Source organism: Durio zibethinus, chromosome 6 (assembly GCF_047325235.1).
Source record: "Durio zibethinus cultivar Kanyao isolate XHJ-2024 chromosome 6, ASM4732523v1, whole genome shotgun sequence".
NCBI classification, from domain to species: domain Eukaryota; kingdom Viridiplantae; phylum Streptophyta; class Magnoliopsida; order Malvales; family Malvaceae; genus Durio; species Durio zibethinus.
Genome location: NC_143167.1, coordinates 9,043,268 through 9,111,478, shown reverse-complemented (window position 1 = coordinate 9,111,478; position 68,211 = coordinate 9,043,268). Strand labels below are relative to the sequence as shown.

General features: G+C 30.9%; 5 protein-coding genes across 5 annotated transcripts; 3 read left to right on the top strand and 2 right to left on the bottom strand.

The window, feature by feature from the left end:
* The first annotated feature begins 11,184 nt into the window (after positions 1–11,184).
* On the top strand, positions 11,185–16,218 carry LOC111284864 (sulfite reductase [ferredoxin], chloroplastic-like). The gene is made up of 8 exons (XM_022873924.2): positions 11,185–11,521; positions 11,830–12,615; positions 12,714–13,010; positions 13,225–13,422; positions 14,623–14,757; positions 15,073–15,189; positions 15,276–15,434; positions 15,593–16,218. Exons 1-8 carry the CDS (start codon positions 11,351–11,353, stop codon positions 15,797–15,799), a joined length of 2,070 nt encoding a protein of 689 aa, XP_022729659.2. The 5' UTR covers positions 11,185–11,350; the 3' UTR covers positions 15,800–16,218.
* Positions 16,219–16,687: 469 nt separating this feature from the next.
* Positions 16,688–17,175, bottom strand: LOC111284314 (photosystem II 5 kDa protein, chloroplastic-like). Its single transcript, XM_022873023.2, has one exon. The coding sequence runs from the start codon at positions 17,112–17,114 to the stop codon at positions 16,803–16,805; it is 312 nt and encodes a 103-aa protein (XP_022728758.2). The 5' UTR covers positions 17,115–17,175; the 3' UTR covers positions 16,688–16,802.
* A 589-nt stretch (positions 17,176–17,764) lies between these two features.
* On the bottom strand, positions 17,765–20,180 carry LOC111286116 (uncharacterized). Its single transcript, XM_022875916.2, has 2 exons — positions 19,353–20,180; positions 17,765–18,133 (listed from the first exon to the last, which is right to left on the bottom strand). Exons 1-2 carry the CDS (start codon positions 20,007–20,009, stop codon positions 17,975–17,977), a joined length of 816 nt encoding a protein of 271 aa, XP_022731651.1. The 5' UTR covers positions 20,010–20,180; the 3' UTR covers positions 17,765–17,974.
* Positions 20,181–53,386: 33,206 nt separating this feature from the next.
* On the top strand, positions 53,387–57,824 carry LOC111284313 (uncharacterized). The gene is made up of 5 exons (XM_089763339.1): positions 53,387–53,927; positions 54,734–55,025; positions 55,257–55,436; positions 56,425–56,643; positions 57,266–57,824. The coding sequence occupies exons 1-5, from the start codon at positions 53,461–53,463 to the stop codon at positions 57,674–57,676; spliced, it is 1,569 nt and encodes a 522-aa protein (XP_089619465.1). The 5' UTR covers positions 53,387–53,460; the 3' UTR covers positions 57,677–57,824.
* A 1,685-nt stretch (positions 57,825–59,509) lies between these two features.
* On the top strand, positions 59,510–60,283 carry LOC111286573 (agamous-like MADS-box protein AGL62). The gene has a single exon (XM_022876607.2). The coding sequence runs from the start codon at positions 59,627–59,629 to the stop codon at positions 60,281–60,283; it is 657 nt and encodes a 218-aa protein (XP_022732342.2). The 5' UTR covers positions 59,510–59,626.
* The last annotated feature ends 7,928 nt before the right edge of the window (positions 60,284–68,211 follow it).

Below are 68,211 nucleotides of genomic sequence, written 5' to 3'. Positions count from 1 at the left end.
TTTATTTTATTTTTATCAAATCGGATTTAATAATCCGTTCCAAGCTTTGTCAGACCAGATTTTAGTTTAGAATTCGTTTTGCCACCGGCAAACTCTAAACATCGAGGTGGAGCAATGGCCCATGGAAAAAGGGACCATGCCCATTTTTCATAAAAGCAGTGGTCCTCAAAGGAGCCTTTGGAGTAGGCTCTACCTGGAAGTTGGAATATTTAGGCTGATCATGTGGTGTACCATCATATCCTATTTTCATTATCCAAATCCCCCTTCCTCTTCAAATATACTAGTATTTACTATTGCATGCGTGAATATTTTTAAAATTTTTTTAAGTTCATAATCTATTCTTATACTTTTTATTCTATTATTTATTTGGTTAAGAAAAAAATTATACTCATAAGCTCTCTTGAATTCGTAATATCTAAATGTGAATTTTAATGATATTTCAATTGATTTAAGAATGAATCAATAATTTTTTTTAATTTTTAAATAATAATTACTTATGAATAAAAATATTTATATAGTATAAAACTTTATAATATTAATTTATAAATTATTCAATACTATTAGAATTAAGAATGCTATAACAACTTAGCACAAACTTATACGGCACTTCTATAAAAAAACAAAATGATAAGTAATTAAATGATGTTAGAAATAAAATCATTCTATCGTGCAAGTAATTCAATATAACTATAACTCTTTTTTTTTCCACAATATAATTATAACTCTTTAACATCTAAATTATAAAAGATAATCTTATTATTAATTAATAATTTTAATTAAAAATAATTAAAAATATAAATTTAGAAATATATATTAATATTAAAGATTTTTTTATCAATTAAAACTTGTATACATATTAAAATTTATATATATTAATTTTCGTGTCACGTGAAATTAGACCTTCCTTACATTTTTATTTTAAAATTTTGATTATAAGATTGACAATTTTATTGGTTATTGGATATATAGAAGTGTTAATAAATATAAATAATATTTTAATTATTGTAATTAAAATTTTATTTCATTATATGTGAAATTAATTTTAATCTTTTTAATTTAATATCGCTATAATTTTAAAATATAATGAACAAAAAATTCTAAACCAAGTAAATCATTTTATCTCATGAAAAAGGTAAATCATTTTAATGAAAGTGCTTTATTATAATTAAAATCCTTTTCCATGCATTGAATAAATCTTATTACCATTAACTTATAATTTCTAGTAGTTGTTTCCACTCGAACACTGATGGTTTTATCGGAAGCATATCATTTATAATTCTTTTTACTATAATTTTATAATTATTCAATCGTAATAAAGAATTATACAAAATGCCATCACTTATAAGTGTGAGTTCTATACAAATTTTTTATGGATCCCACATAATTTTAAATTGTTATTGGTTAATTATACTACAATAATTGTAGGTGAAATATTCTCGATTTTATTTATATTTAAATATATAGCTGTACATTTTATAAATAAATAAAACCAATAAAATGTATATTAATCAAAATTTGTGTTAATATGGCAGTTTGTTTCATGTGTAAATTATATCAAATAAATATAAATTTTATTATTTTTATTGTTAATGCAAAACTACAATTACAAAGATAAAGAAAACTTTAACTCTTTTTTATTTATCAAATAAATTCATTTACTTCCTAAGACTAATGAAAAATTAAAACTTTGAAAATGAAGCAATTCAATGTAAATTTTAACATTTTTATTTATTATCAAATAAATTTATTTAACAAAGTCATTTAATAAAATTAAAATTCTTACTTAAAATTATATGGTTAAAATGTATCATAGGTATCTGTACTTTTCGATTTTTAAAAATTTAGTCCCTATAATATTATTTAAAAGAATTTAGTCCTTGTACTATTATTTTTAAGAAATTTAGTTCTTATAATATTATTTTTTAAGGAATTTAGTTCATGCACATTGTTAACGATTGAACTAAAATCTTTAAGAAATATTATTATAAGGACTAAATTTCTTTAAATAATACTAGAGAGACTAAATTAAAAAAAAAAAAAATACAGGGACCTATGGCAAATTTTGACCAAATTAGATAAATTTTATTAATAATAAAAAGTATTTACAATGGTAATTTAGAAATATAGCAACCAACAATGATCATTTTCATCAATTCAAAAGATTTTCCATTTTTGTGTTTTTATATATTTTTTTTATAGCTAAATGAGACTAATTATAGTCATAAGTCAATAAATGGAAAATACAATGTGGTTAATTGTATTACAAATATAAGTTTGTCACCTCTCATTAAACAAATTGATTAAAGATTTAATATTCAAATTTTTTTTTTTTAGATCTTTATATATTAAAAAAGGTTTGGTTAACATATCTATACCTATATATAAAAATTGACCCTTTTTAATCTTTGTTTGGACAGTTTAGTAATGTAAAAGAAAAAAAATTAAAGGTTAATTTATGAAAAAAAATTTCTTTAGAAACTTCTCCAAAAAAATATGAATCGAGAAGTTTCTTTACTTTTCTTATTCTATGAATAATTTCTTTCTTTTTCTCAAGTAAAGAAGAAAAAAATATAAAGAAATGATTTTTTTTTTTTTTGAAAAAACTTTGTGTTGTCCTTATTCTCACTTCTTCTTTTTTTTTTTTTTTACTATTTTTTATGTTTTTTAGGTGAGTTTCTTTTTTTCTTCTTAGCTCAGCTATTCTTCTCAAATTTTTTTATGGCTTTTTTTTTGTTCAAGTGAGTTTCTTCTCTTCTTTTCATATTTGATTTCTTGGTTTTTTCACTCTTTTTTATAGTTGATTCATTTTTTGTCAATGTGTTTCTATTGGTGTTTTGATGTTGTTATTTTTGTGCATGCATGTTGTTCGATTAATTGTTTATATTTCTCTATCATTATGTAGGTTATTCTTTTTATGTGGTTATGGGATTTCTGGATATGAATTTTGTGTTTGGATTTTTTTATTTTTATGCATGATGTTTTTTGTTTTTTTGTTAAGCTAGGGTTTTTTTTGTTTGAGTTGGTAATTGTGGATTCTGTATTGATGGAAGCTATTGGTTTTATGTTTAATTATTTTTTTTCATGCATGCTATTTTATGGGTTTTGAATTGATATTGTTATGGTTATCAACGTTGTAATAGCTTATATTTGATTGTTTTTGTAGACTCATCTGATTCAACATTGCAATATTGCACCAATGAGTTCTAGATTGAAATACATAAAAAAAATTAAAGAAAATTTGATTAATCGGGTGTCAAATATTAATTGACACCTTTAATTTGGTTGTTCTAAGTGTAATGTGTAGGCAGAAGAGATTGGTGTTGTTCTAATTGTAATGTGCCATGGGGAAAAGGAAAAGCAATGGAGTTGTGGAAAAGCTATCTCCACCATTACTGCCAGAGTCGTCAATATTCAAAGAGTTAGTTCTATTGTTCACAACATTAGAGATAATTGCCTTTCCCAGTCTCCCATAAAGGTTGTTTTTTGTTGTAAGGTTATTTCTTTGTCATGCTTTATATAATTCTATGAGTTAAATGATAATCAAACAATTTTGTTTCTTATTGAAATGAAATTTAATTCCTTTGTTTTGTATAGTTTTTTTATTGAATGTAACATTTTTTTTAAGCTTGATAAGGTCTTTAATTGCTAACATCTAAGTAAAATGAAATACTTAGGACAAGAACTAAGGTTTTATTTGAAAATTGGAAAAGATATTATTACAAAAAAAAAATTTTAATTGGTTTCATTTTTTGTTTTAGTAGTTTAAGGTATTCAGCAAATGTGAAATGACTTTGATTAAGTTTCTTATCTTGTAATTAGTTTTGCTCTGGTCGATTGGTTCTGCTCTAGTCTCATCTTGTGATGTATATCAAACAAAAATATTTTCATCCAAAAAAGACCCAAAGCTCTTTAGACTTTTGATTGTATATTTTTAGAATTTCTATAAGATATTGTTCTTGAAACATTGTTCCCTATGCTTTTGAATTCTAAAAGGCACTTTTATTTTTCTTTTTCTCATGCAGTCTAATGATGTAATGATGTAATGATGTAAAGCCAATAAGAGGTATGCAATGCCTTTTTTAGCAGACTAGTTCCAAATTAAGTTTCAAATTTTTGTTAACCTTTTCATTAGTTTTTCTTTCTCTTTTTGTGTCAATCATGTAGACAAAACACCGTGGTATTTTTACTCATTATGTTTGCTTCAGAAGGCTCTTTGGATCTTTGGTGCGATACTTGGATTAGTTGCACTTACATTTATCTTGGTTCTTATCTATGCAGTAATATAATCTAATACTAGGCTGATCATTTTGATTTTAAAATGGTTTTCTTAAAATCTTAAAGATACGAAAGTGTCACTTACATATTTGTTTGATATATAGCATTTCAAGACAAATAAGCCTTTTTTATGAGAATCCAAGACATAGTTACAAAATTGAGGTGATATTTTATCATTTACTACAATTTTGAATTGTAATACTGTTATTAAATCCTAGTTCCTAATTTTGAAGTATTATTGATCTGTGGCTAATTTAAAATTTTTTTATTTTAATTTCTTTTTATAGAATTATAATAATGTTCTCACTTAGTAGAGAACTTGTGTACTTTAGTTCCTTGTGGAAGAGAAATTTAAAAACACTTTTCACAAGTATGTTTTAATCTTTGCACTCTTTATTCTTTCTTTCTTTTTTTTTTTTTAAATTTATATTATGAATGTGTTGATGCTTTTCTTTTTGTTTTATTTGTTTATTTGTTGATTAATGAATTTAAATTTAATACATTGGAGCAAGAGTTAGGGTTTTTCTTTCAATTTGAGATATTTTGAGGATATGGTGACAAATGGGGAATACGATAGTAGAGAAGTATCTTTCAAGGTTTTACAAAGGTTGATGATAACAAATATTCCATGAAGATTTTCTTCGAGATTTGAAAATAGAAGTACCTAGAAGCTCTTAACAAGTAAGCCATTTAAAAAAAAATAGTTTGTAAAGTTTGGTGTATCTTTTAATCCCGTTGTTTATTTAGTTGGTTTATCTTACTTGCAAGTTTGGGTTGATCAAATTTTATCATTTTGTGCACAAGTGGTTAAAGCAAATACTTATGTCTCCAATAAAGGGTTGCTTAATTGTATTTCAAGTTATTTTTAGGTTAAGCCTTGGATTTCATCAGGTTAATCAATCTTTTATTTATTATTATCTGTAGCTTAGATTGAAAAAGTTACATTTGGAATTGAATTCTTTTGATAATGTGATGTAGTGTTCTTGGTTTTGCTAAATGATTATGTAGATTTTTAGATAAAATTTTTGGTCCATGTTGGATCTGTATAGAATAATTGGACTTATTTAATAAATATATTTAGTCCTATTCTCCTTTAAAGATCACTTGAGACTAAATTTTTAATCCTTCCCATACAATTGAGTAATTGTGGAAATGACACTAAAATTCATTGAAAGTAAATGTTGCAAGTACCTTTACATTAAGTAATTAAGTCCCTTTATGAATTTTTTTTTTTAATTTGTAGGTAGAAAACGTAAGCAAGAAAAAAAAAAGATTGGAAAAGTTGTCAAGTTGATCTTAAATGCATTGTCATATAGCTTTAATCTTTTTACTAGGTGATGCATAAAAAATGTTTAGACTCAATTTTTTTTGTTCATTTTTCTTTCTATTCAAATGCATATTTGTCTTTATTTGGTATGATATTTAATTTTTTCGAATTTGGTTATAGTGATTTTTAAGTATTAGAAAAGTATTTTTCAGTTTTTTTTTTAAATGTAATCATACAGCTTTTATATAAAGTACCAAGTGGTATTTATTGTCTTAGAGTATAATGCTTGCAAGGGATGTGGATATTGTAAGAAATTTAAAGAAATTGGAATTTGCATATGAATGAAAATTTTTAAGCATGTGAATGGTAGAGCCAACGAGCCTTTGATTTAGCGGCATCATGGTATTGGCATTTGGAGGGTTGCTAGCATTCCCTTCCCTAATCAAGTAAGCTCTTATAGTTTACTATAGATAGTGGAGTCAAGTGTGGTTAGAGATAGAATAAGAACTTCTAAATATATATATATATATATATATGAATAGTAAAAAAAGATTTGGTATATGACTCAACAATAGTTAGTTTAAATGCATGCTAATACTCTATTATCTCATTATTTCTCAAAGAATGAATTAAAATATTTTTTTTCTTTTAACGACTAAGTCTTATCATTGTAAGCTTATAATGTCTTGAAAAAAATTAAACATACATCTCTCATGTATTAGAAGTTTGGTAACATAAAAAATTATAAATCAATTTTTTGTTTTGTAAAAGACACAACTTTATTATCTTGATAATACATGGACATGTTCCTTTAATAATTTTTTTATTTGATTATGATTCATGAAGTTGTCCTTATAAAAATATAATATGTATAATTTACAAATTATGATCAATTCAATAAATTTTATGTATTATATCTTACTTTTTTATATATATAAATTCTTAAATTGACTTTATTTAGATTATTTATTTTTTAGTATACTATTTTTTTAATTAAATAAAAATTTTATATATTTCAAAAATTTAATTATGTTAAATAAAAAAATCCATAACAAAACATGAGCATTACACTAGTATCTATAAACACTAACTATGAATAGTTAGAAGATTATGTTTTTAAAAAAATTGTATATAATGTATTGTTCTTAAAAGTGATCACGCACTAGTGAAATATTGTATGAAATTCTTATGAATAATATCTAAATATAGATAATTGAATTTTCATTCATTCAAGTATTTGTTACTTAATATTTAATTTATTCCAATAAATTTAAATACATATTTTTTTATAAACTATATATGTTAATAAAAAGATTAATGCAATATGAACTATTTTATATAGTATCCGAGGGTCGGCCGAGATAAGAGACTTAGAAGCTTAATTTAGGGTTGACCTGATGTATTTAAAATTAATAAAAATATTTTTATTTATTAATTTTAAAATAATAAATCTTTAATATATTTTTAAAAAATAGGTCCATCAGCTTGATGGACTGGGCTGTGCTTTCCCTTAGGCAAAGATTTCCCAAGGCCTACTAAAGTTGGTTCAACTTATTAATGGACAACTCTAATTTTCGTAACGTTTATATTTTTATTATAATAAAATAGAAACTTATAATCTCACTTTTCACAATAGAAAATTATTTATTTATATTTTTTGTAAAATTAAATTGATTTATTTGATGTTATTCTTAAAAATTTATATTAGAAGTGTACGTAAAGCAAGTGGGGCTAAGTCTATGCATGATATTAATATTATATATGTTTGTTAATGATCAATCCAATCGAGCCTTAAATTAAGATGATTTAATTGATGTTATTCTTAAAAGTTTATATTAAAAATGTATTTAAGTAAGGTGGGGCTAAGTTTATGTATAATATTAATTCTATACATGTTTTGTCTAGGATCAATCCAATCTAACAATTTGAGTCTTAAATTTTGTCTAAAGCTGTGTAAATTATTTTTAGTTCAAAAAATAAAAATGTTGGTATTTATTTATTCTTTAGTAATTTTATTTTTTTATTAAACTTTAAAATATGATACATTAACATAATTTATGATATTTATATTGCAAATTTTTATATTTTTTTATATGATATAAATTATATTATATATAAATATAAAATAATATAATTAAAAACAAATTGAATTGAATTCATCCAAAGTGAAGGCTCTGTCTATTTTTTAAACATGTCCTGTTTTTTTCTAAGATCATTTTCTAAACATAATATTTTTGTCTAAATCATTGTAAATATCAAGCGCACCTTCATATTTTGGTGAATAACCCCACTTTTGACAGCTCTAGTTTATATATATTTATATATTTGTTAATGTTTATTTTCAACTATTTAATTTAATAATCAAGTAAATCTTCAGAGGTTCGATTTCAATTTCCTTCCTCTTTTTTTATGTAAGGTTCTGTCCCATTAAAATAAAAAAAAAAAATTTTGCCAATGTTTTAATAGTTTATATTTATCATGTCCAAATTTTCAGATTATTTTTATATTTTTAAATGAAAGGGGGGCCGTTGATTATTGGTCAAAGGAAACTTTGACAAACTTTTTTTTTTTGCATTTATTTATTTGTCATGTTATATGACATAGGTGCTGACCTTTGATTAGAGGAACGGCCCACACGTAGACTATTTTCTGCGGTCAGTCAATTACTTTTACTGTTACTAGCAATTTTGACTTTCTTTCTGCTCTTCACGCTAATAAAAAATTGCATGTAGGGAACTCTACCTTCTTACTGTATGCCTCCACCTACTTAATCAGTCCTCCTTTATTTTTTTATTCCAGATGCCATAGCCTCCGCAGCGCCGGCCCCTGTTACAAACTTCACTGTGGGTTAAACGTAATTCCGACCAAGTTCAATGTACCACTAAAATCTAAATCTTGTTTCGTATCTTTGTCCACAACCCTTCACGCTCTTTCTTTTGCCATGTTCGTAACGCGCTGTATGTGGGTATAATCGGGTCAAGTAAGGGCAGCTTCGAGGCCCGACCCCCAAATTTTTAAATAATAAAATTAAATGATTCCTCAAACTAAAATTATTAATTTTATTTATTTTTTTATGTGATATTGTAATTTAGTTTTATTTATTGTAATTTAAGATGTATTAAAATTATATTATTTATTTATTTATTGTATCAATCAATTATTATTTATAAATTTTAAAAATAAAAAATTTATCATAAAGATTAAATCACAATCATGTAATTTAACAAAAATCAAATAATTTTTTACCTTCTTAAATAAGATTTAAAATCAAATATCAAACATGTGTCTTTTATTTAATTTCTTACAATTTCTCTTTTTCATATAATTATTTACTTTTAGTTCTACTTTTTTTTTCTACCATGCATATTTTTTTTCAGTACAAAAGTCCTATTGAATCCATTTTATAAAAAGTTAAAAAAAAAAAAAACTCAAACTTCTAATTTTAAAGTTGCAAAATTAATTATTTTTCTTGCTTGAATGAAAAATATATAATTTAACAATTTATTTATTTATATTTCTTGTAAAAGAAAATCACTTATAACTTTAAGTAAGATTTACAATTTTAAGTTATTTAATCAATGTATTATGTGTCTTTATATATTGGTTTATTAATCGATAAAATTTATAAATTTGAAATTTTATATATTTTGTTAGGATATTACTTGCATATATATATTAATAATATAATAAAAAACATTGTATGAAAACAAAAATTTAAGATTTAGTATAACATTAGTTGGTCCTCTAAAATTAACTATCAAGATCTACAATTAGTTAAGTTATTTGTGAGTCATTCGAGTTTGATCCGAAAAAATTCAAACTTAACTAGTTTGTTGTTGAGTTAAACTTGAATTGTTTGAATAACAAGTTAAATCGAATTTAAGTAATTTAATATTCGATTTAAGAGATTCACAAGCTTATTTGAATTTTATCAAGTTTTTTATTTTTAATATATTTATATAAGTCATTTTAAAAAATATATAATAAATAATAAAAATATAATATTTAACATTAACATTTATAATTTTATCAAATTTAACCAAATTAAATATAAAATGACTCAGTTAAATTATAAATCAAACTCAAATGTGAAAAATAAAACTGACTAAACTCGAATTGAATATTCAACTCGAGTGCACTAATATAATGCAACTCGATTGCCACCCACTTAAGCAAGTCTCAAACTTGTGAAAATTTATCACTATTTATAACAAGGCAAATCATAACGTTTTTCATTTTTTCTTCAAAATATTTTTTAGTTTTTTTTCTCTCTCCAACATTCTTTAATCTTCTTTCCAAAACTTAGCTCACATAAAAAATAAAACCCAATTTTTGATAAAGCTCACTGTAGCCTCCACCAATTGCCATTGATTTCACAACTTGTATGTTATTCGTTATTCATTGTGCTGTTGGTCGATGTTTTGCTTTATTTTTTTTCCTCTCTATTTTAAAAATTCAAAAATTTTCAAAAAACTCAAATTGAAACTTATAGAAAAAAAACCCTTACTAATAAGTTGTTGTAATTATTATGTGAATTTGTAGTTGCTTTGTGGGTTTATTAGGTATGGGTAATTTAGGATGAATTCGAGTTCTATTGGTTTTTTTGGTGGTTGTTGGGTTTATTTCTAGGTTTCTTTTAGGCTATTGGTGTGGTTGCCGAATGAAATTGATTGTTTGTTTGATATTTGATACAATTTTCAACAGTAAAATTTTTATTTCCAAAAGGACACAAAGCCTAAAATTTGCATACAAACAAATATGCAAAAAAATTGAAAGTTTCAACCAAAAACAATCAATATAAGCAAAAAATACCATTAGCAGAAACTTTCAAAAGCAAAATCAAAATTTTAGATCGTAGCTTGAGATTGTTTTTTTAGGTTTGTGAAAAAAAGTAATTTTAGATTTGGTTTTCTTAGGGTTTCCTTTCAGACTAAAGAGAAAGAGGCATTATTTGAGAAAGAAAGTGTGGTAGCATAGTAGGTTCTCTGACTTTGGTGTCGAGGTTTTTTTTTTTGCTTTACGGTGGTAGTCACTAGTGACAAATGATGTTAACAATAGTGGATGATGATAATGCAGTGGACTGTGATGACAAGCTTTGATGGAATTTGAGATTTTATTTTCTTCAATTCTAAAAAGTAGCATAGAACTTTACTAGAAAAGAAAGAGCTATTGCAAAAAAAATTTGAAACATTAGAGAGAGGAGAATCAAAGAAAATATTTTTATTGAAAATGACTTATAGAGAAAGAATTCATTTGATTTAAAAAAAATGATGAAGAAGGAAAAAGAAAAAAACACAAAAAAAATAATTTTAGGTAAAAATATAATAAAATAAATTATAAAATAATTAAAGTATTATATTTTAAATTTTAAAAAATAAATTTAATTCGCGTTTAATTATTTGATATATATATATGTATGTGTATATATATATATATATATATGTGTGTGTATGTGAGTGTTTGTGATCTTATAATTCACCTTTTATAATACAAAGTGCCGAACCGATCATCCCAACGTTGTCACGTAGAAGTTAGAACGTTGCGCGTGGGCCTGTTTTTAAAGTCCAATATCGATAAAAGAAAGTCCCGTGTCAGGCTTGTGATTTTTATTTTATATTATTTTCTGATGTTTATCACACTTCACAGTCACACAAAATTTCTCCGTCGAACTCTCTGCGTTTTCTTCGCAGCTGTCGATCAGCCTCTGTTTTTTTCTTCTTCATTTGACAAGAAGGTTGAAAAACCTAGCTGATTTTTTTTGAAGAGAAATACAATTGAAGGGCTAGGCTTTGGCTCTTCTTTGAAGCCATGACGACGTCATTTGGAACTGCGACGAGTACCGTGATACCAAACGATCCAAAGATTCGAGTTCAGAACTTTACGGGGTTGAAATCTTCGCATTCTATAGCCTTGAAGAGGAATCTTCGCATGTTTACCGTTACCTTCTCCAGTCCTTCTCTCATTAGAGCTGTCTCCACGGTTAGTTTTATTTATTTTTTCTTTTTTTTTTAAAGAAAAAAAATTTTAATTTCATTTTGAACGTTAATTGTTGTTTGGAAGCTAAGAAAGTCTGGGAAAATTTTGCAACCTTTACTACTTATATGCCTTTTGCTCTTTTTTTAATTTCTTTTAAATTATTTTTATATTCATATTTTCCTCGGTGAAATAAGATTCGTTGTAATGTATATATTTATTTTGGAACAATTTTAGCATTTTTTTAAAAATCTAAAGTTGCAAATTTTAGATTAAATTGTTTGTTTTGAATAACTTGTTGAATCCCATTTCAGCCCGTGAAGCCTGAAACCACTAAGACAGAGCCAAAGCGAAGTAAAGTTGAAATATTCAAAGAACAAAGCAATTTCATTAGATACCCTCTTAATGAGGAGATACTGACCGATACACCCAATATAAACGAGGCTGCAACACAATTAATTAAGTTCCATGGGAGTTATCAACAGTATAACAGAGATGAGCGAGGTACAAGGTCTTATTCCTTCATGCTTCGTACTAAAAACCCTGGTGGCAAAGTGTCAAACCAACTCTACTTGACAATGGATGATCTTGCCGATCAATTTGGTATTGGGACGCTTCGTTTGACCACAAGGCAAACGTTTCAGCTCCACGGCGTTTTGAAGAAGAACCTCAAGACCGTAATGAGCACTATTATTAAAAACATGGGTTCGACACTTGGTGCATGTGGGGATCTCAATAGGAATGTGCTTGCCCCTGCTGCTCCTCTCATGACAAAAGAGTACCTGTTTGCACAGGAAACTGCTGATAACATTGCTGCACTGTTAACTCCTCAGTCTGGTTTTTACTATGATGTATGGGTTGATGGGGAGAGATTCATGACATCGGAGCCTCCAGAAGTTGTGAAAGCCAGGAATGATAATTCTTATGGCACGAATTTCCCTGATTCGCCTGAGCCTATATATGGGACTCAGTTCTTGCCAAGGAAGTTTAAAATTGCAGTGACTGTGCCAACTGATAACTCAGTGGATATTCTCACAAATGATATCGGTGTTGTGGTAGTTTCTGATGAAAACGGGGAGCCTCAGGGATTTAACATATATGTAAGACTACTAATGACAGAAGAAATCATTATTTTTTCCATTTTTTCTTACACACTTTTATACCTTAGAGCATTCATTTCTTGTAATTGTCATTTCAGGTTGGTGGCGGCATGGGAAGAACCCATAGGCTGGAGACCACTTTCCCACGCTTGGGAGAATCACTAGGCTATGTGCCAAAAGAGGACATCTTGTACGCTATTAAAGCCATTGTTGCTACTCAACGAGATCATGGCAGAAGAGATGACCGTAAATATAGTAGAATGAAATATTTGATCAGCTCTTGGGGGATTGAAAAGTTTAGAAGTGTTGTTGAGCAATTTTATGGAAAGAAATTTGAGCCTTTCTATGAGTTGCCTGAGTGGGAATTTAAGAGTTACTTGGGATGGCATGAGCAGGTTGGTGTTTCTTTTTTGGGGACATCATCCATGATGTCTTTGATTTGTCTTATGGTTTTTAACTTCCACATTTCCTAATTACTTACTTTGTTTTAATCTTTTGATTTTATGCTTGGTTCAGATTGTTTTCAACTCAAGCATGATTCTTAGATTATAATACAGTGACTTTTGACCTTCTTGGTCACTTTTCTGACTGGTTAGAAACTTTTGACAGGGTGATGGTGCTTTATTTTGTGGGCTCCATGTAGATAATGGTCGCATTGGAGGAAAAATGAAAAAGACACTGAGGGAAGTAATAGAGAAGTATAATTTAAATGTGCGAATCACCCCAAACCAAAACATTGTTTTGTGTGACATTCGTAGTGCATGGAGGCGTCCCATTACCACAGTTCTTGCTCAGGCTGGTCTGCTGGTAAGTTGTTTATTACTTGCTACAGTTACCTATCTGATTTCTGAACCTGCACTCTACAGTGTCTGCAAAAGTTTTAGAGTTGAACATCTTAATCTAATGGTTAAGAATATTTGCCTTGTCTATTGTGTTAGGGTTGTTAGATGATATGACATTATAATCCAGATTTTAAAGAAAAAATAAAATAGGTTAATGAATAATTAGCTGGCGGCATTTGATGATAGTTCACTAGAAAGTTGCATAAATTTATGGCATGTTAGTTTCTAGACAAGACCGATAATGTGGAATCATGAGAACCAGTTATGCAATTGCGTAGAATACCACCAAAAAGATTGGACAGAAGATATGAAACCACAGTTTATTATATTTTTCAGTTCCTTCTTCATTTTCAAATAAGAAATATCAAGATGGGTTAAGTAGGGTGCTGGCTGAGTAGAAGTCATATTAGCATTAAGAGTGTAATGACAGCTTAAAGTTCTAAGTAATATGGTAATGCAAGCATTTTGTCAATGCCTGCTATCAGCTAGCAATAATGTGTTAAGTGTCTACCTAAAAAACAAAAAATTTCTTATACGATCAAGGGATTATTGCTCAATCATAGCTGAAGGACAAATTGGTGAATGCAAGAGAAGATCACTTTAACCCTTCAAAGTAAAGGGTAAAGAGATATTAATCATTATTACCTCTGCTTCCCAAATACTGAAACATAAATTTGTTGAAGGACTGAACTCCTTGGATTTATTGCAGGCCTGCTCTTACATTACAAAACCACAACGCAAGAGTAGGTTTATCACACAAAACCCTAATATTTGAATTGTATATTCAGATGTCAATTGCTCAAGTAATCCTATATTTTTTGTGAAGCCTGTGGCTGACCTAGTTCATCCATGGAGTGATGGCTTTGTAGTCTGTAAATAACTTTTTCTGGAATTTACTATCCATGTAGTTTGCACTTGGTGCATAATCTTTTAACTGCTTTTCCTTTTTTTCTTTTTAAGTTTTCCTTGGGTTGCAATAATGTTACATGGTTAGTTTGTAAGTGTTTCCTTGGCTTCTCAGTATTCATTCCTTGAATTTGTTTACCTAACTCTGTTTTATTTCGTTATAATTTATATTTTGTATTAAATGTATGGACCCCATGTGAACAGCGTGAATTCGTTATAATTTATACTTCGAATTTGTTTACCTTCTTGCTGCGAACAGCATCCTAGATATGTGGACTCCCTGAACTTAACTGCTATGGCTTGCCCAGCTTTCCCACTTTGCCCATTGGCAATAACTGAAGCTGAACGCGGCATACCCAATATCCTTAAGCGAGTCAGAGCTGTCTTTGAGAAGGTATATTTACCTAATACACACTCTTGTTAAATTTAAATGACCCCTTGTCCCTACAAGAAGACTGATCTAACACTGAAGTTAGCATGACAATTGGCTGAAATTATCACCTTCTTACCAAGGGGAAATTTAACTGCTGCATGACCCTTTTGAAGATGTACTTTGCATGGCTTTCATTTTATTTTCAAATTTCTACGGACAATCTGTGTGTGTGAATTTCTATAGTCTAGTCAAATTCTCCTCCCTATCTATTATTTGAATTCGCATGAAATCAGGTTTGGAGCTCTAATAAATAGATATGCACTTGCCTAATTTCAGGTCGGTCTCAAGTACAATGAGTCTGTGGTGATAAGGATAACTGGCTGCCCTAATGGTTGTGCTAGACCATACATGGCTGAGCTTGGACTGGTTGGTGATGGTCCCAACAGCTATCAGGTAGTTCAATCATTTGATGTGATGCCTTTCTATAGTGATCAATTAGTAGGGATAACTTGGTAATTTGTTCTTGTTGTTAAAATTAGATTTGGCTTGGAGGAACACCCAATCAAACCCGATTAGCAAGAAGTTTTATGAATAAAGTCAAAGTTCAGGATCTTGAAAAAGTTTTTGAACCTTTGTTCTACTACTGGAAAAGAAAAAGACAACCTAAAGAATCATTTGGCGACTTCACAACCCGCATGGTAAGTACTGAACAACTAGCATGTTTCCATTATTATTCTCTTTGGGCACTAGTGGGAAAATAATCTAGTACTTTTTTATCTGCATTCCTTTGAAAAAATGTTTTATGATCAATCGAACTAATGGTACAGCAACTGACGAGGATGTTGATTTCTCTCAGGGATTTGAAAAGCTTCAAGAGTTGGTGGACAAGTGGGAAGGTCCAGTGCAAACATCAGCAAAGTGTAACCTAAAGTTTTTTGCGGATAAAGGGACATATGAAGCCATGGATGAGCTTGCAAAGCTGGAAAACAAGAGTGCTCATCAGCTGGCAATAGAAGTCATTCGCAATTTTGTTGCTGCCAGGCAAAACGGTAGAAGTGAATGAGTCCTTTGAGATATTGCTGCTGCTGCATTATCCACCGACCAAATTACTGGTATCTCTTTCGGTAACACGTTTGGAAACATCCGGAATGGATGAACTATGGGTTTTTTGAAATCATTTTCTATTCAAGTTTTAATACAGGGTCTGGATTCTCCGTGAATTGTTCTGTCCTATTCCCTTGAGTTAGGGAACGAGGAGGAACAAATTTTGTTTTATTAATATAAATCCCTGTGTTGCAGGGACTTTAGATATTTCTTGTTAGACTTAATGAACTATAGCTTTAAGAGTGGAGAGCAAATCGGCTAGTAATTTCTCAAGTGTCAGAAATATCTTGATATTTCTAATTACAAAATGAAAGTTAAATTGATATTTATCGTCAATAAATTTGACTTGACATGGAAGTCATGAACTTCATTTTTTTATATCCGAGGGGTGATTTTGGTGTCTTCTGTCTGTTTCTGACAGAATGGTGCTGACTTTTGCTTGTCTAATCTTATTAGGATACACAAAAATTAGTTGTAATTATGAAGGTTATCCAAATTATGTTTAACAAAGATGCCATAACACATATATGAATGGCTGATTCAAATGCAAAATTTGATAGAACATCCATTGACTTGGGCAGTGATTGAACAACATCAAAGAAAACAAGCTTTATGACAAAACTCTCGCGTTTCCAAGTTCCTTATCATTCGTTTTTTGCTATTATTACTCCACCCTTTGAGCTAGAGTTTCTTCACAATTTTTTTAACGGCACTCGGTACCAACTCTACCGATGAATTTGGTTCATTTTAATTATTCCCACAAATTGATTTCAACCCAAAAGATAGTTGAACTTGAAGTTTAGTCAGTCTAGAGATATACGACTATTTGGTGAATATAGAGTAGAAGGAGAAGAAAGAAGAGTATGACATGGATTCTCCAATAACAAGATACAAGTTTCCATGCAACTTTTACATGAATTTCAAATTAAAATCGACATTAAATTTAGAGAAACATCAGATTCTCACTTGCGGCAGATGCTAGCTGTAGGCATTGTCACACAAACAGGAGCATACTTTTTCTTAGCTTCAGGGGTCCCAGTCTTTGGCTCTTCACCCATGGCAATGTTTGCAACGGAGAAAGCAACTGCTGCTGCAGCAACAAAAATCAACTCCCTCCTCCTATTGCTGCTCTCTTGCTTCAGTTCCCATCTGGCCTTCTGTCCTTCATCAGCTCTTGCTGCCTTGGCCACAATCAGCCCTCTGCGTGCTGTTGTTGAAGGAAGTCTAGTCAAAGTTGAGCTTGAGCTCCGCAGCCGAGAGGCTGTCATGCTCATAGAAGCCAAGTCTGTGTAGTCAGGGTCTTGGGGGGCTGCTATTATCTGCAATTTCTGTTTCTTTGGTCATATTCACAAGCTGGGATTGATTTATTATTAGTTAGTCATGGAAATAGCATGAAAGGGCCTGTTACTAACCCATCATTCATTTTCTTATACAAAGAAATGCTAGGACAAATGCGTCACTGCCACGTGTGGGTTTTATCTTGACCTAAGGTTGTGGTCATGAAAACTCTTCGCATAGTTTTGCCTGTGGATGTCAAAGCCTCCATTCAGCGCCGCATTTGTGAATCTCAGGTGTTTGGTAGCATGTGCCAGATCGATCAAAGGGAGTTGTCACATGGTGCTCTAGAGGTTTCATTTCATAGCAAATTCTGAGAAGAATGTTAAATAGCTACTTAAAAAAATCGATATACCGGAGGACATAAGCTATAAATTTCAAATGATAACACTGCAGAACTTGGATTAATAGTGCCAAAGACAATTGATGGTGATAGAGCAGCTAAAAACATTTTACCCAAAGTCAAACCTGCTTCTTTTTTGTCATTTTTGTTTCTGTCACTAAAATCAGCAATGTTATTCACCATTTGTTGAATAATTGACCTCATAAAAAATTCATTTCAAGTATGCACGAAGGCAACGATCAGCACTAAGAAAAATGAAAAACAATCACATATATCCATATAAGCTTATATAAAATCCAGATTGAGCAAACAAAACTTACCGAACAAGTACTAAATTTCCGAAGACAACCAAATAAGCCAAAAAGTAAACGTTAGCATTGTCTTAACTGACAAAAAGAACTTCATATTACTACCCTAGGCACTAAAGCGCATCTTTAATAATATAACTCATCACCATCACACATCCACCCTCTCTGCATCTTCAAGTACAAGAGTCTTCACCGGCTTTCCCAACAGATCAGTATACTCCTGGAAGGGAGACTTTGTGAAACGAGTCTCTCTCCAGAAATCAGGAGTCAAGAAACCATAAGTTTTCAGAAGACACTCGAAGGTAGCCTGCAATTTACATTTCCAAAAGGCAAAAAATAATCAGATATCACAAACAACTCAACAAATCAACTTTACAACAGAACATACACCAAATAACACCTATCTAGAACAAAAGCACATTAATTTTACAACAATCTAGCACAAATAATTTCAGGAACCGGGTAGGTTGCAATATATAATAGTTACAACTTACAATTGTATAGCCAAAAATCGTATAATAGTTACAACTTGCAATATAATAGTTACAATTTTATGATTATATTTTATGATTATTCAATTCAATTGTATAGCCAAACATACATTCAATATCAATTACAAAGGAGGTGCGTCAAGTCATCAAAGATAAAACAAAATTTCAACTACAAATATATTATACGAACAATATCCAGCTTCAAGAATTAACACAACATTAACAGCATATTTGCAACCAAACTACTCTAGTCTACTATCCTCAACAATTCAAAATCAAGAGCTAAGCAGAAAACAATGTACTACCTTCAACACAATTCCACTAGAGTTGCGGATAGGTAAATTCAATACAATTGGTTGTTCTTACAAATAGTGACATGTATCCATGTCCAAACCAACATACACATATTATCAAGCGTTTATACACAAAATAATACAACCAGAGGAAGCTATAGCCATACCAAAATAAAATATTCAAGTCCTATGATATCTACAAGATTCCCAACCATACATTAGTTACCAATTTCTATCCCACCAAAAGATGCCTTCAACAATTCCATTACAATCACGGAGGTAAATTCAAGACAACAACTCCATAATAAAACAATATAATAAAGGGTGAAATATGCTTCCATCAAATCAGTACGAAAAATATCTGGGAGAGAAAGAAAACCACAAAATACCTAACTACTCAAGATCAATGACCCATATCCCCAAATTAAAAGAAAGACAATGTAACAGTAACCAATATCTAAAAGTACAATCATCTACAAATTTATCCAATTAATCCAGTACCACACATCTTACAAAATATCAATAACACACATGCCAAGACTAATGAAAATGAATCAAACATACCATAACTCATCAAAGAACAAGTAAAGTATCCTAGTACTTAGACAAAGAGTCATCATATCAATGATCAGCGTAGAAGAATTAACAACCCATTTTCAAATAGATATAAACAAATCCAAAATCAATCTGAAATAAAAACAAAAGCCAACAAATAAAAAAATAATATTAAAAAAGTCAATACCTTGACAAAGTTACCAAGAGTCTTAGTAGAACCCCTAGAAGAAGTAAAAACATCCTCAATACCGGCAAACTGAAGCACCTTCTTGGGCACCCTAGCAGCCACAATCCCCGCACCTCTGGGAGCCGGCACCATCCTAACGGTAACGGACCCACATTTCCCAGTAACTTTGCACGGCACTGTATGAGGTTTTCCAATCTTATTTCCCCAATACCCTCTCCTCACCGGTATCACCGACAATTTCGCCAATATTATCGCCCCTCTTATAGCCGTCGCAACTTCTTTGCTACACTTCACCCCCAATCCGACGTGTCCATTTCCATCGCCAACGACGACAAAGGCCTTGAAACGGGTGCGCTGGCCGGCACGTGTTTGTTTCTGGACAGGAGTGATCTTCATGACCTCGTCTTTCAAAGAAGGGCCAACGAGTTGGTCGACGATTTGGTACTCTTTGATGGGGAGAGAATGGAGATAGATTTGCTCCAAGGAAGTGATTTTTCCGGATTTCACCAGACGTCCGAGCTTTGTTACGGGCACCCATTTCTCTTCTTCATCTTTACGGCCACGTCGCCTGCCTCTTGGGCCACGGTCAGATCTGCCACCGCCTCCACCGAAGCCGCGCCTGAAAGCGCCACGCTCTCCTCTGCCTCTTTCTGCCATTTTGCTTTTGGTGTGTATGTGTTGAAAATAGAGAGGGTTTTATTACGGAGATGTCAAGATGACAGGAGAAAATGAAAGCGGCGAGGGAAACAGTTCTGTCCAACAAATAGATTGATTCCTATGCCCTGACTTTAGGGTTTTTAGTTGGGTGTGACTGAAGCGGCTTTCTTTTGAGGGTTGGGCTCTGGGTTAAAAATAACAAAAATGAAGAGAAAAAGAAAGGATTGTTGCCACGATCCAACCCAAAATGACCTTTTACGGCCCAATCATTCTTTTTTATAAATCTAGATTCAGAAACATTTATGGATCCCATACCAATTTCAAACTAAAAAGTTGAAAATTTTTTTTATAGATATTAGTAATGGGTAGGCAGGTTGTCATGAGCTAAGCTTTTTCTTAATAAAGTAGTACTTGGATGGACGTTTTCACACAAGTCAATCAAAGATAGTTCAATATTTGAATAGGCATCCAATAAGCTACAAGTTAATCTCAAATATGCACAACGATATATCGAAGCAAAATAAGAGCACACCAAAGTGAACCCTAGCATTTTCATATAAAAAAATATTTTATTAATATCGAGATTAGTACAACTAGTACAAAAAGAACATTGAGTCTTCCCACCATCATCAAGGTTAGAAGGGCAACCTTAGATAGGTAGTTTAGCACGTACCTTAACCAATAAAATAGCTCAACAATACGTCAATCGCTCACCTCTTCTAAAGAGCTTAAGGGATTTTATAGCTATACTAACAAAAACCATTACAATATTTAAAATTGGGACACTTTTTCCTAGCACACGAGATCTACCCTCTCTCTTAACACTTTTACTCGGTCATGGCTCTATACATAGGTTGTTCATGACATTCTATGTCCCATCATAGCCCTATACAAGATTGGCTAATGACATTCTCCTCCACCAATTCTGTCGATGCCTTCGTTGACTTGTTGGCCTAGAATTCTTCAATCTTTTGCTTGAATGCTTAAAGGTCATGATCTCTTTCCCAACTGGTTTTTTAAGCCCTCCGACTTCACTAAATATTCATAAACTATTCTTCGAGATATTCTAGATACCTTGTTAGCTAAATTCTCTTCAACTCGATGTTTTGATAGTGGCTTCATAAAAATGGCAGTCCTGGTTGTTGATTCACTATGACTTGCATCTATGGTGTTTACATAATAAGGCTTTAAGTTGCTCACATGAAACATTGGACACTTTCATTCATTTTGACGAGTCAATTTTGTAAAAGGCATTCGCTGCTTTGGAAAAGATATTCAATGGACCCTCATATTTATGCATCAACTTACAACTTACAATCTCATTTTCTTCAGAACCTGGTTCGTTTGGGCATTAGTCTAAAAGAACAAGATCACCAACTTTGAATCGCTGTACACTTCAACCCTTATTTACCCATTTCTTTATGCGCTTCGATGCCTTATCTAAATATGCTTGTGCAATTTTTGTATTTTGTCTCCATTTTTTGTTAAGGTTGAAATTCGTGGATTTTTCCCTCTATATGGCTCAAGAGAAGTATGCAATAGTCTTGATAGTTATCTAGTGACCACTTCAAATGGACTCTTGTTTATGGAAGAACACTTATTGGAATGAAAATAAAGTTGAGCTACATCCAATAATGAAGGCCAATTCTTCTGATTAGCTTGAATGAAGTGTCTTAAGTACTCATTCAACAACTCATTAAATCATTTTAACCATCAATTTATGGATGATAACTTGAAAAGATATTGAGTTAAGATCTTAAGATTTTGAAAAGTTCCTTTCAAAATGACCTAGTGAATCTCGGATCCCTGTTACAATAATGTTTTGAGGAAGGCCCCAATATTTGATTACATGTTTAAATATTAGCCAGGCTGTATCTTTTGTAGTGCAATACTTTTAGGTGGGAATAAACGTAGCATACTTCGAGAAAGGGTCAATTACTACTAGAATAGACCCAAGATCGCTAACTTTAAGAAGACATGATATAAAGTCAATGAAGATACTTTTTCAAGGTCTTGTGGGCACAAGTAGTAGTTCAAGCATGCTTGTCAGTTTCTTATTTTCAACTTTATCCTGTTGATAAATGAGGCAAGTTTTCATATGGTCCATCACATCTTACCTCATTGAGGTCAATAATAGCCTTGTTTTAATAATGCCAAAGTATGTTGCCAACTAGGGTGACCCGACCATGGTGTGTCATGGCATTCCTTCATTAGCATTTGTCTTAGACCTATTTTCAACATAAACAATTGAGGATTCTTTGTCAATAAAACCTCATTTTTTTATCAAAAGTACTTAGACTTCCCTTCTTCTACTAGTTTCAAAATGGCATTAGCTTATGGGTTTTTTTTTTTTCAGATTATCTTCAATTAGCTTGTGGACATTTGTTATGACTTTACTAATCACCATTGGGGTAATTCTCTTAAGGGTAGCCAACTCTGCTCATTTACTCAATGCATCTGCCACTTGATTAGTTCTTCTAGCTGTGTACTCGAAACATAATTCAAATTTGGCTAGAAATTCTTGCCATCTAGCTTGCTTAGTTGTGACCCTCGACTGGATGAAAAAATGACTAATTGTCTCATTGTCTGTCTTAATGACGAATTGTGAACCCAACAACTAATGCTGTCATGCTCTCAAACAATGGATTACTGCTAGGAGTTCTTTCTCTTAAGTCATATATCTCTTTTCAGCTTCGTTCAATTTTTGACATTCAAATGCTATCGGATGTCGTTCTTGCAAAAGTGCTCCCTCAATAGTGAAATCAGATGCATCTGTTTAAACTTCAAAAGGCTCTAATGTTAAGGAGAGCCAAGATAAGGTCATTCATTATGGCTTCCTTCAATTCTTTAAAAGCCTTTTGACATTCACTTGTCCAACACTATTTATGCTTATTTTTTAATAACTCCGTGAGGACCGTGATTCTACAAGAGTATCTTTCCATAAATCTCCTATAATAGTTAGCTAATCCCAAAAATAAGTAGAGTTCACTGACATTCTTTGGTGTTGCTCACTCCTTAATAGCCCTAACTTTTTTTATGTTCATTCAAATGTCGTCTAAGAAGTGAATTCGTGTATATACAAATGCATATTTCTCGCTTTTAACATATAACTAGTGGTCTTATAGTCTTTGAAACACAAGATGCAGGTGCTTTTTGTGCTCTTCCATGGTAGAACTATAAACCACTATGTTATCTAAATAAATGACCACAAACTTATTAAGATAGTCATGAAACACTTAATTCATCAAGGTACAAAATATGACAGGGGCATTAGTCAATTCTAAGGGCATAATAAGAAATTCAAATGCACCAAACAGCGTTACACAAGTGGTTTTTGACTCATCTCTTTTAGCAATTCTAACTTGATGATAGCCAAATCTCAAGTCCAATTTGGAGAAGTACTTGGCCTGGCTTAGTTGATCAAACAAATATGCAATAAGGGGCATAGGATATTTGTTTCTCATAGTGACTTTGTTCAGGGCCTTGTAGTCCACACATAATCATAAACTTTTATCATATTTTCTCTAAAATAGCACAAGTACCCCAAATGATGCTTTCGATGCTCTAATGAACCCGACTTGTAAAAGCTCATCTAATTATTATTTTAATTCATCCAACTCTAATGAAGCCATACGATATGGGGATTTAGCTTGTGGTTTAACTCTCGGAAGAAGCTCAATCTCACAATCCATCAGTCTTCGATGAGGTAAGACCTTGGGTAATTGCTTTAGCATCATATTCATAAACTTTTTAAATACTTTCTGCACCCCATCGGGAATCGATTTCAACTCAATCCTATCTTTGTAAATCAACATGGCCATATAGGAGAGCTCCCTTCTTTTTACCCCTTTCTTGAATTGTAATGTTGAAATCATTTTTTTCCCACTCTTAGGGAGGATTGTGGCTGGCATAACACATGGGCATTTCCCCAAGAACAATAGACAACTAGTAGCAGCGATTGGGATCACCTGAGCTAACATCATGAAATCTAATCCTAGGACAACATCAAAGTCATCTGTAGACACCCAATTTGGTCCAGGCCCGGATCAATTGGGCCTGGTCCAAATGGGTAAGTCTGTATTTTTTTTCTCTTCATTTTATTTTTATTTTTTTAATTTATTTTTATTTTGTATTTTACATTGTTATTTTATTTTATGTTTATTATTATTATTTTATATATGTATATATCTATATATTTTCTTTTTTTTTATTATTATTTTTTTTATCTTAGGGATTTATGTATTTATTAATATGTATATACTTTATATTATTATTATTATTTTCTGTTAATATTTATGTAATTATCTGTTATTTAATTTTAATTGATCTATTATTTATCTGATTTATTTGATTTATTTTCGTTTGATTTTTTATGTTATATATATTTTTGATTTATCTGGCTTGGATTGGGATTCAATCAATTAGAGTTCAGATTGGATTCAAAGATTGAATCCCCGTCCAAAGAGGAATTGGGATTGATCAGAAACTCCTGATCAATCCCTATAAAAAGGACCCTCTGGAACAAAACAGGATACAGAAAAACAGTAAGCAAAAGCTACTGATTGAGAGAAAATGGGCGTATAGAAGGCTAAGAAAAGGTTTAGAGGTGTTTTGGGAATTAGTAAAAATTTTTTGAAGATTTTTGGTGATTTTTTTTCTGGGAATTTCTGAAAAATTCCAGTTTTCGGTTAATTTTCCTGCGAAAATTGCATTTTTCGGCGACGATTCCGGTCAATTTTGAAGTTTTCGACGAGCTGCCCAGTTTTCGATGAAGAATCCCAGAAACAACTTTCCGACCAACTTTCGACAAAAAACCCAGATTCCGGTGAAAAATCTCAGAATCCAATGAATATTCAACCGGAGTTCTTCAGCCGTTTAGAGAGAAGCGGGAGAAAAAAGAAAGAAAAAAGAGAGAGGTGAGGAGCTTTCTGTCGAAAAACAGAGGGAAGAACCTTATATACCATCTCAAAATGACGTCGTTTTTATCTTAAGTGACCTAGAGGATCCTTGCGTTTTACCGAGATCTGATCCGACCCGAGCGTCGACCCGCTTTCTGACCCGTGCGTGTACCCCCCTGAGCCAATAATCGAGCTGAGCCGGGGCCCCAAGCCGCTTCTCCAAGCCGTTTCTCTACCTTGAACCGAGCCGAGCCGTACTCCGACCCGCTCCAAGTTTTTTTTTTAATTAATTTATTAATTTTTTTATTTATTAGATTAGGTTTATTTAATATTCTTTTTATCTTTATTTTATTTTTATTTTTGTTTTATTTTTCTTTATTTTTTTATTTTTATTTATTTTCACTTTTATTTTGTTTCATTATTCTATTTTCTTTAAATAAAAATAAAAAAAATATTTTTGAGGAAAAGTTGAAAGTATCAATTTTTCTTAAAAATAAATTTTCAAAAAAAAGATTTTTGAGGAAAAGTCGAAAGTATCAATTTTCCTTGAAAATAAAAGTTTCCAAAAAATATTTTTGGGGAAAAGTTGAAAGTATCAATTTTCTTTAAAAATAAAATTTTAAAAAATGATTTTTGAGGAAAAGTTGAAAGTATCAATTTTTCCTGAAAATCAAAGTTTCCAAAAAATATTTTTGATGAAAAGTTGAAAGTATCAATTTTCCTTAAAAATCAAAGTATCCAAAAAATATTTTTGGAGAAAAGTTGAAAGTATCAATTTTCCTTAAAAATAAATTTTCCAAAAAAAAAGATTTTTGAGGAAAGGTTGAAAGTATCAATTTTCCTTGAAAATCAAAGTTTTTAAAAAATATTTTTGGAGAAAAGTTGAAAGTATCAATTTTTCTTGAAAATCAAAGTTTTCAAAAAATATTTTTGGGAAAAAGTTGAAAGTATCAATTTTCCTTAAAAATAAAATTTCAAAAAAGTTTTTTTTTTTGAGGAAAAGTTAAAAGTATCAATTTTCTTTAAAAAAAAAGCAATCTTTTTTTTCTTCTTTTTGAATTTTCCTTAATGTCAAATAATCCGACGACGGAGCCTCTGCAAGTGAAACAGTAGTTCTTTTTGCATACTCTTGAGGTGAATGAATTTTTTCAATTTTCTGCTAAAAGTATTAGAGTCAATTGAGAGTAATTTTCAATAATTAATTACTTGGTAAAATTTTAAGGCTTTTTAGATAACACAAATTTAAGCTGGTACCATCTTTTGATGGGCGTTGTGAGGGTGTTATAACCTTCCTCACACGTAACCGAACTCTCGAACTTTGTTCTGGTTAGTAGACCTGAACCTATTCTTTTAGGGACCCTTAAACTTAGGTGTTCCTTGAAAAGACAGATTCTTTAGGTGGCCAATCGCACTTAGCTAAAAAAGATTGGTGACGACTCCCTTAAGTCAATGTCTAGCGATAGATCCTTGGATCTAGACGTTATGACAGCTTAATGACTCCACTGGGGACTTCTGAGAGTCAGGCCAGCAAATAATTTGTGTTATCCAAAAGTCTAATAAAATTGAACCTTTTTGTATATATGTGTTATTATTCATTCATGTTTATTTACTTTGTTAATTATGTCATTCATATGCATGTGCATAACATGAGCTCTACACCCGAGCTCCGTCCCTCTAGGAGGGAGTAAAGTACCTATTGCTTTCGTGAGGTCTAATACCTCCGTAGTGGCTAGCGAAATACTTCCACTCAAATTGAACCTTTTTCGCTTGTAGCCTGTAATGGGTGAGGATTAGGGTGCCTTACTAGTCTGTGATGGACAAGGATGTAAGGAACAATTTGAGGGCCTTTAGACTTTGACCCTAAAACTGTATATAGTGAACCTTAAGAGCGCCTAACCTATAGATAGAGCCATCACTCTTCCCTTTTAGAATTGACCAAAAGCATAGGATTCATCCTTTTTACTTTGTGTGATGTTTAAATTTACTTAGTTATTTATTCTTTTTTTGGGTATACTAACTGTTTTCTTATTCTTTTGCATTGTTTCATACGCATATCATAAAGTTGCATAAAAAACATTTGCTTGAAAAACGGTCTTCAATAAATTTTTTTCATGGACGCCAATGAACGCTTAGTTTGTTCTTCATCAGTATTAGCACCTTGTGGGACACCCAATGAAGTAAGGGTCCAGTCAGAAAAAACTCAACTAAAGATGAGAGATTGCTTGCCAATTGGGTATGATTCTACTCTGTCTCAAGAAACATCTATCCTCTTCAAACAGAACAATTTAGAGGATTTGGTTGATATCTGAAAAAAAATGAGTCCATCAAGACAAGAACAATTTTGTCAGAAACATGGGCATATAGCACACCTTCTAGCAATGATTATTGATGATCAACTAATTAGAGCTACAACATAATTCTGGGATCCTGCATACAAGTGTTTCATCTTTAACGAAGTTGATATGACTCCCACCATAGAAGAATATTCGGTCTTGTTGGGTTTGCATCTCAAGACCCCTGACAAGATATATGTCAAAAAACATAAGTCAGGATTTCGTAAAAGTCTGGCTCAACTCATGGGGATAGACAAGGAAGTTGTGGATTCTCATACAAAGAAGAAACAAGAACAGGTTTACCTATCTTAAAAGTTCTTTCATGAGTTTCTGATGCAACATGCCAATGAAAAACGGGGGTTAGACATATTTGCCTTGGTTATATACGGACTGGTAATCTTTTCAAAGGTTTTGGGACATATTGAGATAGCGGTGGTTGATTTCTTCGAGAGTGTGATCAATGGCTGTAATCTTTCAACGGTAATATTAGTAGAGACTATCAGATCTTTAAGTTATTATCGTTGAAATGGAAGGCACTTCATAGGATGCATACAATTATTGTACTTGTGGATGAAAAGCCATTTTGAACAAGGAAATGGTGCTTTCTCGAAGCTTTATATCCGTAATCATTTTCTGATCAAAAATTTTATGAAAGTGGGTGGTCAAAGCGAAAGTCTAAACAAGAGTGGATAACTTTCTTACAAAAATTGGAAAGTGCCAGGGTGAGATGGTTGGCCCCATGGATGAATCGTGAGCCTATGTTGTATCAATATGGGGATAGTATAGTGGTTCCACTTCTGGGTTTATGGGGAGTGACGAATTATGCACCACTCTTAGTGAGAAGGCAATTTGGGGGAGAACAGTTTATTTCTATGACTTATGGGCTACATCAGTTAGACTTATCTTACAGTGAGCCTAAAGCATTTCAAAGGATGAATGAGATGATTAAAGCATGGAAAAATCCCCAAAGAGTGAGTCCTGGACCGTTCACTGAAAAAGTCACCCCAGGATACTTGGTTTGGAGAACAAATAGAAGACAAGAAATGGTATTCACTTATGAAATCTCTCAACCACCAACAGAAGAAAAACTTGAAGAGACACCATCAGAATTAGAGCTGGCAACAAAAGAATTTGAGTCTAAAAAGAGCAAGTTAAAGCAAGAGATTCAGAAGCTTCAAGAAGAAAAAGCCCAGTGGAAAGGTAGAGCTGAAAATTATGAAGTTAAAGTTCACAAGATTGCTAGAGAATGTGATATAACTATTGAAGATCTAGCAAAGTTACACCAGGAACATAAAAGGTTATGTGTGAGAGAAAGAGCCAAAGAGATAACCATTGTCGAGCTGACTGAGGAAAATACAAGACTGAAGCAAGAGTATGCCGAATTAGAAGAAGAAAGTATCGAAGCACAGGCAGAAATTAACATGCTAAACAGTTATTTGAGCAGGCTAAGTCAAAGGTTGGATGAACAATGAGACCACATCGCTGCATTGGTTAAAGAACATAGAGAATTATCATACCAAGTCTGGTGTGGTAAAAGAGAGAACTTAGGAAGGCAGAAATACATTGAGCACTTAACAACCCAAATCCATAAAGGGATATGTATGGCAAGAGAGATGGTGGAAGAGGCAGAGGCATTAAGACAAGTGGTGGCCCCAGTAGGAGAACATGGACAGCGTCTGTTGAACTTCATAGAAGAAGCCAAGGCCCAGTATGAACAGATCAAACAATTTTATGGCTATAATTCTAGGATGATAAACTTAATGTAGATCAAAGTTTTTTTTGGAATAAATGAAATTTTTTAGTTGAATACTGTTTTAAGGCAAATGTTTTTTGCATACATGCATTTTTATTCATTGCATTCTCATTCATTACACTTAACAAAATAACCATGTGATGATCATGCAAATTTACTAATTCTAGGATATGGTACTCAAGGTTCCAAGATAGCTCCATCTAGCGAAAATTCTACCTATCGACACAACATAAGATCCAGAGCAAGGTAAATGGAGCAGGAAAATTCTCATAGATTTGAAAAGATAGAAAAAGCACATGAGAAGATTGAAAGTGAGCTAAGCAAGATTTTGAAGCTCTTAATAACATGAACAAAGGAAAAAGAGTTGAAAAAAATATAAGCCAGCAAGTTCCCCCATTACAAGAAATGGTTGACCCTTTGTATCATCCAGGTTTTGGCCCACTTCACACCCAGTTTGCTCAAGAGGTCCCACCACAACACTTCGCATATTCGACATATCCTGGAATGCCATCAGCTTTCAACAGCTATGTAAATCTTATCTTCATTGAAAAGGTAACAGAACCAATTTTTGATCTAGATGATCTAAAAGAGAAGGAAAAAGAAAAGATAAGAGTGGAAGTTCAGGAAAGCTCCAAGATTAGCATGCTAGAGCAAAGGCTACGGGCTGTGAAAGGATTTAGCTTTTATGGGTCAGTTGATGCTGTTGGGCTCTGCCTAGTTCCTGATGTGGTTATTCCTCATAAGTTTAAAGTACCAAAATTTCAAAAATATGACGGTACAAAGTGCCCCAAAACCCACATAATCATGTATTGTAGGAAGATGGCAACTCATGCACATGATGAAAAACTCTTGATGCATATTTTCCATGACAGTCTTACTGGCTCTGCGGCCAGATGGTATGTTCAGCTGGACAGAACTCGTATTCGTTCTTGGAGCGATATGGCACATGACTTTATTGGTCAATATCGACATATCATCGATTTGGCCCCTGATCGTTTGTCTTTACAGAATCTAGAAAAAACGATAAACGAGTCTTTTAAAGAGTATGCCAGAGGTGAAGGGATGTTGCTTCTCAGGTACAACCTCTTCTGACTAAAAAAAAATTATAATGCTGTTTGTTAGTACTTTAAAACCTCTCTATTATGAAAAGATGATAGGGAATGCAACAAAAAATTTTGTTGATATAGTAATCTTGAGAGAAATCATTGAAAGTGCTATCAAGAATGGCAAGCTAGAAGGAAATGAAGCATCTAGCAAAAGAGTCCCGAAGAAAAAAAAAATTGAAGCTCAGGCTGTGAGCTTTGATAGACAGCAACTTAGAGGTTATTCACCTTACCCACCACTAGAATATTTGCCATATCACCCTACTGTAAATAACACTTCCTTTCACCAATACCAACCAATTACACAACCACCATACCTCCAAACATATCAAACCCTTTATAGACCCCAAAATACCATGTACAGTCCTAACATTCAACCTACCCCAAGACCCCAAAATCGCCCAACTAACCCCATTGGTGGCTCACGGGAGCAACGAACCACTCGTGAGAAACTCATTTTTGACCCAATTCTAATGACTTATACGAAATTATATAAGGAGCTCTACAATAGTCATTTGATTGCTCCAAGTAAATTGAAACCCCTCAAGCCACCTTACCCTAAGTGGTATGATCTCACCGTCCACTGTGATTACCATTATGGGATTGCTAGTCATTCTACCAAAAATTACACTACCTTGAAACACAAAGTACAACGGTTGATCAAAGATGAGATGATTTACTTTGATACTGGAGGGATGACTGTGTCGAATGTTAGTGGTAATCTTTTATCGGATCATAATGTGAATGTTATAGGTGAAAAACATGAGCGTTATGTGAAGAAGAAAGTGAAAGATATTAAGACACATCTCAGCCAACTGTTCGATGTTTTACGAAAAGCAAACATGATACAACTGGTAAGTCCACACAGTTATCATGGAGCATATGTAGTTGGTACTAGTTGTAAGTATCATAATGGGGCAATGGGCCATTCCATTGAGACCTGTGAGCGGTTTCACTAGGAGGTGCAAAAACTCTTGGATTCACATCAGATGGAGATCTATGAAAAAAAAGAAGACTTGAAGAATGTTGAGGTGCACATGACTGATAGGCCGATAAAGTAGTTTCCAAAACCAGTGACAATTCAGTGTGGGAACAAACCAAAGTCAGTCATAGACAAACTCCTCCCCAGGCCGGTAACTTTTAAAGTCCCGACTCTTTTTTCATACAAAGATGATAAAGCTGTACCTTAGAGATATGGCTGTGACACTGTAGTTTATGGACAGAAAAAAGAGGTCTCTAAAGTCGATGCTTCTAATATTACTGGTGTATGAGGCATTACTCGAAGTGGGAGATGTTACATTCCAGAAATGCTAGAGAAAGCTAGAAGGAAAAAGGCTAAAGAAAGAGAAAGATGAAATAATCTTGAAACTGAACCTGAAGAAGATCAACCGAAGCCAGTATTAGAAAGAAAGGTTTGTGAATTCCTAAAGCTGGTAAAACATAGTGAGTATTCAGTTGTGAAACAGTTGAATAAAATGTCAGCTTGAATCTCATTATTATCACTGTTGCTGAACTCAGAGCCACACCGAAATGCCCTACTGAAAGTGTTGAATCAGGCATATGTGACACATAACGTATCTGTTGAATATGTGAACCACTTGGCTGAAAATCTAGTCATGCCAAATCACATTTCATTCAGCGATGATGAGATTTCTTTGAAGGGAAAAAGAAATCCCAAGGCTCTGCATATCACAGTCAAGTGCAAGAGCCATATCATAGCCAAGGTCCTTATCGATAATGGCTCTGCTATCAATGTCATGCCTATGTCAACTTTGGCATGGCTACCCATTGATTATTCTCATATGAGGGATAGTCAGATGATTGTGAGAGCCTTTGATGGGACCAGAAAAGAAGTCCTGGGGGATATTGAAATACCTTTGCAAATTGGGCCATGCACCTTCAATATAAAATTTTAAGTGATGGATATCTCTCAATCCTACAGCTGTCTGTTAGGAAGACCATGGATTCACATGACAGGAGCTGTGCCTTCTACTTTGCACCAGAAGATCAAGTTCAATGTAGAAGGTCAATTAGTAGTGGTAGTTAGGGAGGAAGACATGCTGGTGACCTAACCATTGAACACTCCATACGTAGAGGCTACCGAAGAAGTATTGGAATGCTCCTATCGATCTTTTGAATTGGTTAATTCTATAGGTGAAGGATTTCAAAATCAACTTTTTTCAAAAATAGTGGTGAGCCAAGTCATCAACAAGTGTTGGTATCTAGGACTTGGGCTAGGTAAAAACTTACAGGGAATTAAAGAGCCTCCGACAATAATAGACAATAGCGACAGGGTAGGCCTAGGCTATGAGATGGCAGAGTGGAAAGTCAAAAGAAGGCCATCAAGAAAGACAGCAAGACTGATGTTTATCCCACACTTATATGAAACCTTCAGACCTGGAGGATTCATGTACCCAGATGCAAGAAAAAGTGTGGAAGACGATTTTGCCCAGTTAACGATTAATGTCATTGAAGATGAAGTGAAGGTTAATCAAGAGGAGTGGGTTCGCCTTTGTCCACCAGATTTTGAGCTCAATAATTGGAGTGCCATTGAGATGCCTTTGACTTTTGATTTAGATGCAATGTAATTGTAACATCCCAATAACTATTGCCCAAGGCATTGGGGTGATCTTTTTTGTTCGTGTCATTCATCATTTATTATTTTTAATAAAAATTAGAAAGTATGCATTTTCATTCATTTCTTCTTGTGTCTTCATTATTTTCATCTTTCCAAGCACATCTTGCCAACATATCCCATTTCATTCAATTGCAGGTCTTTAAATGAACATGAAGATAATCATGATAACAATCAAGAGGTTAGCTTTGAGAATTCAATTAACACTGATGAAGTTGACAATGAAAAAAATTCTGAAGAATATGTTATACCTCCGGACCTATTGAGGATGATTGAACAAGAAAATAAGCCAATTGAGCCTTATCAAGAGGTAGTGGACTTAGTGAATCTAGGAGATGAAGAAAATAAGAAAGAGGTTAGAATGGGCACTTCACTTTCATCTGGAGATAGGCAACGATTGGGAGACCTACTTTGAGAATTTGTAGATATATTTGTTTGGTCTTACCAGGATATGCCAGGACTGAGCACAGAGATAGTGGAGCACAGATTGCCCTTAAAGCTAGAATGTAAGCCAGTTCAGTAGAAACTGAGATGGATGAAGCCTGAAATGCTGCTAAAGATTAAAGAAAAGGTGAAAAAACAATTTGATGTAGGTTTTTTATAAGTGGCTAAGTATCCAGAATGGGTAGCTAATATAGTCCCAGTTCCTAAGAAAGATGAAAAAGTACGAATGTGTGTGGACTATCGTGACTTAAATAAAGCTAGCCCAAAAGATAACTTTTCTTTGCCTCATATCGACACACTGGTAGATAACACAGCTAAGCATTCGATTTTCTTTTTTATGGATGGTTTCTCAGGGTATAATCAGATAAAAATGGCTGCAGATGATATGGAAAAGACTACTTTTGTGACCATGTGAGAAACTTTTTACTACAAAGTCATACATTTTGGGTTGAAGAATGCTGGGGTAACATATCAAAGGGCCATGGTAACACTTTTCCATGACATGATGCACAAAGAGATCGAGGTATATGTAGACGATATGATCGCAAAGTCTTGTGAGGATGAAGATCATGTCACCAGTCTCAGAAAGTTATTTGAGAGATTGAAAAAATTTCAGCTCAAATTAAACCCAATCAAGTGCACCTTTGGGGTAAAGTCAGGGAAGTTGCTAGGCTTTGTGGTCAGTGGAAGAGGAATTGAAGTCGACCCCGATAAGATACGGGCCATTCAAAAGCTGTCACCTCCTAGTACGCCAAAAGAAGTTTGAGGTTTTCTAAAGAGATTGAACTACATTTCTCGGTTTATCTCTCAGCTTACTTACAAATGTGATCCCATATTTAAGCTTCTCCGTAAAAACAATCCTGGGAAATGGAATGAAGAATGTCAAGAGGCATTTGATAAAATTAAGTAATATTTATCGAACCCTCCGATATTGGTGCCACCTGTTCTAGGAAAACCTTTAATTTTATATCTAACTGTATGTGAAAGTTTAATGGGATGTGTACTGGGACAGTAAGACGAGGCCAGTCGAAAGGAGAGAGCTATTTACTATCTGAGTAAAAAGTTCACTGAATATGAATCCAAGTATTCTTCATTGGAGAAAATGTGTTGTGCATTAGCGTGGACTGCCAAAAGACTCAGACAGTATATGCTCTGTCATACTACATGGATCATAATGAAACTGGACCTAATTAAGTATATCTTCGAGAAGCCTTCTTTGTCTGGGAGAATCGCTAGATGACAGGTAATGCTCTCAGAATCCGATATTATATACATGAGCCAAAAAGTAATAAAAGGAGGTGCTATAGCAGAATTCCTTGTAGATCGTGCTACTAAAGACTATGAGCCGATGAAGTTGGAATTCCCTGACGAAGACTTAATGACTATTTTCCAACCGGAGGAAGGGGAGCATGTAGAAAAATGTTGGAGAATGTACTTTGATAGAGCTGCTAATGCCTTGAGACATGGAATTGAGGCAATTCTGATTTCTCTAGAAGAACAATACTGTCCTGTAATAGCGAGGTTAATTTTTAATTACATAAATAATATCGTTGAATATGAAGCATGTGTCATAGGCCTACAAGCTGCTATAGATAGAAGATTGAAGGTACTAAAAGTGTTTGGAGACTCAGCTCTAGTCATATATCAGTTGAAAGGAGAATGGAAGACGAGAGATTCAAAACTCGTTCCGTATCATAAGTATATTCTAGAGTTGATGAAATAATTTGAAGATATCCAGTTTGATCATTTACCTCGAGAAGAGAATTTGATTGTTGACGCATTGGCTACTATGGCTGCGATGATTCGAATTAATGAATATATCGACATTCATCCCATCAAGTTAGATGTTAAGGATATACCAGCTTATTGTTCTAATGTAAAGGGAGAAGAAGATGGAAAGCCCTGGTATTATGACATCCTACAGTATGTTAAAGATCAGCAGTATCCAATTAAAGTAACAAAAAATGATAAAAGGGTCATCAGAAGATTGGCTATGAACTTTTTCCTGGATGGGGATATCCTGTACAAAAGAAGCAAGGATCAAGTATTATTGAGATGTGTAAATGAGACTGAAGTGAAAAAAATCATTGAAGAGGTGCACGGTGGAATATGTGAGACACATACTAGTGGACATATGATGGCAAGACAGATCATGAGAGCAGGATATCACTGGTTGACAATAGAGAATGATTGTATTGATTATGCTCATAAATGCCATAAATGCTAGATATATGTTGATAAGATTCATGCTCCGTCGTCTGTTTTACATGTTATGGCACCACCATGGTCATTTTCAATGTGGGGCATGGATGTCATTGGTCCAATCACCCCAAAAGCTTCTAATGGGCACAGATTCATTTTTATGATGATAGATTACTTCACAAAATGGGTAGAGACAGCATCATATGCAAGTGTGACACGCTCTGTGGTTTGAAAGTTCATAAAAAAAGAGATCATCTGTAGATATAAACTTTCAGAGAGAATTATTTCAGACAATGCCAAGAATCTAAATAGTAAGATGATGCAAGAAGTATGTGCTCAATACAAGATTAGGCATCATAACTCAGCACCATACCATCCGAAGATGAATGGGGCAGTTAAGGCAGCCAATAAGAACATAAAGAAGATTTTAGAGAAGATGACTGAGACTTACAAAGATTGGCATGAGAAGTTACCATTTGTATTGCATGCATATCGAATGTCAGTTCGCACCTCTACTGGGGTAACCCATTTTCTTTGGTTTATGGGATGAAAGCTGTACTACCAGTGGAAGTAAAGATCCCCTCTTTGAGAGTCTTAAAAGAAGTCGAATTGAAAGAAGCTGAATGGATTCGAGAACGTTATGAGCAGTTAAATTTCATAGAAGAAAAGAGATTGACTGTGTTGTGCTATAGTCAGCTATATCAAGGAAGAATGATGAGGGCTCATGATAAGAAGATTCAGCCCCGTTGCTTTCGAGAAGGAGAGTTGGTTTTGAAAAGAATTCTCTCATTCCAGCACGATAATAGAGGAAAATGGACTCCGAATTGGGAAGGACCGTATGTGGTGAGATGAGTTTTTTCAGGTGAAACGCTGATACTGACTGAGATGGATGGAAATGATTTACCCCATCCTATAAATTCTGATGCTGTGAAGAAATACTATGCTTGAAAAAATAAAAAAAAATGAAAAAATGAAAAAAAATGAAAAAAAATGAAAAATGATGAAAAAAATGAAAAAATGAAAAAAAGGAAAAAAAGAAGTGAATGAAAAAGGAGGACTCAAGGCGAAAACCCTAAAAGGGCGGTTTGAGTCATAAGGGATTTGTCTAAGTTGAAAACCTGAAAAGACAGCTTAGATAAGGAGAATACAGCATCAAATTTTAAAGTTCGCTGATATGGAGGCTAGCAAATTTGGAAGAGTTCCAAGTTGTTAAATACATCAGAGGGTTGAGTTTTCAAAAAAAAACTTTGAGATGTGTTATCATGATTATCTGATTGTTCATTTTGGGCTTTGTCCCCACACCTATCCTTGTAATTCTTTTTTGGCCAAAGTTTGCCAACATTTTGCTAATAAGAGACATTCTATTTCATTCTTTGTGTATTTTTCTTATGACTGTTTCTCAACATTCAGATTCTTTTCTTCTTAATACCCCACCATTGAAGAAATGTGCAAATGCATTCTTACTTTTTGAGTTTGAAATAATGATAGATGAATGAATAACAACATGAAAGATTTTTACATTACATTGAATAAGTCAAAAGTGAAAAAAGCAGAATCGAGATGTTCAGCTCCTGATTAGGACATTGAATCTGGGAAAAGATTTTTTACAAGAAGAAGGTGAGTGGAAGAGACAATTAAGAGCTACACTGGTTCAATTTTAAAAGAGTAGTGTAATTGAATCTTTGAAGAATCAAAAGGCTTGATGCCCAAAAAAAAAAAGCTTGAGAAACTTGAGTACCATACATTGAATAGGAATTAATTGGCCAACATTTGCATAGCATGCATTGAAATTCATATGCATTGGATAGCATACACTACTTTCAGGAAAGTATAGTGTAAAATTCAAGAAGCAGGGTGTTTCAACATCCCACATAGAGAAGACAGATATGAAAATATTTTGCAAATTTGAGAAGAAACTTGTCAAGTAAGTTCTTAATCCTTGAAATATGATGTCTTTTGGTATTAGGATCGATTTGTAAGACCTTTGGGCATAATCTCCTGAAATTCCTTCAAACACAATTTTCAACTCCTTTGGACATGATTGTCAGGGAGTAATTTACTTTCCAAAAGTTGTGGTGCCTCTGTTTAGAGGAGCAATTTACTTTTCAAAAGTCGTGGTGCCTCTGTTTAGAGGAGCAATTTACTTTTCAAAGTCGTAATTTACTTTTCAAAGTCGTGGTGCCTCTGTTTAGATGAGCAATTTACTTTCCAAAGTCGTGGTGCCTCTGTTTAAAGGAGCAATTTATTTCTTTTAAAGTCGTTGAGCCTCTGTTTAGAGGAGCTTTGATCAAAAATAAAAAATAAAAAAAAAAAGTAAAAAGGTCGAGTTGAGATTTGATTGGGTGTCTACGTCTTTGAGCAATTTCTGTTTCACAAAAAATGTGCAAAGAGGGGCAGCTATAGACACCCAATTTGGTCCAGGCCCGGATCAATTGGGTCTGGTCCAAATGGGTAAGTCTGTATTTTTTTTCTCTTCATTTTATTTTTATTTTTTTAATTTATTTTTATTTTGTATTTTACATTTTTATTTTATTTTATGTTTATTATTATTATTTTATATATGTATATATATATATTTTCTTTTATTATATTATTATTATTATTTTTATCTTAAGGATTTATGTATTTATTAATATGTATATATCTTTATTATTATTATTATTTTTTTTTGTTAATATTTATGTAATTATCTGTTATTTAATTTTAATTGATCTGTTAATTTATCTGATTTATCTGATTTATTTTCATTTGATTTTTTTTGTTATATATATATATTTTGATTTATCTGGCTTGGATTAGGATTCAATCAATTAGAGTTCAGATTGGATTCAAAGATTGAATCTCCGTCCAAAGAGGAATTAGGATTGATCAGAAACTCCTGATCAATCCCTATAAAAATGACCCTCTGGAACAGAACAGGATACATAAAAACAGTAAGCAAAAGCTACTGATTAAGAGAAAAAGGGTGTATAGAAGGCTAAGAAAAGGTTTAGAGGTGTTCTGAGAATTAGCAGAAATTTTTTTAAGATTTTTGGTGATTTTTTTGTTTTTGGAATTTCTGAAAAATTTCAGTTTTCGGTTAATTTTTCGATGAAAATTGCATTTTTCGGTGACGATTCCGGCCAATTTTGAAATTTTCGACGAGCTGCCCAGTTTTCGGTGAAGAATCCCAGAAACCGACCAACTTTCCAGCCAACTTCCGATAAAAAACCCAGATTCCGATGAAAAATCCCAGAATTCGGTGAATATTCAACCGAAGTTCTTCAGCCGTTTAGAGAGAAACGAAAGAAAAAAGAAAGAAGAGAGAGAGAGAGGGGAAGAGTTTTCTGTCGAAAAACAGAGGGAAGAGCCTTATATACCCTTTCAAAATGACGTCGTTTTTGCCTTAAGTGACCCAGAGGATCCGCGCGTTTTGTTGAGATCCGACTCGACCCGAGCGTCGACCCGTTTCCTGACCCGCGCGTGTACCCCACCGAGTTGATAATCGAGCCGAACCGAAGTCTCAAGCCGCTTCTCCGAGCCGTTTTTCTACCTTGAGCCGAGCCGTACTCCAAGCCGCTCCAGGTTTTTTTTTTTTGAATTTATTTATTTATTTAATTTATTTATTAGATTAGGTTTATTTAATATTCTTTTTATCTTTATTTTATTTTTATTTTTGTTTTACTTTTCTTTATTTTTTTGTTTTTATTTATTTTCACTTTTATTTTGTTTCATTATTCTATTTTCTTTAAATAAAAATCAAAAAAATAGTTTTGAGGAAAAGTTGAAAGTATCAATTTTCCTTAAAAATAAATTTTCAAAAAAAGGATTTTTGAGAAAAAGTCGAAAGTATCATTTTTCCTTGAAAATAAAAGTTTTCAAAAAATATTTTTGGGGAAAAGTTGAAAGTATCAATTTTCTTTAAAAATAAATTTTCGAAAAAGGATTTTTGAGGAAAAGTTGAAAGTATCAATTTTCCTTGAAAATCAAAGTTTCCAAAAAATATTTTTGGGAAAAAGTTGAAAGTATCAATTTTTCTTAAAAATAAAATTTCAAAAAAGTTTTTTTTGAGGAAAAGTTGAAAGTATCAATTTTCCTTGAAAATCAAAGTTTCCAAAAAATATTTTTGGAGAAAAGTTGAAAGTATCAATTTTCCTTAAAAATAAATTTTCCAAAAAAAAGGATTTTCGAGGAAAAGTTGAAAGTATCAATTTTCCTTGAAAATCAAAGTTTCCAAAAAATATTTTTGGGAAAAAGTTGAAAGTATCAATTTTCCTTAAAAATAAAATTTCGAAAAAGTTTTTTTTTTGAGAAAAAGTTGAAAGTATCAATTTTCCTTGAAAATCAAAATTTTTTCAAAAAAAAATTTTTTTGGGAAAAGTTGAAAGTATCAATTTTCCTTAAAAAAAAAAGTAATCTTTTTTTCTTCTTTTTGAATTTTCCTTAATGTCAAATAATCCGACGACGGAGCCTCTGCAAGTGAAACAGTAGTTCTTCTTGCATACTCTTGACGTGAGGGAATTTTCTCAATTTTCTGCTAAAAGTATTAGAGTCAATTGAAAATAATTTTCAATAATTAATTACTTGGTAAAATTTTAAGGCTTTTTGGATAACACAAATTTAAGCTGGTACCATCTTTTGATGGGCGTTGTGAGGGTGCTATAACCTTCCTCACACGTAACCGAACTCCTGAACCTTGTTCTGGTTAGTAGACCTGAACCTATTCTTTTAGGGACCCTTAAACTTAGGTGTTCCTTGAAAAGACAGATTCTTTAGGTGACCAATCGCACCTAGTTAAAAAAGATTGGTGGCCACTCCCTTAAGTCAATGTCTAGCGATAGATCCCCGGATCTAGACGTTATGACATCATCCATAGGAGAAACCATGAAATATATATTTTTCTCCCATAGCCCCAACTTGTTCATCACACTCTTGAAGCTTTTATTAATCGTAAAAGGCTAGAGAGTTAACCGCTTTCATTTGCCAACAATCTTTATTAACCTTAAGACCACACTTTTTTGCTTACTATGGTATGATGAAGGTATCAGTTGCACCTGTATTTACCATGGCTTTTGTGGTTTTACCATTGAGTACTAGGTCCACATATATCATACCTTTCTCTTGTTCTCTCTTTATCATATTTAGTTGGGTATGAAAAGCACTAGGAAACTATATTGAGCCCATCATTGCTGGCTTTTTTTTAACTTTTTCGACAGTCTCGAGCGTCTTAAGGACTTTTGAAAAGAGGCTTTCAGAGCATTAAGGGCACCTCTATGTAGGCATTCATCCATCTGACACGATCCCTGGCATAGAAAGTAAGCTAGCGGTTGCTTTAGCTTGAAATTTGATGTATTTTTTTACCTTAAGTTAGGTATTGTTTTGACTAGAAAGCCTCTTATCTGATCCCTCACTTAAGGGTCGATCCACTTTAGCCATCTTTCACCCATTTTCAAAGTTGGAGTTAGTACCACCTGACAGAGAATTCTTCTATTTTGAGGGGGCCATCATTATAATCATAAAGACATTTAGCAGCAATCATAGTTATGACCATATCTTACATCATCTGTCTTTGTAATTTCTTCCTAGCCCAAGGTTTGAGGTCCTTAAGAAAATATAACATCTTATCTTTTTTAGACATGTCTCTAATGTCCAACATTAGGGTAGGAAAACTCCTTACAAACTTTCGTATCATTCTTGTATGCACCAATTCTTGAAAGCTTCTTTAGGGCTATATACTCCACTTTCTTAAGGAAGAACTAATTTTTCAACTCTTGCTTAAGATTCACCAAAGTTTTAATAAGGCATTCATCATTTACAAATTTTGAACACCACCATAGCTTGGCATCCTCAGCAAAGTACATTAAAGCCATTGCAACCTTATCCTCCTCTGATTCTGTGCACACAACTTGGAAAGTATTGGTTTATGTTAAACAGAAGTTCTCAAGCTCTTTGGCATCTCTTGCCCCCTCATAACATCGAGGTTCCGGCACCTTAGCTCTTTTCTCTTTTTTCATTAAGCTAGAACTTGACTTGGCCATAGCCATTTGTAGCACACTCACTTGGGCCCTAAGCTCCTTAAACTCTCTCTAAAGGACATTCAAGGCATCTCTAGTCTCCTCACCCAAACTATGTAGAGCATCAGATAACTCTCGCTGGGATGGCTCGGTCTTCCTCAGTCGATCATGAGTTACCACATGAGCTTTTAGGGCAGCCACTGCAGCCTTAAGCTCATCGATTTTATGTTAGTCACTAAATCCACCGCTAATAGCCATTTTATCAATTCTTTAGTATTTCTCAACTATGCTCGATACCATGTGTCACGGGCTAAGAATTTTTTCAATGAAGCAATAGATCATGCGGTACTTGGATGGAAGCTTCCACGCAAGTCAGCCAATGATAGTTTCATATCTGAATAGGCAATCAACAAGTCATAAGTTAATCTTAAGCATACACAACAATATATCGAAGCAAAATGAAAGCACACCAAGGTGACCATCAGTGTTCCTATATAAAAAATATTTTATTAATATCAAGAATAGTATAATGAGTACATAAGAAATATTGAGTCTTCCCACCATTATCAAGGCCAGAGGGGCAATCTTAGATGGGTGGTCTAGCATGTACCTTAGTTAATGAGACAGCCCAATAATACGCCTACTACTCACCCTATCTAAAGAGCATACGAGATTTTATAGTTATACTACCAAGAACCATTACAATGTTTGAAATGGGAACACTTTTTCTTAGCACATGAGATCTACCTATCCCTTTTGGCACTTCTACCCAGTCATGACCCTATACATGGGTGCCTCATGACATCTTATGCCTAATTATGACCCTATACAAGATTGGCTCATGACATAGGGTGATAGCCTCTGGTTTTGAGACATTTGGCTTCATTTGGCAAGCAATTCTACGGTGCAATGCAAATTGGTTGGGCTTTGGGAGAATTTGTAGGTGTTTTAATCAGGTTTCAAATATTAGGTTTTCTTAGTTGGGTTTGTTTTGTGCGGGTGTTGCTCATTTCTCCTGCTTTAATCACAATTGCATATTTGAAATAAAAATGAAATTGGTTTGTTCAGTTTGATATTTCTTCCTGAATTTACTGTTGCAATTCCTCGTTTTTTTTTTTTTTTTGGATTATCTAATAGGAGAGAGTATGGGTGAGAGAGTTGAACTCGATTAACTTTATATTATTCGTATGTGTGCTTAAAAAACCTCTTTTTTTTTTGTTGGTTCTTAATCTTACTTTGTTGTATGCAATGTGCCAAATTGATTGTCTTTTGCGTGTTACATTTGCAGTTTCTGTCTTGACTACTTATCAGATGCTGAAGCAAATAATTATTTACATTTTGCTAAGGAAATGTTCTAATTTTTTTTTCTCTGGTAATGTCAAGTAAGCAATGTTGTACCTTTTCTTATGGTTGAGCACAGAACTAATTAAAAGGCCTTAAACGGAGTAGTGAGCTTTATCCAGCCTTCATGTCCACGCATTACCCTTTGTATGTTCCCTTACAGAGAATATGGGAACAAAAATGACTTCAGTTATGGTGATTCTACTGTGAAGTTGAAACCGAAACGAAAAAAAAATGTCACAATGCGAAAGCACTGTGCATATATCATTCAACAACGAATGGGGCAGGTCAAATACTTTATTGGGGGGTGGAAGGCTAGCTTTTTCAACAGTTGATGGTTGATGCTTTTGCAGCTGTCGAATAAATGAGCGGGGTTGCAATATATAATTAGGGATAACCAGAAAACCTTAAAGTCTAAAGTCTATAAAGGTATCCAAGAAGCCATTGTAAAGATGATGTCCAAGGTAGTTCAGCTGGCAAGTGGATAATCCTACCGGCAAGCTTCAACGCTACCTATATATTCCAGAACTATCAAGACGTAATGGCAATCTGCAGATGTTATGGCCGGGTATCCACGTCTGCTGATGTTATGGATGTCCAGATCTGTTTATCACTTTTAGCAGCAATGCAAAATGGCTTAAAATTGAAAAAGCTTTGAGAACCATACTTGGTCAAAGACCTGAGGACAGACCAAACATCGTTTCAAGAGTCTTCAGGGTGAAACTCCGATGTTTTATGCAAGATTTCATAAATAAAAACAAACAAACACAATGTTATCTGTCGTGACTGCCAGCAACCTTACAATTGAATTGCAAAAGTGTGACCTCCCTCACCCTTATGCACACATTCTCCTATGGCTATGCCTGCATCCTAATGACAAGCATTCAAAATATTATTGATATTGACAGAATCATATCTTCTGAGATACCAGGCAGGAGATATGATCCAACTGCACATGAGGCGGTCACCAGTTTCATGAATCATGGGCCATGCGGCGGAGCAAATTAATTCTTTCCCTCCATGCAGGGTTGAAGACAAATTTCCAAAATTTTCCCCAACTAAAAATTTTATAGATGTCAATCCAGTTTCTCTTGATTTAATCTTGCCCATGAACAGCTATTAATGATTAAAAAAATTCAATGAGAAAAGAGTTTATATTTAATACATTATTAATGTATAAATTTTATATATAGACAGTGATTTATATGATATTATTTCATTAATAAAAAAATAATTTTTACAAAATTTAAGTAAATATATAAAACTATTTTTTAAAAATTTTATTGATAATAATGTGATATCATATAATTTATTGATAATATATAAATTTTAAATGTTAGCAATATATTAAATATAAATTCATAAAATAAATATTTTAATTTTATCAATTTTAGTCAAACTAAAAAAATAAAAAAATAAAATCATGCCTTTAAAAAAACATGAATGATAAATTTGATCTATCATTGTAAATAAAAAGATAAATTTACATCTTATTCTTATAATTTTTATTAAATAGTTAAAAATTAAGGTTTTCTTAGAAAAGCGGTATTTATAAAAAAGATCAAATTATTCTGAAACTCTAAAATGAAAAACCACTGTCGTGTATCCAACAAAAATTTCATAATTTTTAATTCCTTATTATCCAACATGTATTACGTACATTTATTTCTTTTTTTTTTTAAATTTATTTCTAATGAAAAGAGACAACAAATTAAATTCGAAATAAGTTAGATTTGATTCTGCAAATGGTAATTTATTTAATTAAAACATTTACATTTTGAATTGGGTCAAACTACTCTTAAGTATCTTTTATTTCGAGTAGAACTGAACAAATTAATTTGGAAGAATAACAAGATTTTTTTTTTTAAGAGAAATTCGAGATAGATAAATTGTTTAATCAAGTTAGAGTAAGATGTGTCGTATCTGACAATTTAAGATATGTGATTGTAGATCGTGCATTCGAGATGACCCTAACAAAGATGATCCTAACAAATGATTACCGATAAAATTCAAACTCAAGATCTCTTCGTAAAAAAAAAAATAATTTTAATCAATTAAACCAATCACTTATTCATAAAAAAGAAAAAGAATAACAAGATAATGGAGCATTAGCTTCTACACATTAACGACAAATTTGTCCTTTACTATTTCTAAACATATTTTATTTATTATATCATAAGTATATTATTTTATATACATGTTCTTGGAGTCATTTTTTTTTCATTTTCCTTGAACGGGAATAATTTTTTTCTTTATTTAAAAGATCCATTTTTTTTATAGGCTTAAGCGAAATTGAAAAATAAATTTATAAATGTTGGAGATCAAATTTTAATTTTTTTTTAAAATCTCCTCTTAAAAAGATAGATGAATTTTTTGGACTAAACCGAACTTCTAAGAGATCAATTTTAAATTTAATGTTCATGTTTGATTTGGTTGGAAAATTCTCAAGGAAATTTTTTTTTTTTTACTTTAATTTATTTTGATTAAAAGTTTGTTTTTCTAATTTTGATATTTAATGGATTTTAATTAATGTAAAAAATTAAGAAATAATTTTTTTAATATAGATATTTAATGGTTTTTTTTTATTAATATCGATTTAGTTTCTTTAAAATATTTGTTGATAAAGTATTAAAAATTTAATTTTAATAATCAAAATTTAATCTCTGAACTAAACATTTTAATTACATAAAAAAATCCAGCCATAATTTTAACTTAAAAAATGAGGATTTTAATTTAAAAAATGAAATATCAACTTGCACACATTTTAAAAGAATTAGGAGAAGAAATGATTGGTGGGAGGGTTGAGAGAGTTGGAACAAACAACCAAAAACATTTTAATTTTCACTTGCACAATTAAAGTAAAATTGATTCAAACATGGTGAATTTAATAAATTACTAGTTTCATTAAAGTAGTAATTAAATTAAACACTTCCAAATGAAGTAGGTGGTCCCTCTGGTTTGGCAATTTTTTTTTTTTTTTTTGAACTCAAACATGGTGCATGTATTACTCTGTCTCTCATATGCCAAATCCACGTATTTCCAGCAAAGCTTCTTTGTGTTTTTTTTTTTTTTAATATTTTTTTGGAAAAATGATGAACTTAACTAACGCAGGCAAAAGCCATCGTGAAGGTCGAGAGAGAATCAGTAGCTCATCCTAGGCAAGTGTAGAAACAAGACTTAGGAATGAGGTTGTCAGTGTTGATTAAATTAATAATTATTTTAATATTCTCAAACATTATTTAAAAATATTTTTAATTTTAAATTACTTACTTATAAATTATTATAGTCAGGAAATTACCTTTAACGGCACGGACCTTCTTTTATTTGTTAATCATGCAGGACTGTGCCAAGTGAAAGTAGACAGTGAGCCAGTTCACGGAAAAATGAAAATCAGTCGCTGCCTTGTTATGTGTGACCTGGCTCTCTTTTATCATTGTCGTGGCAAGTACAATTTTCTATCAATTTGAAAATATTCCAAGAGAAAAGAAAATTCCTTTTTTTTTTTTTGGTGGAAAGAAAAATCCTTTACGATAATATTCATTGTAAATTTAGACCTTTATTTTTAAAAGATTAATCTAATGTATATATTATATAACAATATGTATAAATAAATTTGTAACATAAACGGTTATGTAAATAATTGTTTTAAATAACACATAAGATAATTTTTTAAAAAAATAAAAAAACTTTAATTATAAATTAAATAATGTTAAATTTATTCAAATATTAAAATTATTAAAATTATAATTTAAAATCAAATTAATTTAGAGATATATATTCCAAAATTAAAATTATGAAATATGGATTTTTTTAAATAAAGAATTTTAGTTGTTTACCAAATAATCTTATTTAAAAAATTATTTAATTATCAAAATCTTCCAAATATGTTTAAAAATTACAAAAATTAAGTTTATCCAAATCCTTCAACAATATTTTTTATCTTGATTTAAAAATTTTGATTTAAAAAATTATCTTGTTAAAAAAAATTATATAAAACATTAAAAAATTCAAGCAATTTTATGTAAGATTTAAAAAATTTTAAAAAATTTCATCTTAAATCTTTAAATAATAAGATTATCACAATTATTTATATCCATTTGAATTCTAATTATTAAATTTATATTTTAAATAAATGCAAAAAAATTAATATTATATTTATCACTTATTATATCAATTTTAAAATTTAAAAATTATCTATTTAATCCTAATTGTCATTAAAAATTTTTTTTTTATAAATTTAAGACTCCAAATATAATGTTTTATATATCAATTTTTTTTCTTTTTTCAGTAACTTTTTTAAAGGTATATTCTATTACTATTACGATTTGTTTTTTTTTTTTTGTTTATAAATATTTTCTAAGATATATTTTATTGTTATTACATTTTCATTCTTATGAAAAATATTTTTTTAAAATTTATTTTTTCTTTTTTCACATATTTTTTAACATTTTTTATATTTTGTATAATAGTTTAATCAAGATTATTAAAGTGAAAGTGTGTTAATACTTCTTTTATTTAAGATTACAAATGTAATATATTACACATCAAATTTTTTTATTTTTTCAGTAACTTTTTTAAGGTATATTTTATTACTATTGCAATTTATTTATTTTTTGTTTATAAATTTTTTCTAAGATATATTTTATTGTTATTATAGCTTCACTCTTATGAAAAATAATTTTTTTTCAATTTTTTTTTCTTTTTGCACATAATTTCTAACATTTTTCATATTTTGTATAATAATTTAGTCAAGATGACTAAAGTGAAAGTGTGTTAATACTTTTTTTATTATTTAATTTATCATTCAATAATATATATTTTTATTTTTTAAAAAAAGACATAATTTATTCTTATTTGATATAATTTTATAGGTATATAAATATTATTGTAAACAAAAATATCCAAAGAAAAGACATAATTTTTTTTGTTGTTTTCAAAAAGTTTATTTTTTAATGACAAGTCAATATATATAAATTTTATATATGTTATGAGTTTTAAAGATTTGAATATAATTTAAATAAAACTAATTTATATATATTCATATTAAATAAATAAAACTATTTCATGCAGCGCACGGGTTATAATTTAGTTGATATTATATTTTATCTCATTTTTATAAAACTTTTATCACATAAATATATTAATAAAAAATAATCAGACACATAAAATATACTAATAAAAAATAACCAAACAAATAAATTTTTAAAAATAAAAACATTATAATGGTAGCATTAAAATTGTTAAGAATAATACTTTCAAATTAATAGTAGAATTACTAAGTATAGTCTTTCAATGACTTATAAAATTTTCTTGATTTTTTGATAATTAAAAATGGAAATAAAAGAGTATAAATAAATCAATAGTTAATTAATAATATTTTGTCAAAACAAAAAAAAAAAATTTTAAAAATTAAAATTTATTTTGAGATTAAAAACTATGATTTTTTTCTATTTTTTAAATAGGTTTGAATGTGATTAAAAAAAAGATTGTAAGATAGTATTAGATAGAGATCTAAAGTAAAATTAAAAGAAAGAAAATCATATGAAAATGAAAATTGAAGTAAGCTAAAAAGAAATAAAAAAGCATATATATTCAATATTTTGTTGGCAATTAGAGTGTTATTGAAAAAACTAAAAAATTAATTTGGTTTTTCTTCAACTCAAATGATTACGATTTAAAATTTATAGTAAATCGCTTAATTTAAAAAATTTTAAAGTAATTATTAATTGATATAACAAATAAACAAATAGTAATATAATTTTAACCACTGTTTAATTGTAATAATACATAAACTTAATTATAAAACCGTAAAAATGACAATTTTAATTTGAGGATCAATATATACACATACTAAATATTTTAAAACTTTAAGGGGCCAAAGTTTCCTCAAGCTCTAATAATACAACCCCTCTAAATATATACACTAAAGGTGTTTAAAAACTTTGGAGGAGTCAAGGCCCCTTCAGCTCTAACAACGAGCCACTTTCGATACTAATTAATCATGTTATTTTCCAATTCCAATTCCAATTCTACTTCCACTCTCAGTACTTTTTTGCTTTTATTAATATGCTAAGAGTATCTTAAGTGAATTTAATCTCTTATTTTAAAGGCTCACTTTTTTAATATTATTTTGATATGATCAAAATTTTATTATCAAAATATTTTTTGTAAAATATAAAAAATTACTAACTATTTAACTCTTTAACCTTACCTTCTATTAGTTCCATAAGTTTATAAAAACATACTAATATTTCCTTGAGAATTACATATAATTAAGTTTGTATTTGTTATTGTCTTTATATATATATATATATATATACAAAAAAGTATTCACCATTAAATACACGTGGCAAGACAAGAATGGATTGGCGTGGGAATGACATGGCAGTCAGTCAGCCAATAAAATTGAGACACATGACTATTTCAACCAGGAATAAGTCAATTGATAATTTTATTAGTTAAAATAATTAAATAAGCTCTGTTTTGCCAAGTCAACAGTCTTGCAGCCAATCGATGGCCGACTTGTGGTATTTTTCAGCTACTCAAAAGATTTTTGGAAGGATTATTAGGATAATCAATGGTTAACTTCCTTGCAACCAATCAGCGGAAGACACATGGCAGATTGTTGGAGAAGGAGGCAAGCATATGAACTCCTAAAAAATGAAAAATCAGCGAAAGATAAATAATTTGATGAGAAATTAACAAATATTATGATAATAGAGTTTTTTTTAATTTTATAAGTGAGGCTAAAATGGTAACATATGTTGTTTAGTGTGTATTTAAAAAATAAAAAATTAATTTTAAAAAATAAGATATGTTATTATTTTAATTTTGTAAAATTAAAAAAATTTTTATTAAATTTTGTTTGTAGAGTTAAAAATATTTTATTATTAGTATATTAAAATGTTTTTTAAATTTTAAATATAATTTTGGTTAAAATTTTAAATTATGTTATTTTTTTGTATTTTATATTTTTTATATTGTATTATCATATTTTAAATTGATATAATATATATAAACTACAGCACTATGCAATTACTACTAATTGGCAAGCCCGATCATGTAGTTTTGTTCTAGTTTTGTTTAAGATAATTCAACACTACTCCATGGAAGATGTGTTTTAGACAAAAAAATCTATATATAGACAATTATTTATCTCTTCATGCTAACATCTCACAAGATGAATATTTAATTTTTAATTTTAGTAAATCATATTTAATTTTAACAATTTTAAATATAAAATTTTTTTTCTTTATATAACTTTAGTAGCTGGATCAACGAAACCTTGATTTAATGATAAAGAGGAGATTTTAGAATTTTGAAGTGTTTAAGTCTCATCGTACGTGAATTTAATTATTTAATTATGTTTTAATTTAATAATTGATTAATTAATGATATTAAATATTGATATAATAATTGATTATTATTATTATAATTAAGTTCAAATGATTAAAAAGAATTATTATTTTGTATGACAATGAAGTTTTAAGTTTTACAAATAAAATTAAAAAGTTAACACATATCTATTAAGATATATAATCATTTTACGATTATTTTAAAAAGTTTTAATATTTTGAAAATAATCTTTAGTATATCAAATACATTTTTGGATATATGTAATAAAAAAATTGTTCACCAAGCTATCTCTTATTGGTTTAATTTACAAAATTTTTACTTTTTAATTGCTAAAAATTTCTTTGTATATTGTCAATGAACTATGTATTGGTTCATTGTTTGGTTGGTTTGTCTATTTCAAGTAATTACTTTTTTTTTTATGTTATATTTGAATATGATTGTAATTTTTCTTATTTTAATTAATAATTTTGTAAAATTGTTTTTTTTTTTTTATAATTCAATATCGATTAGTAATATCAACACTAGTTTTAAAATTTAAAAAACACTAAATAGCACTAATAATTTTCTAGTCTTAATTACTTCATGTCATATCTATTTTTCACTAATTACATATTGATCCCAAATTATTCTCCTCTATTAATTCTTAAAATTTCAGGCTACGCTACCTACTTCTTGTCATTGAAATAAAACGTTATCGTGGAATTCTTTTGACTTGTTATGGATATTGGTTCCATTTTGATCCATTATGAACTCATGATTGTCCTTTTTGCCTAAGCGTAGACAGCAGCTCAACTTGCCCTACACGCTATTGGAAACATGGACCAAAATAATAATTATATTACTTGCTAGCTTTTTTTTTTTTTTTTTTTTTCTGTTTCAAGAGGACGGTAGCGGAGGAGGGGAAGAGGTTAGAGTCGAACCTTAATTTCATGTCTTCTTAAAGTGTTTTTGCCAACTAGTTAATTAATCAAATTTGAACATTCAATCCAAAATTTTTTATTTTTTTGAAAGATATCAGAATTGAGAATAAAAAATATATATGTATTAAAATTTAAATTTTAAAATACTATATTATTTTTAAAACAATTATAAATATCAATTGAATTAAATCAATTTAAAATTTATTTACATTGGATTTAGTAATTGAAGCAAGTTTTTCTACCTTCTTTTAATTTTTAATTTCAGAAAAAAAAAATTCTGGAGTAACTATGTAGTGGGGAAGCATGAACATTCAATTCAAAATTTATTTTTTGAAAGTTATCAGATTTTGAGATAAAAAATATGTATGTAAATTTAAATTTTAAAATATTATATAATTTTTAAAATAACTGTAAATATCAATTGAAACTTTATTTACATTGAATTTAATAATTGAAACAAAATTTTCTAACTACTTTTAATTTTTAATTTCGGGAAAAAAATTCTGCAGTAACTATGTAGTAGGGAAGCATTTGAGTATAGGAATCAATTAGTCAATTAATAAAATTTACTTATTTATATTATTAGTATTTTTAATAATAATAATAATAATTTGTAAATTAAAATTTAATTTAATTGATTTATATAATCATTTTCAAAAATTAATATTCAATAAATTTATAGGTCCAATTATAATACTTATATTTTTTTCTTTACTCTAGAATTATGATTTTTTATATAATAAAGAAAACAAATGCGTATGCATTTCTCATAATAATAGCTAGGTTTATTATGAGTTACAAAAGAAATAAGAACAGGTTTTCAAATTTCAGTCTCATAATAACAAGAATAAACCTAAGCCTAGCCACCATAATGTTCAATTTAATTATTATGGATACATATTTTTCGTAATAAAAATCTTCATTGATTTTACCCAAACAAAAAAATAGGTACATCATAAAATAATTAACTACTTAAGGGTATTATGCATTTCCCCATTTTACATATATATATATATATATTATACGAACAAGTGATTGGTTCAATCGATTAAAGTTTAATTTTTTTGATGAAAAAGTTTTAAGTTCGAATCCCATCGATTGTCATTTATTAAAGTCATCTCAAATGCACACACATTTTGTCATGACATAAAAAATTAAACAATCTATCTATTTTTAAATTTTTTTTACAAAAAAAAAGAATATTCTAAAATTAGTAATATAAGAGGGAACATACAATAAGTGCACATCCTTCTCAGATTTCCATAAAAATAATAAGCTCGAATGAAATAAATTACCCACACCAAGTCACACCAGACCAAATCACAACGGACCAAAAAATAGGAAAAAAACACAAACACATGCACACTCAGTTTTCATTTGAAAAAAAGTATCGGATAATTTATGTATTTATTTTTAATTGTTTTGTAGTAATTATATATAAATTATAAAAATAATTTTATTATAATTTTTGTTTATATATTAAATATAAAATATATAATTTTCACCAAATTTATATATAATTTTTACTAAAATTTTAAATTATATAATTTTTTTTATATTTTTTATCATACAACCCAAATTCAAAAATCTCCATTTCTTCCTCTGAACGAGGTTGCACGCCTGCTCTTTCTCTCTCTCTCTCTCTCTCTCTCTCTTTTATATAGTTTTTGTCTCCCTAGTTTTTTTTTATTTGGATTGGGTTTTGTCCGTTTCTTCTCTTCCTTATCATTATTAACTTAACCTAATCAAACCCTATTAAAATCTACTGAATTAAAAACCATCCAATTAAAACATACTTCTGGTTTGGTAGCTCCCCTCTAAATTAAACTTACCCTTGCAATTTCAAATGTCGACTTTGGTTGCTTTGCTCACTCTTCACCCACTAAAAATATACAATCAATTCTTTCTATAAGAGAGCCCAACTATATTTTCCTGCACAGTTTTACTACTGCCAACAAATTCTCATTAAACTCCTATCATTTTCCTTGTTTAAATTTTGAAAAACAAAAAAAAAAAAAAGAAAACTCAGTTTGGAGTCCAAAAAACAAAGAAAATCAGGTACATTTTTTCTGTTAAAAAGTCCAAATATTTTCACAGTTGTGCTGCTCAGCTTCCGAGTCCACACTGTCATTTTCTCAATGTAAAACCAAAACCCACTTCAAAGGACAAAAACCTCTGCATTTTTTTCAGACAAAAAAACAAGATGGTACAACTTGTGTTCAAAAACGTTAATAGAACTCTCACACTGTCTCTAACTAAAACCGAATAACCTATTGTACAAAGCTCTTCAATTTTCAAAATCACCCCACAACAAAGTAAAAAAACAAAAGGAAAAAGTTGTTATATCAGCATGCATTAAGGCAGTGAAGCCACCACTTGTAGTAAACACTAAACAGAGAGCTCGGCTTTTTCAAAACCAAGAAAACCAAGCAAGAAAGCAGTTAGAGAGAGAGAGAGAGAGTTGGGTGTTTGCATGGAGAGGATATCAATGGGAACAACCATAACAAGGAGGGCTAAATGGCAATACCCTCCTGCACAACCAACCCCAAGAATCCTTCATTTGCCACGCAGGCCTAGAAGGCAAGCACCAAAGGCAAGTCCTTCAAACCTACCCAGTTCGCAGAAGGAGAGAAAAGGGAAGCCGGAGAGCTTGTTTGATGAAGAAAGGTCTCTTACAAGAGGGGTTGTTCCAGTGTTGCTGGTGAGTCCAAGGAAGTGTGATCAGGAGAGGAGAAGAGAGAGGGTGGCGGAGGAGAAGAGAGAAAAGAGTAGTGTAGTTTTGGTTGAAGAAGAGAAGTGGAGGTTCCAAGCTGAGATGTTGAGAGCAGAATGTAAATTGTTGAGGATGGAAAGAGAGATTGCTGTTAAGAAAATGGAGAGAAGAAGGGTGCAGCTGGAGAGGACCTTGAAATCTGCTGTTCAAACTTTGCTTTCTGTTAGTTTCTTTCCTCTCTTTTTTCTCTGCGTGTTTTGTTTTTATTATTGTCTGGTTGGTTCTTGAGAAAATATTAATTAATGTAGCAGAAGAAAGGAAAGTGAGGTGTTTTTATTTCTTATTATCTGGAACCAACTAGTGAAAGTTGATTGTAATATATTTTCAAAAGACAAAACTTGTTTAGTACAAGTTCTGATTTCAGGCTTTTGTTGGGTTGTTGTTGATAGAATGTGGGATAAGAAAGATGTCCATTGAAATAAGCTCAGTTGTATTTAATTAAGCTGAGCATGTCAGATATAGGCATACGGGCTATAGCAAGCGAAGAATCATAAAAAAAAGGTTTCAAATATTTAGTATTTATTGATTTATTTATTCATAATATTTTCCCACTTTGAATCTCTGTTTATTTCATAAGCTATTGAAAAGAACGTCTGTTGATTTCTTTTCAGATGACACATTTATTTTTGTTTTTGTTTGATACTGTGAGCTTCTGGTTTTAGCCCTGTCCCAAATTAATTTGTTGAATATTTGATTCTTGTCTTCATTTGTTTAATGGCTAAATGTACAGAAACAGGTATGTCAATTCTGAGTCTTTTGCTTTGAGTTATTGTGTTTTAAAAAACAGACAAAAGTGAACATGAGACATTGAATAACATGCTTACTTTGTTTTTTTCTTTTTCATTATTTGAGCATCTGTTTATCTTTTCTTGTTCAACATTAATTTCTTACATTCCTACCTTTTTTCTCTTTCTCTTTTCATATATGTGCCATTCAATGACCTTGATTTGGCAATTGGTTTACAGGGAAAAAAGAATATTTGTGAAGGAAAGAATGTGAGCTTGATATTGGAGGAGCAAATCAATGATTTCGTGGAGAAATTAGCAAAACTGCAAAGGAGGTCAGGCGTCACAGACTTAGAGGTCAAAAAATGTAGTAATTTTGATAAGCAAGTATCTTTTCTCCAAAGGCAGCTAGAGAAGTTTGGAGGAATATCTGATGAAGAAATATGTGTGAAGGAGATTCGCGAGATGGCAGAAGCAAGCTTGTCAATCAAAACGAGTAGTGAAGGGGATGAGAGCTTTCTTTCAAATCGCAACAGCAATGTAAGAATATAACACTCTTCTTTTCCTATTAGTTCTGGATATTATTCTACTCTTTGCAGCGTAGTGATTCAAGATGGGAAGAAAAATAAAAAAAAAGGGGTGGGGGGTGGGGGTGGATTAGAGCTACTAAGTAGTTTAGGATAATTTACAACAATTCTTTTCTTTCGACACATTTTCCAAGTAGTGATAGGAGTTTTAGATGAGGAGTTTTAATTTGTAGCAAATTTGCAGGTGGAAATTTTAAGAAGAAAGATGGAGGGATTGTCAAAGGGGACTTTATTAGAGAGAATGGAGGAGGAATATGGTTCAATGCTCTCTAGAGCTAACAGTTCTACCACTAGTTCTGCCTCCAGCTCAAAAAGGATTGATTATTCTGATTTGTCCTTGCCATCCATACAGCAATCACACAAGGTAAACTCCTTGAATCATCAATCACTGTCTAGCCCTTTATTAGTTCTATCAAATCTTCAAAAACTGAATATTAATCGAGATGGTAGTGAAAGAGAATTTCCAACAGCCGGAGTTGCGGTTGGAGACAGATTTCTGTAAGTCTAGCTTGCTAATTCCTACCGTCGGAGGCTTTCGAATTTGTTAGGCGGAAACATCCACATTTCGTACGAATGACATTTTATTGGCACAATGGTTTATAAGTTGAATTCAGATCACCTAATTTCAAGTCAGATAGCTTAAGCAGAAGAACATAGTATCAACTAGCAGGGTGTGCTTTAATCCTTGCAGCATTTTTGCTGAAGTATAGAGGGCAGCTACAGCATTGCCTTAATGGTTAGCTTTCCTCGAAAAATCAAATCATCCTATTCATTTGAGTACTCCTTGTATTAGACTATTCATTATTTGGTTAGCTGACATGCACATATCTGGAAGCGGGTACATTTGCCTTAGTTGAGCTCTTGAAGAATTTGAGCAAAATGATAATTAGACCGTTTCTACTTTTCATTGTTATTGTTCAAACAATTGTGGGGTCTAAGAATACTATGTCGTGTTAATTTTGTTTTATATTATAGAGAGAACACTCTTGTCAAGTTACTGTTATTTTCTCTTACCATTAATTCCAAACTGGATAATGAAGGAGCGTTAATTAAAATTTTTATTATTTGTTAATTCAAGTTGACTGTGCAATACTGGCATTTACTATGATATCTGTGAAAAAGAGGACCGCTTATTCTCTTTCAAAGTTTTGACAAAAGGTTGAACTATTAGAATGTTACAGCAAAGCAAACATGACTTCTAAAATAAGACAATATATTGCAGTTAAGCCTTAATTTTAAACTATAAGTGAAGGACAATATTGTTATCTGATTACTGTTGGTGTTCATTAATTTATTTCACAGCAGATAAAAATCTGGATTCCCAATTGATTGCCAGACACTTGTTTCTGCAGGAGAAAATGCCCCATGGTGCAAGAGTCTGTTCAAGACATTGCAAGGCTATAGTGCAGAGGATTGTAGAGCAAGTTCGTGCTGAGACTAAACAATGGTCCCATATGCAAGAGATGTTGGGGCAGGTAAGGGATGAGATGGAAGATTTGCAGACCTCTCGAGATTTTTGGGAAGATCGTGCACTTGATTCAGACTATCAGATTCAATCCTTGCAATCTGCTGTAAGATTTTCATAAGCTACTTATTGCTGGTTATTCTATGTTGTCTCTCAGTATTTATCTATGACTGTTTCAATGGCATCATGGCATTTAACTGGGGGGCAGAGGACGACAAAAGCAACCACATCCTAGTGATAGGTGTTTTGATATTGTGGTCTTTAACTGCAAAGTTTTCTCCATCACTGCATAGGGAGCTATTTTAGTGCTTTCCATGTCTCAAAGTTTGAACCTTCATTCGTTGCTAAATATCACTAAGATTTGGAAACTATGAAGTTAGTCTGTTAGGTTTCAGAATTGGAATTTACTTTTAATTTCATTTACAGGTTTTTTTTTACGCTAAATGCAGTCTTTTGGCTTTATGATGAAATAATAGAATTAGATTAGACAAATATGTCAAGGAAACCTGGCTTCCCTGGTTCAAATTATCATATATATATATATATAATTATATCAACCAGTTGAACTTTTAGTTGCATACAGTTTATTAGGAACGGAAGTTGCAAGTGGCAGAGGGTGGGAATGGAAATTGGTTTGTTATAACTATGAAAATCATGGTGGGCAAAAGAAAAAGAAAGCCTCATTTTTTTTGTAAACACAACTAATTAATTGAACACGTTTGTTGTAGGTGAAAGAATGGAGACAGAAAGCTCTTTCATATGAAGCAAGTGCTAATGAGCTACAGGCAGAAATATCTATTCTTCATGAAGAGATTGAGAGATCGAGGAAGGAAAGAGATGGAAAAATTGTGAAGGCCGGAATTAGTTCACCTATTAATCAAGAAGCACAAAATGAAACAGAGAAGCGGGTACTTGTGTGTCACTCAAAGGAAAACCATTGTGCATATGGTGATGGTTGCAATCAGAAGGAGCTCTCAAGGGATGGAAGAAGAAAGACCCAAACATGCACTGCTGGACTTCTCCCGAGACGCTCACCCCTGAGAGAAATTGGTAATATGTCAGCACTGATGAAGCAGCATGGTGAAGGACTTTTGCCATTGTTTTGCCTTCATAAAGAGGAAATGAAACGTTCATTCTAGACGATCTGAATCCCGACATATAAGGCTATCAAGTTTCGCAAGTACATAACCTTGTGAGCACACACAGTTGATAAGCAGTACATCAATCACTGGGCGGTTGGTTTTGAAGCTTTTCACTATTTTACCGCTGCTTCCTCGGAGAAGAGGGCGTTGTAAATGTAGTCTAACAAACACATTCTGATGCCTACCAACAATTTGTCTAATGCTGCCACAGCTAATGCACACCAGATAAATCAACACAATCTTGAGTTGGCTAGTGATGTATGCAGATGAGAAAGGTGTTCTCAAAATTAATCCATCTGATCAATCCTGTTAATGTTGCCAGTTAAAGTTTGCTTAACTTTGTTGAGCTCAGAATGTGTTCTCTTTGATCAAATAAATTAATAGCAGATACTCCAAGGAGGTTTGATAATAATCTTACATGCCAAAAAACCACCTAACAAATTACTACTTTTTATTACTTCTATGCGCTGCTTTTCTTTTCTTCTTCAAAAGATGCCAATACCAGCCTTATTTTCCTTTTAAATATTGCAAGCAGCGTTGGATTTCCATCACATTCAAACCTTTGAACATGCTGCTTTCATTATTTATTTCTCTCTCTCTCTCTCTCCAAATCATTGAAAGATCCCCTTGACCTTCCTCATGAAGAACAGGATTTCACTTTATCTGACTGAGTAGTTGGCTTGCAAATATCATGTTGTAGATGCTTGTGCTAAAGCCAAAAGCTCAAAATGCTAGTGAATAGCGATGGCTCTGATATGCTACCGGATCACTTTGAATTTTGGTCCACAATGACCCAAAAAAAAAAAAAAATTGCTCCAAAAGCTGATATATATGAGTAGTTTCCTCTCCGCATCCAAAGATCTTCAGTTGGATCCTTGGCTAGAATAGATGAAGATATTCCTGAAATATGCTTCTGTAAGTGTTAGCTGAAGTGCAAGGAACAACTCTTCCCTCCCCCTCCCATTCTTTTTTTTTTTTTTTTGTGAAAGTTCCCTGCTTCAGAGGAAGTTGTTGACTTGAGCGCTACGGCATGATCGGGTTCTTGGGTTGTTGAAGTATGAACAGGAGGGGTGGTTGGGAGGTTGTGGTAGAAGCAGTAGTGATGGGTGCTTTGGAGCTTGAACCACCGGCATAAATGGATACTTGGGAAGACAAAGCAATAGTTGTTGAATCAACCTTGCCCCTGCCTCTTGGCGTACCCTTCCTCTAGCCCTTGTCCGTTTTGTTTGATTTTGGTTTAAATATGTAAGCATATTTTTTCATTTTTTTAATCATCCATGTGCAACGCACATTTAATTAAAATGTAATATATTAAAAAGGTTAATTATGTATGAAAATTGGAAAGTGTTAAAAACTAAAAGCTCGCAAAATATGCTTCCACAGGACAAATTGACAAACAGGTTTCTCATTTTACAAACCAATATACAATTTATTAGTTCCATATTAATTCCACTTGAAGGCAAGGATTTTGATAACCTACAAAATCTGGGATTAATAAGACAATCGTTTACTTGGATGGTAAACATATATACAAGTAAACAAATCTACAAATATCCATGCTTTCCTCATTGAATGGATTCATTAAAAAAGGGTTTTGGAGGATTAAGTAAAAGGATTATTGTGGTATGATTATTGGGGAACAGTTAACAAGTAGAAGCTCATGAATATGGTTAACAATTTGAAGGTAAAAAGCAAAACGGTTTTCCTCATTATGCCAATTAACCAATACATAATTACTTTTAATTGTAATTCTACTTCAATCGATTTTGGTAACCTCCAAATCTTGGAATAATACGAAAAACAAATGTTGCAATTAAAGCAGCATAGGACAATAATTAACTTGAATAGCGACATAAAATGGAGCAGGTCTATAAATACCCTATAGTCAGTGTTTTCGTACATACATAGATCTCTGATTGCTTTGATTCTTCTTGTATAGTTTTCACCATGATGCAGAAAAATCCGATCCAGGGTCGCCAAAAGCTGGCGATGAAAAAGATAGCAAAGAAAAATAATCTTCAAGTAACGTTCTCCAAACGTCGTGCCGGACTTTTTAAAAAGGCTAGTGAACTTTGCACACTTTGTGGGGTTGATGTTGCCATCATAGTCTTCTCCCCGGCAGGCAAGGTATTCTCATTCGGCCACCCTCAGGTTGAGTCCACTATTGATCGGTTTTTCAGTCGAAACCCTTATCTTCATAACTCTAACACGCATAAGCTTGTTGAAGCTCATAGAAATGCTAACATCCAAGAGCTTAATGCACAATTAGCTCAACTCCTTGATATGTTGGAGGTTGAAAAAAGGAAGGGAGAAGCATTTGAGGAGATAAGGGAAGCCGGACGGAGGAAATGCTGGTGGCAAGCCCCAATTGATGAACTTGGGTTGAATGAGCTACAGCAGTTGAGAATTGCGCTTGAGGAGCTAAAGAGGAATGTCACAAAACAAGGCAACCAGGTTTTGGTTGATTCCAGCCATTGCTGGCCATTTTTGGCAGCAAATGGTATCGGAGGAGGTGTTTTTCCTTTTGGAAATGAAGGATCTGAAATGGATCCTGCTTCCAGTATTACTCAAATGTATAAATTTGGTCATCAGGGCCTGTTTTGAGGCTAGTAACTCACTAGCTAATTGCTATCTACTTTGCAGGTTTTTTTTTTCTTTAATATATTTTTTTAATGAAATTTCAAATAAAATAGAAGTTGAAGTTGTAATATAATGAGATTTGAACATAAAATCTAAAGTTTTAAGGCCTCTTCTTAATCATTAAACCAAAATTTCTTTGGCAATGTGTTACGGTTTTAAAATGATAAATGTTGAGCTTATGTGCAGCGGGTGAATCTAGAATTTATGGTTTTCTTTTGGTCAATAATCCATAATTTATACTTAGTGAGGGCAAAATTTGTTGAAAGGTATTTATTTATCATTTACAAGCAATAAAATTACAAATTAAACACTTTTATCAAACATATAATGAGAAATATTTTTTATAATCTTATTTATTCAAATCATGCATTATTCAAAGGTGAGTAGTACTGCATTTTCAATTAAATTTAAGATTAATATTTGCTTAAATTATTTTAAATTATTTTTATTTATTTTCATACTTAATTTAAAATTATTAAAATTTCAATAAAAAATTTAATTGAAAATGCATTACTCACTTTTAAATAAATTTATGTAAACTTTCATTATTTTTTAAGTAATGAAGATGATATTTTCTTGTTAGCTAAAAAATAAAAAAATTACACGGTTTGAAAAATTCATATATTAATTCATATATTTTTATATTTCAGAAATTCATTTATATATTTTTCAAAATTTGATATGAAAACTATCATTATCCAAAAATAAGTCTTCGTTATGTCCCAAAAAAAAAGGAGGCTGATGGTTATACCAAGTAAATTTTTTTCTTATCATTTTAAATAAATTTTATTTAATTTAGGATAGATTTCAAATTTTTGGATTGCATCTGGAAAATTGAATTTAAAGGATAAATTATAAAATATTTTTACTTTGAATTATTTTTAATGTATTTTTACTTTTAGATCATGAGCATATCCTATCCTTTTGTTTAAATAGAAGAAGCTATCGCTTCAGTCTTCACCAGATTTATCTCAACTAATCAATTTTAACGTGAAACAGAACGGAAATTAAAAGGATATTCTTGTTTGTGATGTGTTCACACCAAAATGTTATTATATTGGTGAAACTAAAAGAGAATGGCAAACTAATCAACTTATGTGTGATGTCTTTGATTTCTTGATTTGGTAATTAAGAAAACTTAAAAAGACATGTAAGGTGAGAATTCGAAACTTATCATTTCTATTTTTTATCTTTTAAAAAGAAAAGAAGTGAACTAATTAACTCGGACAATAATCACACTAAATTATGATTTACTTTAACAATAAAAAAAATTAAATGTAACAATTATAATTTAGCTATAACAATATGGTAAGCTATCATATAATATAAATGTTTTAATATATATTATCAAAATTGAATTGAATAATGACGAGTTTCATATCAAATGATTTAATTGTTGGATTATTATTGAGTTAATAAAAAATATTTTAAATATTATAATTAATATTATAAATTATATAAATATTTTATGTAATTAGATAAATTAAAATTTATGATATAAGAATAAAAATATTTAATATAAATTAAAAATTATGATATAAGAATAAAAATATTTAGTCATTTGAAAACAATACAACACATTAAACTTACAAAGATTTCTTTAGTTTTATATATATATTTTTTATTTTAAACTTTAAAGTAATATATTTTTATTTTAAACTTACAAAGAATCAATTATTAGTATATAAAAATTAAGTTCGGTGTGATTTTAAAGTCATTTAAAAAGGCATATTTAATTAGACATGTCTAAAGGTTGAGTTATCTACTTAAGCTTAAAAACTCACAAATATTTGAGAGAATTTAAACAAAAATATTAAACCTATTAAATAAATTTGAAAAAAAAATAACATACATTCAAAAACTTAGTAGAAACTTAATTCTATTTTAAATTCAAGCTTGATCCAACTCGATCCAACAACAATTATATTAATACATTTAATAAATATTTATAAATTATAAAATATAACAACTTTTAAAAAAGCTTATTTATGATATTAATACATATATTAATAAGTTAATAACCACTTTTAAGGTATTAATAAATTAGTTAAAAAGGCTATCAATACAAATTAAATAGGGTTATTTGTTCAAACTCAGAAGATTCACCTAATATTTGGAGTGTTGGACAAAAATATTAAATTAGTTAAATGAGTTTGAGCAAAATATAAAAGCTCAATTAAAAAATGATTTGAGTCTTGGCTCCACCATTCAAGGTCTAGTCTAATCTGGTTCAATTTGTTTTTCAATTATATAATATATGTTATTTTAATATTTATATATACTATATAATTTATAATATAAATAATAAATATATTATCGTAACAGTTTTGAGACAACTCGATGAATTTAAAAAAAAAAGAATTGTCACTAATTTTTTTGGTTAGGTGTGATTAGTCACCTATTAAAACTTACTCTTTTAATAAAATTTTAAAATTAATTAAAATTTATTAAAAAGATAATTTTTGGATATGTGAAAATAGTTTGGGTTCAAAAATACGATTATAAGTGAGGAAAGATTAGCACTCCACAACGTTTGTTTTAAAAATGGTATCAATTAACCATGTGTTATCCTTTAATATTGACAACAGTGATCTTACATTTGGTATTCAACATTAATTTTCTTTATTGTAATAAAAAACATATTTTTATTTTTTGTTGTTTGCTCAAAAAATAAATAAGAACTTTGCATATTAAAAATTTTCTAACAATATTCCGATACTTTAGCAATATTAAGAGGAACTTTCTCTTAAGAATTACTACTCGAATATCTTAAGAATCCTATCCTAAGTGGTTCATATTTATCTTCAATATTTATATTTACCATGTATATAGTAAAATATTATGTTTATAATTTAATCCAAATAATATTTTTTAAAAATTTGTTTCTTATTTTATTTATTAAAAAAATAAGAAATCTTTATCGAAAATTATTTTTAATGTTTTAGTATATTGGTAGCATTTTAGATAAATTTTCTTATTTAGAGATTTCTAAAAAATCACTACTCAAACTTTTTTAGGATCTCGTCCTCGGAAGCTCATGTTTACTTTTCAAGAATTATGTGCATTCAATGTAAATGACAAAATATTAATGCTTATATTTTATTTTCCCTTCTTAATTAATAATTCTTTTTCCTTTTTGTGTTCATTAGTTTTTTATTATTTTTTTTTTTTAGAAAAGGGAAGTTTTTAATGTATTGAAAATTTTTATAAATACTTCAAATCATTGGTAGCAATTAAAAATTTTCTTACCTAAAGATTTTTTAAGTCTCACTACTTGGACAACCCCAGAATCTTATCATCAGGAACTTTTTTTTTTAAATTATTGTTTCAACCTAAATTTATACAATAATACCATTATCTATAAATAAATTTATTTCCTAAAAATGTATACTTTTATAGATATTTTATATTTTTATTTTTTTAAAGAAAATTATTCAAATTAAAAAATGAGAATCTTTGTAGTGAAAAGAGCTTTTAAGTGTTCCAAAGCTTTGGTAATTTTTAAAAACTTTTTCTCATATAGAGAATTCTAGGAATTCATTATTCGAATTTCTTGAAATCCTATCATTGAAAAAGATTTTCATTTTCTTATTAAATTTTCATAATAAAATTCCTATACTAATATAATTGCCCACAAATAAATATACTTTTTAGAACATATGGTATTTATTTATTGACTCTTATCTAATTTTTAAATTACTAATTTATATTAATAAGCATTAAAACAAATAAATGCAAAACATAATTAAATAAAAGGAACTTACCTAGCTAAACTTTTGAACTTAAGCCTAAAATCATTCAAGCGATGGAGTCCAAATTTGCAGCTCAAAATGAGCCCACACAAATTGGGCCTACCTTAGGTCATGGCTCGGATTAGCAATGTTGTAGTAGTGCGGGTTGGTCTTTGGATTGGGTCGAATAAATGGGTCGGTTTGACTTGTCTAGTTCTTTCCATTTTTTCTTTAAAGCAATAAAACCTTAATTTTTTTTATTTCATTTCTTCTCTTTCTTAAAAAAAATCATTTAAAAAAAAAAATAGAACTCTTTATAAACCCAATTTTCGATGCTTTTACGGCATTGCCACCATTGCTTTTCATTGTTGGCACCTCCATTGGCTAACCCTTTTTTGACCTTAAATTTTACTCCGAAGCTTTTCCTGCACCTCTTTTTTTTTTTTTTTTTGTTTTTGACCCTAGTTTTGCTTGAAATCCAACCAAAACTCTTAGATCTGAAATCCAAGTTTGAAACTTCAAACCTGCAAAAACTCATTTCCTATTGTCTAATTTGGTCAAGACTAAGATAAGTTTTTTTCTCCCCTTAGATCTATCTTTTCGCTGTCATCAATCAGCCAAAAATCTCTTCGCCGATGTTTGCCCCTTATGTTGCCATTCCTGTCATTGTTCTTCCCTCATTTTTTTTTGTGGTGCTGGGTTCCTCATGTAAGGACTGTGGTTGTTTTGATTGATTTTTTTTTTTTGTTTTTGGTTGTGATAGGTTTTGGGTTTTTTTTTTTTTATAAATTTTTTGATGCATTTTAAAGGTTTTTTTGGGGTTGAAAATGTTGTTTAGGCATCGCTTGAAGGGTTGTATTTTGGATAATGTTGAATGGTTACGGTGGATGATGGTTTTTTTTATTTTTGGAGAGATTTAAGGTCTGATAAATGAGTGGATTCCAAGTTTAATTTGTGGGTATATGATTATACAGAACCGGTGTTTGCCAAGGGCTAATTTTGTGGCCAGGTCTAGATGGTGGTGGCTGAAGTCTAGTTTGTGTTGGTGATGTATGGTTTGGCTAACAGTGGTTTTGAGACTATCATCATGGTTTTTTGGTGATCATAGGGAAGTTCAAGATTGGTTGGGATGGCGCTAAGTTGGAAATATGAGTGTTTTTTTTTGTTCTTTTCTAGGAGTAAAAATTTTTTCTCTTTCCCCCTTTTGTTTTAAATTTTTTTTAGACTTTTTAATTTATGAATTCTCATAATGGACAAATTGTAGGTGATGCAAGGTAGTGGAGGACTATTGTGGCAAGGTGTAGGTTAGTGGAGTAGGGAGGTGATTGTTAACAGAGCCAAAACTTGTCTTCTGGTGCCCTGGTTGCCAATCTTCAAATCTCTTTCTCTTTTTTTTTTTTCTAATTAATTTTTAATTTTGATATAATTTTTAGAGTAATTGGGACTTAAAATTGGGTTTTAATTTGGATTGCATTTGGACTATCAATATTAGATTTGGATTTTAAAAATGATAAAGGCCATTTTTAATCAAAATTGAAAAAAAAAATTGGGCCTTCATAATTAGATTTGGACCTTTTGAATTGGGTTTTTAAACCTAAACTCAAAATTGATCTAGTAATTAAATGGAATTAAATTTGAGTTCATACAAAATAATTAAAAAATGATTAATTTGAAATAAAGCCTAATGGAGCTTGATTCAATAAATCTAACCCAAATCAAAACATTCAAATCAAGTACAAAAATCGAACAAATTTGAATTGACCCAAACAAAATTGGATGTCTATAACTGTCTTTTTTTACACATTATTGAGAATCAGGAATAAGGTAAAGAAATAGACAACAATTTTATCTGGATTAATGATTCAAGGTTTTTCAAATGTTTTTTTTAGGCTTTTGGGTTTTTTTTTTTTCATTTTTTTTGTATTGTTTTGTTTCATTTTGTTTCATTGCTTTTTTTTTTGTTTTTTTTTTAAATTTTAAAGGGATTTGACCATTTAAAAATAAATTCAAAAACTTTTTTAAATAAAGACTCAACAACTTTAGAAAATAAAATAAGAGATCATGGTCGAAGGTCTTACAAATCTCAACATTTATAAAAACTCCTTTAGTTAGATGCATTAAAACTTTAAAAATTTAAAATATTTTGCCTAGAGATCTTAGAGATTATACTCTGAGGTCCTATAAATCTTGATATTTATGAAAGCTCCTCTAATTGGAGGCATTAAAACTTTAAAAATTTAAAATGTTTTCCTCGAAGGTCTTAAAGATTATACCTAGGAGTTTTACAAATCTTGACATTTATGAAAGCTCCTTTCATCAGAAGTATTGAAACTTTAAAAATTTAAAATGTTTTACTTGGAGGTCTTAGAGATTATGCCCAAAGGTCTTACAAATCTTGACATCTATAATAGTTCCTCTAATCAAAGGCATTGAAACATAAAAATTTAAAATATTGTGCTTGAAGGTCTTAGAAATTATGCTCGAAGGTTATACAAATCTTGACATCTATGAAAGCTCCCTAACCAGAAGTATTGAAACTTTAAAAATTTAAAATGTTTTACCCAGAAGTCTTAGAGATTATGCCTAAATGTTTTACAAATCTTGACATCTATGGAAGCTTCTCTAATAAGAGGCATTAAAACTATAAAAATTTAAAATATTTTATCTAGAGATCTTAGAAATTATGCTCGAAGTCTTACAAATCTTGACATCTATGAAAGCTTCTTTAATTAAGAGCTTTGAAACTTTAAAAATTTAAAGCATTCTGTGTGACACCCCCAATCCCTCATTAGAAGAATATGTGAATATAGCATGATATGTATATAGAGATCTAAACTTAAATCTCTAAGGCACCTTTTTATGGGATAAAATTGTGAGACCTCTGGTTAAAGTAGACAATACCTCGTAGGTTAGGTGTAGGCCTCTACAAATAGTATCAGAGCGATCACCAATTGGTGGGAAATAAGTGCTATATCGTAGGAGTCATTAAGTGCTACATGGTAGAGCCATGGAGTCACTAAGTGTTACACTGTGAGGAGCTATCTCTAGAATCTCAATGTTTGGTATGATCTTAGCCTTGTGGTTGAACTCGACTTGACCGAGATGCCAAGTTTAAAGGTAGGGAGATTATGACGCCTCTAATCCTATATTGGAAGAATGTATGGATATTGTATGATATATATGTAAAGATCTGTGAGGTACTTTTTGTGAGACAAAATCGTAAAACCTTTAGGTTAAAGTAGACAATACATCACAGGTTAGGTGCGGGTCTCCACATTCTGCTTAGAGGACTTACGAATTTTTGAATCTTTAATCATTTAAAAAATTGAAGTTTTGCCTAAAAGTTTTTGAAAATCATTCAAAATTTAAAATTTTTCCTAGAGGTCTTGAAAATCATTTACAAATTTAACATTTTGCCTAGAGGTCTTGGAAATCATGTACTCATTTTCCTAATCCTCATTTCCTTTAAAGTTTAAAATCTTTTCACTTCAAAATTTTCACCTTTTGTTTCAAAAGTTTTTCACTATTTGTTTCAAAATATTTTATCTTTTAGATTTGAAAATGCCCTATATTTCAATTTTTTCTTTCACAAGTTTTTCACACCATTTCTTGAGTGTTTTAAATTTAAAAAACACAAAATTTATAATTCTTACTTTATTACCCAAAATTTGGCAAACATAATCATTATGCAAAAAGACTATGATCATGCAGATGTAAACTTTACTTTATGCAAAGATGCAAATGAATACTTTACATAAATATGAAAATGTCTTGTTTCATATGCAATTGCAAATGTCTTTTTCTTGATACAAATGTTTTGTACAAATGCAAATTTCTATCCTAGTTATGTAGATGTATTGCAATGATACAAGTATAAATACCTTTTTCCATAAAGAAATGCAAACATGAGGATGCACATGCAAAGATACTTTTTCTCATTTTTTCAAATTTTATTTTTGCTATGAGGGTCTCTTTTTCATTTTCTCATGTTCTTTTCTTTATGCTTTCACATATCTTTCTTGTGGTTTTTTTACCAATTTCTAGTTCCTTACTTTTTTAATAGGCTTTTTGATTTTCCTTTCAACATGTTTTTCCTTTCCATTTTTTTTAAACATGTAATATGCAACATGTAATATGTGTTTTGGACTTGATTGTGAAAGC

Coding starts and splice junctions, on each gene's coding strand:
- LOC111284314 (XM_022873023.2), bottom strand. CDS start 17,114: ATGAGCATGACAGCCTCTCGGCTGCGGAGCTCAAGCTCAACTTTGACT.
- LOC111286116 (XM_022875916.2), bottom strand. CDS start 20,009: ATGGCAGAAAGAGGCAGAGGAGAGCGTGGCGCTTTCAGGCGCGGCTTC. Junction 18,134..19,352: donor CTCTTGGTAACTTTGTCAAG/GTATTGACTTTT, acceptor TGTAAATTGCAG/GCTACCTTCGAGTGTCTTCT.
- LOC111284864 (XM_022873924.2), top strand. CDS start 11,351: ATGACGACGTCATTTGGAACTGCGACGAGTACCGTGATACCAAACGAT. Junction 13,011..13,224: donor ACTTGGGATGGCATGAGCAG/GTTGGTGTTTCT, acceptor AACTTTTGACAG/GGTGATGGTGCTTTATTTTG. Junction 15,435..15,592: donor GCGACTTCACAACCCGCATG/GTAAGTACTGAA, acceptor GATTTCTCTCAG/GGATTTGAAAAGCTTCAAGA.
- LOC111284313 (XM_089763339.1), top strand. CDS start 53,461: ATGGAGAGGATATCAATGGGAACAACCATAACAAGGAGGGCTAAATGG. Junction 53,928..54,733: donor CAAACTTTGCTTTCTGTTAG/TTTCTTTCCTCT, acceptor ACAGGGAAAAAA/GAATATTTGTGAAGGAAAGA. Junction 55,026..55,256: donor TTTCAAATCGCAACAGCAAT/GTAAGAATATAA, acceptor GCAAATTTGCAG/GTGGAAATTTTAAGAAGAAA.
- LOC111286573 (XM_022876607.2), top strand. CDS start 59,627: ATGATGCAGAAAAATCCGATCCAGGGTCGCCAAAAGCTGGCGATGAAA.